Genomic DNA, 65,771 nt, shown 5'->3' with positions numbered 1-65,771 from the left:
AGTTTTGTCATTTTTGTATGCATACACTATTAATTCAATGATAGCACTATTAAATCAATGATAGACGACGTAAGTCGAATACATGATCCATGTGTTGACCTACACTCTTTGATCAAGTACACCATTTACAACCTTGTTTATGAGGTTTTGCTTGATATACCTTATCATCAACTTTACACTATACTAGTTTGGATGTTTCCCAATTTTATCGTGGTCATGAGTGGTCTTTTACATCTATATGTTGGTAATATTCTTATCTCATTAGTGTCTCCTACCTTAATTGAGCAATTGTGTGCTCTAGATAGAATTGCATAACAACGTTCATCTAGATATCCTCAAATCCTTCTTTTTGTTAATCACATAGTTATCTCAACTAGGTATTTCGGATGCGTTTGGATGTTGAAGTGAGTTGAGTTGAGTTGATAAAATATTATTAGAATATTTATTATTATTATTATTATTGTTTTGGGATTTGAAAAAGTTGTGTTGGGATTTAAAAAAGTTATAATGATGAGTTGAGATGAGTTGTGTTTCCAAACAAAGCCTTAATCTGATTATAACTAGCTACTCTATGAATTTATCCCAAGATGATCCCTTGGTCGTAGATTGACCACCATCTCAGTCATTGAATTTTATTTCTCCTATTTCCAATGTATATTAAATATAATAATAGTCTCATCAATATGTTTGTCTTTAATTTTGAGTTAATTTTTGCTGTTTAGATCAATTATTCCCTAAACTTTAATTTTGAACTTTATACCCTCTATACTTTTAACTCTCATCAAATCAATCTTTCTGTTAAAATATCGTTACAAATTCGTCAAAATGCCACGTCATGGCCAATGAGTATCTGCCACATGTTATCTAAAAATTAAAAAAATATTTTAGTACTAAAAGATAAAATTTTTTTAAAAAAAGAAAAAAAAACTATAATGTCACCTGATCAGGCAGCGTTGCTTGAGTCGAAACTGTTAAATATGTTGGCAACTTGAATTTTGTTAGATAAAACGGACTATAATATCTTATAGTTTATTTGTAATCTAACTCTATTTATAGTACATGATGACCATACATTATCATTTTCGTCTATGAGAGTTTTGTTGTACTTTTCATTTTTTTATTTTTTATTTTTTATTTTAAAGACTCAAAAATCACCTGTCTATGAGTGACCTCCTCCCAAATATTATAAAAGAACCCTCACTTGTGGCGGTGGAATATCGTGGTGACAAAAAAAAACCCATAAACAAACAATCCATTAGTATCTAACATAAGGTATACTTATCTTGTTTGTACGTATAAGCTCCTTTAGTCTACCCGAAAGAAAGTCCTCCCCAAAAAAATCCCAATTTCTGCCACTCGCTCCATATTTAGCTAAGAAATCCGCTGCCATGTTAACTTCTCTAAACACGAGCTTCAACTGGACATCCATAGAAGACAAAAGAGAAATCACTTTATTCCAAAAATTCCACAAATACCAATATTTACAAGTCCCTGAGATAAATCATCCCATCACCACACTCAAGTTCGATTCCACTAAGACAGTTCGTAGACCTTGCTTCACAATTTCCCAAGCAAGGACAAAGAAACTTATTGAGAACCCATCCGACCTAGGGTTGCTATCCTGGGGTATCGACTACAAGGCATCTTTAATTTCTTCTATGGACGGGACTGCGCACAGCAAAGAATTTTCATTCTCAGTAACCATTAGAGACAACAATTGAAAACTTTCCTCATGAGTTTCAACTGGTGCCGCTGAGAGCAAGTCTTGAAAGTAAACCACTGCCGCATCATGAACTTCTTCCGCCGAACGTAACAATGATCCATCCCATAGCTTCATACAATCAATGACTTTACTCTCTTTTTTAATACGTAGGGAGCATGGAAGAAAGCTAAATTCGAATCACCTTCAGTTAGCCATTTGATATGTGATTTCTGACATCCCAAAATCTCCTCCCTATGAAGCCATTGGAGGTGGTGCTACTTACACAACAGAAGTTCATTCTCTCGATCTTGGGAAAATTCAATATCAAGAATTTCTTAAAGCTCCATGATACGGGATTCAAGGCCTTTAATTTCCAACTCCACTTTCTCAACATCTTCTTTAGACATTTTAATTTATAACTCACCCTCACCATGGCACAACCTTCAACCTCTTGATTCCAACACTCCCGGATCAAAGGTAGGAACCCTTCATTAGTCCCCCACATACGTTGGAATCGAAAATACTGGATCCCACCCCTTTTTTCCCTATCTAAGAAAATCAACATAGGGCAATAGTCTGAAGAAGTTCTCGGAAGGTACTCCATGAGTGCATCTTGAAAAACATTAAGAAACAGAGAATTGACCAAAATCCTATCCAGTCTTGCAAAAATCCTTCTCCCCCCGAGCTGCCATTGCACCAAGAAAATTTTTGTCCCCTAGAAGGCAAATCTAAAAGCCCACAATCATGAATACAAGTGTTGAATTCCTCTTTTGCCCGAGCCGCACTCAACATACCTCCCACTTTTTCTTCATCATAGCAGACAATATTAAAATCGCCCCTAACAAAACACGGCCAACCACCTGCGTCGAGAGCACACGTGTTCCCAAAACTCCCTGCTCTTCCTCTTAAAACAACTAGCATAAACTATAGACACCAAGACTCGCACACTACCTCTAGCGAACCATCTAGACAAAACTTGGTCAGACATGGAAATGAAATCGAAGTTCATACTAGCATCCCAAAACAGCCACACTTTGCCCCCTACTACAGCGTTATCCACAAAATTTGACAGGTTTAGCCACCTAGACCATCGCTGACGTTTATTGACAGAAAGAAAAGGCTCTAATAAAGCCACCACCAGTGGCCTACTCTTAATCATGAGTCTCCAAAGTCTACTATTCGACGAGCGAATACCTTGAATATTCCATATAAGTATCTGCATAGATAAATTAAAGAATTTTTTGGATCGAGTCCTCCTCTCCAGGACTCCCAACTTCCCCGTCTTATTCACGTCCCGTAATTTTTTCAAAGGAATATTCAACTCCAAATCTGAGTCAAAACACTTGCTTCCAAAAACCGTGTCTGCCCCTTCTTCGGGTTCGCCCTCAGACAAGGAACACCACTTGTTAGTGCCCCTCTCTTCAACTCCCATCATTACCAACTCAAATTCCAAAGCCTCATACACCAATTTCAGTGAACTGCGGGGGTGTATCTTTTACGACCTCCACTTCTAGTGATTCCTTTGTATCCGAAATCTCTTCAGTCAATTCAAACCAATTGTCCAAGACTTTCTGAGTTAAAAGACCACTGCCTCCATCGTATCACGCCCCCCAGGCAAGGCGATATTAGCACCTACCAATCCACCACCATCAAGTTTCTCCTCAAATTGTCTGCTGGTAAGAGCCTCGCCCTTTAAGTCCATATAAAAAGTCTCTAATGCTGCCATTTCCACTGCATGCTGACGATGGTTAATTTCGTTCAAAATATCTGCTCAACGACTAACTGAAAAAAAAAACTCCTTTACATTCATCACCTCTGGTGCCGAGGCTTCCGCATTTTTATTCCCAACCACCTTCCACTAGCCCCTAGTCTTCTCACGTCCCCCACCTTCAATCACGCCAACCCCTACTCCATTTGTATCCAACTGATTACGCCTAATACACCTGCCCTCCTCATGCTCCTGCTTTCGACATAATCCACAAAACAAAGGGAGAGATTCAAAGATTACCTCCTGATGAAGGCTACTTACATGTCCTGGAACCCCCCAACCAGAAGGCCCGTTTCACAGGTTTGGAAATATCCACCTCAATGCAGATGCGTGCCGACTCAGGCTGTGTCACACATGCCGTCGCGTTGTCCCGTTTCAAGAAACGCCCAAATCCTCCACCAATCGACCTCAACATAGACTCATGAAAGTAGTTCGGGGGCAACCCCGAAAGAGATAACCACACTGGGACCCAAGGGGAGTCCTCCTCTTTTGAACACCCGATAGGATACCCCTGCAATCTCAGCATTTACCCTCGCCGTAGCTGCAATGAAATCATCTTCATTCAACAGTCGGACGAGCACATTTCGAGGGTTCCGCAGCTGACCAACAATAGGCACAATATGTACTCCCCAACGTGATTTGATGAAGCCCCGAATTGTATCGAGCGACGGTCTCCTTCGTAGGAACTTTAGCACAACAAAGAACCGAAAGGGTTCTACCGATTGCTTTACTTCTGCCCTGGAGAAGATGAAAAACATCTCCCCATAACAAGATTTTGGGTCTCTAAAGGGGATCTCCACCTCGAGTAGAACCTGAGGCCGATCCATCACAACATCTGTAAACCTCCTACCAAAGCCATTCTGCGGTGCTCCTCCCACTCGACATTCTGGATTCGCTGTCGTTTGTTATCCCGTGCCCTTCAAAGGACCACTCTTCCCACTCCCTGAAGCTACGAGGGCGGAGGCGGAATCCATCGCTACCCTAATCACAAAACAGAGTCAAGAGAAAAAGTATGGGTTGCCACATCATCGTTTTTACATAACCCATAGGCATTTGTTGTACTTTTCATATATCAGACTTTGGAACATACTATTTTTAGAGCGCATATCCATTCCTTTTGCAGTCATACCCAAGCATTATCTTCATCCCAATTCTCTTTGCCTCTTAGTTTAGAAGGATCATCATCTATAACTTTTGGTGACCTTAAGTATATAAGATATTTTCATGAGTTAATAAGAATCTTTGCAAGGTTAGAAAATTTATTCTAGAATATTAATACCTTTTAGAGCCATTCTAGTATTTAGGTATGATAATTATTTAATAATAATAAATATGATTACAAAGAATTGTAGTATTGGATAAAGCATAACACTATAATAAAAATAGCTTACAAATTACAATATTTCTAGGATAAAGTCTAATCCTTGGGGGAGACATATATTTGTGTATCCTTGGGTGGAAATGATGGGAATAGTCAAGAGAATACGAATATTTTAGAATTTTCCTAATGATTCTACTTATCATAAGTGGATGTGGAACATCATATGAGACTTAGGCCTGGTTGGGATAGTAAAAGTCTCTCATCTCATCTCAATATCTAAACACCGTAGACACCAATACTTCTAAATTTCAAATATTCAACTTTTTAATCTAATCATTACAAATTTTTTCAAATTCCAAATAAAACATAAAAAAACAATTCAACTTTTCAAATCCTAAAACAAAATTATATTCTAATAATATTTTAACTTTATATTATTTTTATTCAACTTTTTCTCTATTTCTTTTCTAAATTTTCATAAAACATTACAACTTAAACAATTTCACTATTATTTACAAAATATTTCACTACTATTCTTAAGTCATCTCATCTCATCTCACTATCCAAACTAGATTTTAATCTCTCATTGCACCCAATTGAATTGTAAAAGACAATCACTTTCTAAAATAGAAGAAGCCAATATGACACAAAATGCCTTTGCCATTTTATGCCATTAGCCTCTATTCCATGATTTTTCCTCAATTACTCTTTATTATCCCAAAAATTGACTTCCATGTATTTAGATACGTTATATAATGAATTTATAATACTAAGAGTCTGATGGCATTATGGTATATGACCCGGTTGTCCAAATAAAAAATTTGAATTCCAAACCCCCAACCCTTGTATAAAAAAAATAGAATGAATTTATAATGAATTAGCTTTGCAATGACCTTAGAATGACTTAAACCAAGCAGGCCCCACTTTTCAAAAAGAGTGTGGAGTTTGTACACTCTAAGACTGTACAAATCATTTTCCTAAAAATCAGAGTTGAGCAGCCTAGATCTAGGCAATGTGACTGAGACTCAGCTTGGATTATAACATGTCTTGCAAGTTAGAGGATTGTTCCATTTAGGAGTCGATCGTAGATCTTCAAAAACGCCATAGAGGATGCATTTACAAGAAGTCACTCTACTTTTTTGGCTTAAGCTTTTAGGCTTGGGCTCGTGGACTTCTGTGATGTAGCTTGAAGCATTGAAGGTTGAAGAATTGAGATTTGAAATAGGGGTGGCAATTCATTTTCGTACGTTTTTGTATTATGTCAATGAGTATTAAATTATATGGTTAGTCCGAACATAATCTATTTAATTAAACGGATAAGACTCTAAAATTCTAACATGACTCGTATAAATTACAAATGATAACACGACTTGCATAACCTGTTTAGTAATTAATTTTTATTGGGTTAACCTGGACAAAACTCATTTAACCCGTTTCATATAAATGAGTTGAACTAATCTTTATATTTGTTTTTTCACCCAATTAATATAATCTCATATATAATACAATAGTAACTATATAAATTATTTACAATCACAACTGGGTTTATGATAAAATGTTTTATAATCAATACCCAAACTAATAATATATAAGAAAATTAATATTTCCATAAAATAAATTTAGATGTCAACAAAAAATTTTAACAAATTGAGATATTAAGTAGTCAAATACTAATACTCAATTACATTCCAATAACAAAATAGGCATGTTGAACTAAACATTTATAGAACTTAAAAATAGAACTTTTTCGTGTTATACGAGCCGATTGCAGATTTTGCAGGTTGACTCGTAATTAACCTGTACTAAACGAGTCAACTCATTTTGACCTAAATCCATTTATATCAAACCATAGTTTTGAATTATGTTTCATTTTGACTAGAATTTTTCATTCTGTTGTAATACCCAGTACACTATACCTCCTCATTTCGGATTTCGACCATTTTGGCAGGGATTTGCATTTTAGACCCTATTCCATTTCAAACTGTTTTAATGGCAACTTGAGTTTTTCTTGAGGTTGGATGGTATTTTTGTTAATTTTAAATCTAGATGGTATTTATGTAATTTTTAAACCTGAAAGATATTTATATAGTCTTAATTTTTTTAACTTTAAATATGTCCCTCATTCTTTTTTTTTTCTTTTTTTTTTTAAATATCATTATTTTTAATAATTTTTCTCCTCTTTTATTTTTTTCCTTACTTTTTTTGTGTCTCAACTCAAGTTTATATTTTTTTTAACATTATCTTTTAAAACCAATATCTCTACTTTTTTTATTGTTTTCAACGTATATTCATTTTATAAATCGTCGATTCTTCCATATATATACACACACATAGATGGTACACACTTAAATATACATATATTTATTCTATTAATTATTAGTTTATATATATATATATATTTATATAGTTAATCCTAAAACAACATAGTGGAATGTATTGATACCGGAATATTTCATCCTTGTACTTAAAAGGAACAATCATTGAAATAGAATTTAAAATATTGTATCATACTCAAACTCGCGTATTTCGTATTGAATTCACGAGTCATGTCCTAATTTGAAATGTCGTAATCCATTTAATTGGACAATGACATATGAAATGAGTGCATACCATACCCTCTATTTGGATTTATTACCATTCATTAAATTGACACTGATTGGACTAAAGTTTCTAATACCTCCTATTTGAACTTATTATCATCAATCAAGACCGCGTTGACTTGTGCTTCTATCTCTTCAACTCCTCTATTTTACATGTCAATATAGGGGTTATAAGCAGCCCTAGCCTTTAGTTGGTGATGACACACCCATGCATGCTTTTAAAATTTGTGGGTGATGATATTTCACTCGTTCAAAGAAGAACGATTTGGTAAATCTTCATCTGATTTTGACAATAGAGAGAACCTTTCAAGAATAACTCTCTTAATCAGATTTCTTCTTTTACAATGACTCTACAAGTTAGACATGTTCCGCATATATTTGATACTAAGCACAATCATTTGCAATGGGGTTTTTTAATTAAAAGTGAAAACTCCTTGATAATAACTTCAATAACAATGGAGGTTTTCAATCGGAGTACTTGTATGTGTATGGTCTTCACAATATGTGACAAACTTTCTCACTTTCCAAACATGACAATATACTCATGTACCACAAGGATTTTGAATGGAACTTGGAATAGAACTTGAACAAAGGGATACTCCCATGAGAGGGTTAATTGTTAGAATATTACCATACTTATTATAACATATATTCATAATATTTTAGTATGTATAGTAATATGACTTATTCTCTATTATATTTAGCTTATTGTGCAAATTAATCAGTATCAGTTAGTATTATTGATTTATTGTATTTTTATTATTTTTTTAGCCTTATTCACTTATAAATAGGGATAGATGTTATGTATTCAATAACATTTGATAATCGTAAAGCTATAACCCTTAGATTCTCTCTCCCTCCTTCTCTATTTCCCATCTCATTTTTTATTTTATTCTATTTTCTACATGATATTAGAGCCATTGGCTAACGCTAAGCTCGATTATGTGAACTATTTTTTTTAAAGTTCTTCCGCTAGTTTTACCTCTCACAAACCTTTCTCAATTACTTTCCTTTTTCAATCTGATTTTTCTCATATCAGACCAACAATCAACTGTACAAGTTATCATTGGAATTTTGGTATAAGAGCTACAGATTTCATAGTGTCTCTTGCAGTGTTTTTTGGTTCAATATAAGTCTTATATTCAACCAATTATTTGGTATTCTTTTTCATTCACTACACGTTCTCCAGAGGATTCCTATGCAGTTACGGATCATTCGTGATAAGTCTTATATTTAATGTGTTATTTATTGTTATTTTTCATTCAGTACATGTTCTCTGGAGGCTTCCTATACACTTAACGGATCACTGTTTGTGATAAGACTCATAGAGAGTGTGTAGTGAACGATTGCAAGAGATAGACTTAACGGATAGAGAAACATTGCAAGAGATACTAGGAAATCGGTGGCTCTGATGCCAAAATGCCAATAACAACTCTTTAAGTTGATTGGTGGTCTGATATGAGAAAAACCATATTGAAAAAAAAAAAAAGGATGTAATTGAGAAAATTTTGTGAGAAATAAAACTAATAGAAGAACTTTAAAAGAAATAGTCCACAAAATCGAGCATGGCATCAGCCAAGGGGTCTAAGACCATGTAGAAAATAAAAATAAAATAGAAAATGAGATGAGGAAGGGAAAAGAAAGGAGAGAAGGACTTTGAAGACTATATCTTTCTTATTCTCAATTATTTTTTAATACATAACATATGTTCCTATTTATAGATAAATGACGCTAGAGAAATCATGAAAATACAATAAATCAATGATATTAATTTATACTAATTGATAATTCCATGAGTATGTTAATCTTATATAATAATGTATGCATAGGAAAAGTTTTTTTATAACAAAATGCACCACATTCACATGTAAATGGTATTCTTGAACCTATCACTATGAGAGATTCACTTACATGGGGGTACTGTAAACCACCCGTTCACGTAGGCTAAGGATGTCATGTGTTTTCATAAATATAGTTAGGCAAGAGATTTGATAGTTTAATAAAATAAAATTTATTTCATAAAAAGAATAATTAAATAAATTGTGTCTCGAATAACTGAATAAAATGGCTATCATAAAATAAATTAATCTAATGAGCCTGGACTTAAATTAAACTGCTTCATCTAAGCCTAGGTCGCCTATTTGTACTCATTATCATCCTCACCTGAGTAGTTAAAAATATGAAATAAAACTAAAATGAGTTGAAGACTCGGTAAGAAACCCCTAACAACGTAAACATAATAAACACAAGGTTTTTCATAAAAATATTTCATGTTGAGAATTAAAATCATGATCATTAATATATATGCTTATGACATGCATACTTGTCTTGACTTATATGAATTATCTGACACATATGACTGGCCAACACACTTACCTTGTGTGCAAGGTTGTGCACCGACCCCACATATTGTGGCTATAAGGGGAACTGCTGATAGTATTCTGACATACTATGGTAGATCACGCTTCAGTCTATGGCTTGCACATCCACCCATGAGTCACATTGGAACTATGCATCTGAATGATCATCTTATTAACTGATCTAATCTTATCTTACATTTGATCTTGAAAGCTTGCATGTCTTATGCAACGTGAGATGCATGACATACATAATACATACATAATTATAAATGCTGAATTAAACATGATACGGAATTAACTTGATCATGTACTATGATGAATGAAATGCTTGGTTCTTAAAAAGTGGCTATCAAAGAATGAGCTTTAATAATAATCTATATAAACTAACTAACATGTGTTAATCCAAATTTATAATCAAACAACTTATTCGTTAAGTTATTTCATGAATTTTACTCCGTAGTTCATTACCTATACGAAGTACGAATCATCACTAGTGTTTCTAGAAAAACGTGTTGTAATATTCTACTTAATTAAATTCATACTAGGGAGAATAATTTAATAAATATTCTATCACATACTATAATCAATAAATACTATTATTATATAAATAGTAATAACACATCTTTACCTTTTAAAATATATAATTTAATGGAAATTATATTTTATCTAAATATATTAAAAAGCAATGGAAAACTTGTTTTGTAAATAGGCTTAATCATAATCTTATTGTTAAAATATAATTAAACTCTTATGATTTATTGTTGTAATTTGGTTGTATAAATTAAGACTTGATAATATAATTTAGACTTCTAAGTATTTTTTGAAAAATAAGGTTTCTGGGCTAATATTTGTCCAAGTAAAATCAAGCCCAAGTAAAGCAATATAAAATGATTATTTGTAAAAGCATAACCAATCCCAATCCGCTCAAAACATAAGTCCAATTAAAAATCAAGCCCAACCCAAGCTAAAATGTATTATGCCATGGCTTACATATTAAAGGTAAAAATATTTTAGGCTGTGTTTGGTAAGTGAAGTTGTTGGAGACTACTTCATTAATATAGTTCACTACTATGCACAAACAGTTTACTACTATTCACAAAGTATTCACTTCTTTTTCACTACTATTCATAGAATATATGAGATCACCTCAGCATCCAAATATAACCTTAAAGAGGTTTCCCATGTACTTTTTGGAAAAACTACATGACAAAGGGTTTAATGGCATATTTGTTAATAACACTACAACTATGGTTATAAACTTATACTGCAGGAAGACCAAATAAAAAGGTAACCCAAGCTTCTTAGAACAATGGAGAATTCACCAGAGGAGAGAGCTATGCAACAGAAAGGTGCATGACTCACTGAGGAAGAAAGGGATGCCGTGCAACGGTGGATCTGGGTGGCTAGATCGAGATTGAAGACACCAACAATTTCTGGATAGCAGAGTGACATTATTAGGTCGAGAAAATGGTGGAGGAAAAAGGCGAGAGAGATCAACGTGGCTTATCGAGAGAGGGGTAAAGAGCGACGAAGCCAAGATGGCAGAGTTGAGGACTACGACGACCGTCTATCAACGTCCTCCGTGGCATGGTGGTGGAGCACGTGAAGTATCTGGTGACCGCCATTGAGAATCAGAAGCTATTCAGCTTCCTTTGTGGCACGTGGTTGAGATCGAGATGCGATGGATCTGGGTGGTCTCACGGTATGTAGTGCATTCACAGTGGAGAAGAAGTTGCTTGCTCTATTTTTGGGTGGACAAACAGGGTTGTGATTGTGGCTTTTGGGGGTGGTTTCCATGGTGTTTGGCATCATGGTGGTCTAGGTGTGAAGGAGGTTCACGATGGTTGCATGGCAGTAAGAGGTTTGTTGCGTGCTAGACGTAGGCATGGGGCTGGCTAAACTTGGCTTCGGGATTTACATCTGCGTGGAGCAATTGGCATGACGATAGTTGAGATCTGTTGTGGGAGATATTGCTTGGGAGTGGCTGCAATGGTGTTGGGCACGTTCAATTGGTGGTTGAAGGGGTCGTGTGGGTAGCCGGTTGAGTTCTTGTTCTCTCTATCGGGTTGCACGTCCAATTGGTTGTTGTTGTGTAACTTGGTTTGCAGTGTTGATGTCTTTCATTGACATTGGAGGAGCTAGGTTCATAGGTAACGCAAAGTGCAGCGATATTTGTGGTGCAAGAGTGGGCTTGGCAGTGTGAGGTGGTGGTTCGTGGGTTGGTTGTTGTGGCATTGCCGGTTTGGTTGTTGGACAATTTCACGAAGGCTGTTGTGGGGATAGTGCTACGATTTCGAGGAAGAAAAAGAGATTTACCCATTTTGGATGTTGGAATGTACTGATATCAATTCAGTTCAGTCTAATTTTAAGCTGAGTCTAACATCTAAACACTCAACTCTCAAATCACTAAATACCACTAACTCAAAACCTCTTTGCACATTGGACCCACAACTTTTTTCAACTCAATACCTTTTTATACGCGAGACCTACAACCTTTCTCAACTTCCCATAAATACATTTAAACTCGTTTTAATATCCAAACACATCTAAACTCATTTTAGGTGGGTCTCACAAAACTTATTCCACCATCTCAACTCATTACTATTCATAAAAAATTAAATTAATCTCAACTCAGTTCAACATTCATACAGAGCCTTAAAGGTGAGAGTGGGTGATCAACGTGCTCAGTAGGAGTTGGTTACAAATCAGAGAAGAGATGGAGAACGTGATGACAGTTTAAAGCATTTAAGTACATTTATCCTATTAATAAATAATAATAATAATAATTCATATTCAAAATGAACAACTTATTAAAGACATAAAATTTGATAAACTGATAATAGTATAATAATATGAAAATAGATAACAATTATTTTATAGTATGACCATCCTCACACACATTCACCTAATTTGGTGGAAATAGCTTGAAGGTGTTTTTGTTATAATTTTTTTTGAAAAAAAAATTTGGCAAGGTTGTCTTGTCTGGTGGAAAAGTCAATTCTTCTAAGTGCTTGCCTGACTACATTGATGAGAATTCTCGAAGGACCATACTTGTAGTTACATACCACAAATAAGGGTGAAACGAATCGAGTTTGGCTGAAAAGTGAGTTGCTCGTTTAACTTTTTTTCAAACACGAGTCGAGTTCGACCTTTTCATCAAGCTGGATATTATGTTTATGAATAGCTCATTTAGTATTTGAGCTTGTTCATGAGCTTGTTCATTTTGATATAATAAATTATTTATATTGTATTTTACAACTCTACCTACAAAATTTGACAAATAAGCATTATAAATATAGAGATAATAAAATTAAAAATAATAAATAGGAAGTTATTTGAGTTTATGCGAGCTTATACAAGTCGAGTCAAATTTTATACATGTTGTATCATTTAATAATTTATTATGATTTTGTGTTTATGAATGGTTTATTTGATAAATTAATCGAGCTAAATTTGAGCTTGACCGAGCTAATCTTGAGTAGGGCTGAGTAAAAATCTAAAAATATGGCTCCGCTCTGACTTTGAAAAAACGGAGTCGGAGTTGGATTTTTTTTTTCATTTTACAATCAGAGTCGAAGGTGTTGTCAGACCAACTCCGACTGTTCCCTCCGACTTCGACTCTGAAACTGAATTCGACTTCGATATTATATATATATATTATAAAAATATATGTATTTATCTATATATTAATCATATATACTAGTATAGTTATATATTTATATAACTAAAACTTATATAGTTAAATTCAATAATATACTTGTATGAACTAATTATTTTAAGATAATACACTTATAATATAATATAAATAGATTAATAATAATTTAGTATATATAAGCATCATAGTATTACTACGATGTAAGACTAATGTATAATAACACTAGTTTAATAACATATAATACTAAGTCTAGTATATAATTAAGGTAGAAATAAGTTAGACACTAGTATAATAACATGTAATACTACAGTTTAATAACATATAATTAAACAATATAGTACAAGTTTATAATAGGAATAAGTTAGACACTAGTATAGAATGGTATAATCAATAATGAGTTAATAACATGTACTATGGTATAATAACATGTAATGTTAATAATCAATACCATAATATAAATACTAACAATTCTATTTAAACACTATAGTACAAGTCCATTTATACAATATACAATAATACTAATGTATATTGTATAATAACACTAGTATAATAACATATAAAACTAAGTCTAGTATATAATTAAGTTAGAAATAAATTAAACATTAGTATAGAATAGTTACTAGCATAATGAGTTAATAACATGTAAATTATGTAACACTATAGTATAATAACACGTAATTATTAATAATCAATATATTTAAACACTATAGTACTACAAGTCTATTTATAGTAATGCATAATAACACTATAGTACATGTAATACTAATGTATAATAACACTAGTATAATAAATTATATTAAACACTATAGTACAAGTCTATTTAAATAGTAATTATTAATAATCAATACTAACAATTAAATTGAGTGATGAAAAAATTATAAAAATGATAAATAAGAAAACTTATAGCTAAAACAAATATTAAAATTAATTTAGGTTTTGGTTTAGGGTTTAGAATTTAGGAAACAAAAAAGTACAAAATAGGGTTTAGGGGGAAAAATAGAGTTTAGAAGTCCAAAACCCTAGCAGCCCAGTCCAAAAACCAAGTAAAACGATGTCGTTTGATCAATGGCAATTTTCAACATATCCAAAGACCAAGTAAAACGACATTGTTTTAGTGAGTAAAACGATGTTGTTTTACGTTCTTTGGACTTTACCCCACCTTCTCCCCCGGGACCTTATCTCATTCATATACCCTTTTAATTTTTGGCCTATTCTCTTTGATTCTTCACCCGTCGCTTTCGTTGCCCATCCCTCGTCGCCAGCCACCACTGCTCCTCTCTTCCAATCCTTCTCCACCCTACCCCCCTCAGCGTGATTATTTTCCGATTCAAATCTTCTTTATCTCTCAAAAACTCTACTCTAGGGCTTCTATGCTTCAAAACTCTAAGTCTAACCCTAAGTTCCTCACCCTCATCGCCCACCACTGCCCCCTAGCCATTCACCAGATTCACAATAAGAGCTTTTTGGTTGATTTTTTATTTTGGATTTTCGGTTGCTTTTTCATTGTTGGTTGATTTCTTTTGTTTTTGCTTCCAGATTTGGAATCTGCTTGCATGCCCAAAGGCTTCCAGATTTTTGGTTCAACACGGTCCATAGTAAGTCCCTATCCCTTCATTGCCCCTCGCCATATTTGCTTGTGATTGGATGCTATGTTAGTAATCTATTAGGCATGAGTAGGTAGTAGGCACATGTGCACATACACACAAGAAATTAAATTTTATGTTGCCTCCAAGCATGCATATTATTTTTTTATGTTCACTAACAATTAAATGGGTTGATTTTGGAGCTTTACTTCCAGGTTTAGGGTCTGCTTGCACCATCACTATGAGTAATTATGGACTACCTAATGTTTTTTATATTTGTGAATGTGTTTCATGTGTTAAATTGTTTCATGTTAAATTGTCATGGCTCACTTTATTGATAGTAGATAGAAATCATATAAGCGGATCATTTCATTTACTTGGGTTAGCAATCACAAGGGGGCAACGATTGGAAAGGAGTTGGAGGAGTGTATGTTTGATTGAGATATTGACAAAGTTCTTATAATTACGGTGGACAATACTACCTATAACGACTCCGCTATTGATTGGTTGAGAACATGAAAAATAGGAAGTGATGATTGTGTTACAAATCATGGATTTATTCACATTAGGTGTATTGCACACATTTTAAACCTTATTATTAGTGAATGTTTTAAAAGATGGTGATAACTCAATCATAAGGGTCCACAATTTGATCAAGCATGTGAAGTCTCCCCAAAGACTTACCACTTTCAAGTCTTGTGTTGATAAGTCAAAAGTTTCATGTTCTTGTTTATTGTGTCTTGGCGTGCCTATTAGATGGAACTCGACTTATCTTATGTTGGATGTGGCTGCGAAATATAAAAAAACCTTCTAACTTTTGCTTGATGAGGATCCCTACTCATGATTTTATTTGTCTAAGGATGAGTTTATTTGGCTCCTAGAACTATAGAGGCTCTTGTGTGTGCGCAAAAATGGTTGAAGTCCACTCCTATATACTTTAGTCAAAGTTATTCAGATACAATTGATGGTGCAGACAACTATAAGTTAGACTCATGTAATATATTTAAGAAAAATGATAGAGAGTCCGATTTGGGCTCCCTTTTTTTTTTTTTGCCTGATTGGGCATTTTATTTTTATTTTTAGTTTTTATTTTATGTAGTGATGAAGAAAATATTGTTTAATAATATTGTGAATTTTTTTTTAAAAAATATTTAAAAGTGTTAAAAAAATTATGTAAAAAAAAATCAAAAATTCTTTAAAGTTTTTTTTTCACATCATTTTTTTAACACTTTTAAATATTTTTAAAGAAATAAAAGAATTCACAATAATAGTAAACAATATTTTCTTAATCACTAAGTAAAAAAAAACTAAAAAAAAATAAAATGCCCAATCGGGCAAAAAAAGGGGAGCCCAGTATTGAGAATGGGTATGAGAATGGAGAGTATGGTGAGGATGAGGAAGACCTAACATCTGAAGTTGGATTGGATAGACATAGAAGAGTTAGGCGTGAAAGAGGACTTAAGGCAAAACGAGGGGGTCGAGATGGAGTAGATAAGAATCTTGGGAGTATTAAAATGAAAATACCATACTTTCAAGGTAGAACTGACCCTGAAGTTTATTTAGAGTGGGAGAAAATAATAGAGTTGGTGTTTGATTGTCATAATTACTCGGAGGAGAAGAAGGTCAAGTTGGGGTAATTGAGTTCATTGATTACGCTAGTATTTGGTGAGACCAATTAGTAACCAATAAGAGAAGGAATCTTGAGAGGCCTGTAGAAACTTGGAGAGAGTTGAAAGCTATTATGAGGCGGAGATTTGAACCTAGCCACTACTATAGAGACCTCTACCAAAAACTACAAAATCTTATACAAAAGTCTAGGAGTGTAGAGGATTACCATAAGGAGATTGATGTAACTATGATTTTGACTAATGTAGTGGAGGATCGGGAGGCCACGATGGCTAGATTTTTGAGTGGTTTGAATAGAGAGATAGCCAATGTAGTTGATTTGCAACATTATGTGGAGGTAGAGGACATGGTACATATGGCTATAAAGGTGGAGATGCAGTTGAAAAGAAATGGTACATCAAGGTATACTTTGGTTTCTAGTACTCCTTGGAAACCAAAGTGGGACAAAAATGATCAAACTGTAACAAAGAAGAAGACCGAACCACCTAAGGGAAAAGATAAGGGTGAGGCTGAAATCTCAAGAAAAATAGAGAATGAGTTAAAAAATAATTGTGAGGTCAAGAGTTCAATAAAAGAGAGAGTGAAAGAAAAAAAGAGAGTGGAAAGGAAAAAGAGAATGATGCCGAAACATCAAGAGAGAGAGGGTAAAAAAAAATAGAGAGGTGGCTAAGAGTCAAGAAAAAAGAGGGGAGCCACAAGAGGAAAAAGAAAGAGAGATTGCAGAGAGAAACAGAAAGACAAAAGTGAGTTTTTATGCTAAGGCAAGCTTTTATACTAACGAATTTAACGATTCTTTGCCTAGTGTTGTTGTTTATTTGTTGCAGGAATATAAGATCATGATTTCTAGTGGTGTGTTTAGTGGATTGCCACCTATTAGAGAGATAGAGCACTATATTAATTTTGTGCCTGGTGTGACAATTCCTACCCAACCTTTCATTGAAGAACATGAGTCCTTACGCACTTGAAAGGACAAGGTAACTTGAATAGAGTGCATGCCAAGTGGGTGCAATTTATTGAGACATTTCCTCATGTATTCAAATACACACAAGGTATGAAAAATTTTGTGGTTGATGCTTTAGCAAAAAGGTATGTCCTTGTCTTCATTTTAGATGCAAAATTGTTGAGACTTGAATATTATAAGGAATTGCATGCTAATGATGATGACTTTGCTAGTGTGTATAGAACATGTGAAAAAACATTATTTGGTAAGTTCTATAAACTAGATTGGTATTTGTTTAGAGAGAATAGACTTGGTATGCCTACTAGTTTTATGCGTAAGTTGCTTGTATGTGATAGACATGGTGGTTTATTGGGTAACCTTGGTGTAAGGAAGACTTTTATTGTGTTGCATGAACGTTTGTGGGAGTATAATTTGTTATTCATTGAAATGTTGCATGAATGTTTGTGGGAGTATCATTTGCTATTCATTGAAGTATTGCATGAACGTTTGTGGAAGTATCATTTGTCATTGATTAACGTGTTGCATGAACCTTTGTCGGAGTATTGCTTGCCATTCATTGACTTTACATATAATTAGAGCGGTCATTTTGGTGTAAGGAAAGCTTTAGGTGTGTTTCATGAACTTTTTTGTGAGTATCATTTACCATACATTGACTTGTTACATGAATATTTGCGGGAGTATCATTTGCGTTTCATTAAGTTTGCATATAATTGGAGTAGTCATTTTGGTGTGAGAAAAGCTTTAGATATGTTTCATGAATATTTGTGGGAGTATTGTTTGTCATTCATTGAGTTTACATATAATTGGAGTGTTCATGCTACTATTCAATTTTCACCTTTTGAAATTGTTTATAGACTTAATCCATTACTCCTTTAGATTTAACACATTTACCGGTTGATGATAGGAGTAGCTTGGATGGACTTTTTCAAATTTTGAACAAATTAATGAAAATACATATCTAATGGATCTTCTATGTAAGAATCATGTTTTTGCTATTTTCAATGTTACTAACCATTTTCCCTTTGATCCAGGTGGAAATTCGAGGTCGAATCCTTTTGAGGAGAGGGGGAATGATGGGAACCAAGGTGGACCTAGTCTTAAAGATCATTTGCAACTTCCAGATGGGCCAATTACAAGGTCAAGAACCAAGAAGATCAATGAGGCAATGCAAGGATTGATGCAATCCACTTGGGACGAGTTTAGCAAGAGCCCAACATTCAAGATGGGCTTGAAGGATGAAGATCCAGTTTTGATTCATTTGATAAGCTATGGAAGAGGGCAATGACAAGAATTACAGGCTTTGGGCTCTTGAAGGGTTTCAACTTGTTTAATTCATTTAAATGAATTATTTTATTAGTTTAGAATTATTGGATTTAATTATGAGAATGATTTAAGGGGAGTCTATTCAAGGGCATGTTGAAAAATTTATTATTTTGTTGAACTAGGGTTTTAAGAAGTACTGTAGCGAACTAGGGGTTTCAAAAGTACTGTAGCTGAGTTACTGTAGCGTCGTACTGTAGCCGCAACACTATTCACTTAGGGGTATTTTTGAAAGTTGGGGCTTTATTTTGACTGGGTTTTAATTAGGTTTTGGTTTAAATACTCTTTGTTGCCTCATTTTAAGAAGTTTATGAAATTTGATGAATTTATTCATTGTGAGTTGAGTTTATCTCCTCTTGTTCTTGATTGAACTTTTGAACTTATCAAAGGTAAATCACAACCTTTGTGGCGTTCCTGTTTTGTAATCTGGGTTCTTGAGACGGATTCTTCAACGGGTCTAGATTTTAATATAATCCAGGTTCTTGAAACGAGTTCTCATCGGGTCTAGATTCTCCATCCATTGACTTGAGTTTTACTTTTTTGGGTGAGTTTTCAAATTGATTGTGGGTTTAAGGGATTCCATTCCCGCGGGTTCATATCATTTCGTTGATGTAAATTTCGTTAAAGGAGATTTCGTTGATGGAGATTTCGTGGTGGAGATTCTGTCTTCGGGTAGCCGAAGGCTAACCCGCACTCCTCCACGAGATGGATAGAGATGCCTTAGACATTACACTCATCCCTTTGGTGCCTCGTGGGGAGGTAAGTAGTTGATGAAGATTTCATTGGTGGAGATTCCATCTTTGAGTAGCCGAAGGCTGATCCGCACACATCCGCAAGAGGGATAAAACAACCTTAAGCATTATACTCATTCATTTAGTGCCTCGCATGGAGGTAAAGAGCTGATGGAGATTTTGTTGATGGAGATTTAGTCTTCGGGTAGCCAAAGGTTAACCCGCACTCCTCTGCGAGAGGGATAGAGCTGTCTTAGGCATTACACTCATCCGTTTGGTATCTCGCGGGGAGGTAAGTAGCTGATAGAGATTTTGTTGATGGAGATTCCATCTTTGGGCAGCTGAAGGCTAATCTGCACTCCTCCACGAGAGGGATAGAGCAACCTTAGACATTACACTCATCCCTTTGTCTCACAGGGATGTAAGTAGCTGATGAAGATTTCACTGATGGATATTTCGTGCTACAGGGATCAATCATGTTAGTGAAAACAAAATCCACATAAGTTTTGAAGGAGACAAATTGAAGTATTTAGTTGCTATGACTGATTTTTGCTCGCTAATGTTTGCCTGCTACTTGACCTAAATTGCCCGCTGCCGTTTGTCATTTTTTCTCTTCCTTGCTCCTCATTTATTATTATTATTATTGTTATTCCTCCGAAGTGCATGCTTGTTTGTGGTTTAAGCATGGTGACCGATATCTGGTGTCAGTTTTCTGCTTGCACTTGGCTGTGGTGGCGATCGTCCAAGGTGTGCACGCGACATGCAAGGTACTGATAGTGCGTGCGTGTGACATGCAAGGTGTCTGAAGCCGTGCATGTGGCAGCCAGGCTAACACGGCAAGTGAGCACGTTGCATGGACCATGTAACATGCCTTAGGGGTGGCCCATGGTCGTGGAGTCACGTGTTGATGTTATTGATGTGGAATGGAGGAGAGGTTTATGGCCGAGAACTGTGTTGGGCGACGAGTTTGCATGGTCGTGGAGTCCGAGCAACGAGTTGGAGCTTGTCTGGCCGAGGAAGATGTCTGAGGAGCATCTGGCCAAGGTGAGTTTGTCCAAGGATGGCGAGAAGCTCGCAATGTAGCTGAGGAGTTTGTTCTGAGCAAGGAGGATCTATCCGAGAAGTTTGTTCTGGCTAATGAGGATCTGTCCAGTCACTGGCTAACGATTTGATCTGTTCGAGGAGTGGCGGTCCTTCAGTGGGCGAGGAGACCTCGACTGTGAGCTGGCCGAGGAGTCCAGTGCTCGTTCCGTGCACTGGGTGTGTGGCTTTAAGCCACCGTTTCCCATCATGTGTTGGGGCGCGAAGGTGGTGTTCAGGCGGGAACAGAACGTGCCAGTCGTCCACATGGTGATCGTCGCACCCCTACCATGCTACAACAGTATTAGGTCAAGGAGAATATCGGCCACATGCATTCCTATGCACGTGGTTGTGCGACGAGGTCCCAGCCATGGCCAGGTGGTCGTGGATTGTCTTCTAGAAGACAGACGACGCCGGCGGTTCGTTTGGTGATTGCTGGCGCAGGCCCTTGGCTATGCCACAACGAGATCGTGGCTCATCTGGGCTCAGACTGTCGTGCACCGGGTGCTTGGACGTGGAGTTCATACGCCAGCCGCAAGTGTAGGGCGCCCCACAGGTGGGGAGAAAAGGCGTTGGCAGACCTAATGGTGGTTGCTGGCAGGTCCCACGAGCTCATGGTAGGCTGTTGTTAGCTTCTCGAGAGGTAGGCATTGTGCGTTCGTTAGGTGTGTTGCTCACAGTCCTTGGCGTCAGGGGCCATCCGGTGCGGCTCACTTAATGGCTGCAGAAGGGTTCATCCGACTAGTAGCGGGCTGTCGCGAGCTTCGTGTTTCGCTGCCAAGCGCTCCATGCACAGTAGGAATGTGATGCCCATGCAGGCATTGTGCACTTAAGTACACAGTGTTTGCCTGTTGTGCACGTATATGCGCCTAATGTATATTTGTGAATAATATTTATACTGCTCACTTAAATATACTATGTACTTAAAAGCACAAAAAGTAGTGGGCACTATTTAAGCTCAAGTGGCAGGGGAGTTTGAGACCCCGGCCCTACACACTGCATGTATAAAAAGTACAGTGCACTTTTAATCGCCTGGGCGAGGAAATGTTCACTCGCCCCTTTTTTGTAGTAGTGCTTTTCATAAAAATAAAAGTGGAAAGACTGGAGATACTTATTTGGAAAATTTTCATCTGCTCCTTCAAAGATTACTTGCGTGCTGAGAAATCATCATTCTTCCGCTTCGAATGCAAAAACAATCTCGATCCCACAAACGACGTCACTGTTTACACCAAAAAATGGCACAGCTAGTAAAGGGAAAAAGATCAATTTTCGGACCCATTGAGGTGGATTGGGTCTTGATCAGTGAGGTGTGGAGCACCCGGCAGTGATCTGGTGCGGCTGTATGGTGTCCATGCGTATGTCTTAGATAATGAACAATATTTAAATACAGAGAAAATAAGGAGAGATGAACACACAAATTTATGTGGTTCGGCACTAAGCCTATGTCCACTGGGTTTTGGGGAGGAGAGATTCTACTAGAATGTACTTGTTTACAGTCTCTCATAGCCTCTCATTTCTCAATGTATAATGGGAGCTGGGATTTACTTGCTGGAGAAAATGTTCTCTCTAGAGCTCTCTGTCTAGAGGTTGAAGAAGAAGTCGAAGAAGAAGCTTGGCCAAAAAAGTCCCTGAAGTCGTATGTGTCCGTCCCTTTTATCTGACCCGCTTCACGTGTGCTCCTTGGTAGTGGTGAGGGATGTCTGCTTTGCGTGTCTGATTGTCTTTCCCTTTCCTACTTTATCTTGACACCTCCCTGCCTCCTGATACCCTCACCTCCTTGTCCATTCTCTTTCCCATTTCTCATTCTTTTCCTTTGTCTTCTAGTGATAATCCCTTGATGGGCTGGGTTTTGAGAACTATTTTGGACTTGATGTATTTTATCCCCTCACATGTAGGTATATCATTATCCATTTATTTTGTGATATCCTTAGTTTTGGAGTAAATCCCTACTCTATCCTTTAGAAAATTATTTTTCACATGCATCGAGGGTGCTTGATGCTATTCAACATTTAGACATATTTGATTTATACACAAATCTTATATAAGAAAATTTAGTCTGATCCATTAGCAAAGTTTTTTTTCATTATAAAATAGATCTAACATATTACATTAAGAAAACTTTTATTCTCAAGCTAGTGTGTAAATCACATCTAACAAAATGTTGACATGTCATAATTTTATTTTGAAGATAAATTTTAAAATTTGAATCGTATAAATCAAATTTTACCATTTAAGTGATGTGAATTGTGTATTTTAAACACCGGCTTAAAAATAGAATAAACTCTTACATTAAACCATCTCAGCGTATAAATTTTTTGTGTAAGATTTATATGCAGACCTAAATTATTTATTTTTACATTTCAAGTTTTATCATCTTTAATTATACAAACTAACATATCATATATCAAATAACTTACTTTCCAAGTTACTTAAAATATATGAATATCAATTTATGCACACTCTTTTTACTAAACGTAACGAAATTAGATAAAATCACATGTAAACTTGGAGCTGGATTAAGCCGGCTCAATTCTTTGCTTCCAATCTTACCCCTACTTCAGTTAACCACTCTAAAAACCCCAGAGAAACAATACATGGGCATGAGCGTACTTTCGCTATAGCCCGATTCATTGCTGATCAAAACACAGGGTGCTTCGTCCTCCGTAGCTTTGTACGAACCTTCGATTTCGAACTCCAACACATTCAAACCTAAAAAAATCCAATTAGGAACTAGTTTTCTAATCCGCAATCTCAGGATCATCACAGCTCGAGAAAAAGCATCTTCACTTATAGCAAAATTGGAAAAGGTATATACATATTTCTCTGTTTTAATATATGCTAATTTAACTTCTAGGGTTTCTTTTTTTTTTTTTTTATTCGGATTTATTTGGGTAATTCAGGGTAGCATACAGCTTCTTATTCTGGAGTTTTCTGTTGATTCAACTTCTAGGGTTTCCTTTTTCTGTTTGCGATTCGTTTTTGGTTTCTGGGTTTTTTTTTTTTCGCTTCTATTTAATGAACTGAGATTGAGAGAAAAAATTCGAATAATTGAGAAGAAACAGTTATTTCTAACTTAGAGTAACCAGAGTTCACGAGAAAATATTTAATTTTCTTTCTGAAAATATATTAGCATGATCGTAGGGAATGGAGGAACATAGAAAATCAGATATTGAGAAAAATTGGCAAATATTTGGTCGTGCTGACATTGGGCGCAATTTGAATGTTGTGTAATTTAACCGAGGAAGTGAACTTGAGGGAAATAGCCTCTCAAAAAAAAAAAAAAAAAAAAAAAGAGGGAATTTTATTTTTAAATTAAGGAAAAACAATTAACAAAAGTGTTACACTAATTAATGGTATTTACGTAAATGATTTGCCCACAGATCTTGCAAGGTCAGTTTTGAAGTTAGTGATATGGTTGTGGCATCCTTTTCTTAAATTGAAGGAGTATGATCAACCATGCCAGTTTGGGATAGTTTTACCATATGTTATGTGTTGTGCTAGTAAAAAATTGTGTATATCTTTCTTTCTTTCTTTTGGCCATTTTGGTTTTAAGTTTTTATTTATTTATTTTTTTTCGACTTATAAAAAAAAAAAAGTTTTTATTTATTTTTAATTTAACTTGGTATATTGCCAATATATTTAGGGAGATGTGATTAGGTGATAAGAGTACAAGGCATGAGTTTAATTATATATCGCTGGCATTGATCAACTGCACAATTGTTTGTTTTTCTTGAACTATCTATGCCATCCTTGCCGGGAAAGGGGGGTTGTCAATTAGCAATGTCATTATTAACAGTTCAAGTTTTGAGTTGAGGTTGTTGATTCCATTTTGTCTTGGAACTAATATTATAATAATTAAATATGTTTGACATAGCGTATATTTTTCTACATAAACAACAAAAAGTATTCTAGTTATTTGTAATTCTAGGGTGTATGTTCTGTAGCTGCAAATGTAATTTTAGTAGGGGTATTTGCCTAAGTTTTTTTAAGCACATCATAATTTTGGGGAACTTTTTTGCTTGTTCCTATTCAAGGATAAATTGACTTGCTTTGAATGACAATCTTCAAACAAGGTTGTGAGACTCTGAAATTGCTGAATGACTGGAGCATTGACATTCTGATCCTTTATGTTTTGTCCCAATAGGGCTTGGTGTATATTGGATGGGTTTCTAATTTCTCCCTCTTGGGCGATGTTCATTAGGGGCTCTCTATTATGGGCTAGGTGTTTTCTCTTGTATTCACCCAATGTACTTGGTTATGCCTATCGATATTAATACATTTTTACTTATAAAAAAAAAAAACATTCTGATCCTTTATGCATAAATTTTGTATATAATTATATTATGAGTCAATTTTGAATTGGTTTGGGATGCATGTATAATGGTTAACTCAGAATAATGAAAAGATGCTGCAATTAAATCTCCTGGAGTAGGGAAATGACATGCTATTAAAAAGGTGAACTGAAAAGAGGGACAAACCAGTAGAAATTCAAGAAAATGTCAAAGATATGAATTGTTAGAAGCTAGCGGAAGCACCAAGCGAATATGAAGTAATACATTGCAGTTTAAATGGTTTTTTTAGTTTTAGATGCCTTTCTTTATGAAAGCATCCTTTCTAGCAATCAGTTGAATCCTAAAAAGATGAGTGTTGGGTTTTGCTATTATTTTTATTTATTTTTGGGGGCATCCATTAACACTCTCTTTATCTATCGTTATCTGTGTGTATATTCCTTTATGTGGGAAGCTTTCATCCATCCACTTTAATAGACAGGACAAAATTAATCATATATATATGAAGAGGCCATGTTTTCTATGGAGGTTATTCTAGTCCCTTGTGTTTTGGATTGAAGTCTTAATAGTTGCAAGTTAGTATGGATGACACATCCTCTGCACTGCCGATATGGCAAGATTTGATTTGCAAGAGAAGTTTAAAATTAATTTCTCTTGCAAATCAAATATTGTCAGCGATGTGGAGGGTGTGTCCTCCATATCGGCTTGCAAATATAATTTTCTTTCAATCAATCATAAAAGTGTAAAACTGGGTGAATATCATACATTTTAGGAGTTCCATGGTCTATGCTATGTTGGTATATTTAGTCTTTTTTATTCACAAAAACACTTTTTTGGGCACCCAAACACGTGCTTAAACATATCTTGCAATGAAATATTGATGTTTCATTTGGACCTCAAATATGCTTGTCGGTACAAATTATTTCTGTGTTTCAAGCATTAAGGGTATTTGGTGAGTGAAAATTTTTGTAATTTTTTAGAATACTTGAAAAAAAAAATTCAGATGTGTTTTGTATTGAATTTTGTGACAGTAGATAGGTAAAAGGAGAATTTGCTTGGATAAAAATTTGTTGGGATGTACCTATCAAAAAACAAAATTTGTTGGGATGTGTTTTGGATTGGGGTTTGTGTAAGTTTAGTAGAATTGAAAAGTTTGGATAAATTTTTTGTGAGTTTCTTTTTGGGTTTTTGTGAAAGTCTTGGGCCATGTTTGGATATGAAATATTTTGTGAAAATTTGAGAATATTTTTTTGAGATTGGGTTTTGGAAAAGGAGAGAGAAAATCTTGATACTTATATTTTTTTTAAAAAAAGTTAGTGTTGTATTGAAGCTTGTGAAAGTGAATAGGTAGAGTTGAAGAGTTATTTGAATATAACTTTTTAAGATTATTTTTAGTTGGAGCTGGTAAAATTTGTATTGATTTTTGTGTTTAGATAATGTTTGGATAAAAAGTTGAAAAGTTGAATAAGAAAAGGTTGAGATTTAAAGATGTTTGGTTTGGTTTAAAAAAAAAAAAGTGAAATTTTTTGAAAATGTTTGTTAAACCAAACACAGCCTTGGTTTTTGTGTTTTTTTCACATAAACTTTGGAAAGTGGTTATTGTTATTGTTTAATTTGTCATTATTTAATTTTCTACAAACTTAAAATTGTACCGGAAACGATGTCTTGATTGAATTCACGCGACTAACAGCTACTTCTAAACAGTTTATCACTTCCCAAAAAGAAACTTAGGCAAATAATTATATATTTTTTAGAAATAGCTAGTTTTTCTGGTGTTTAAAAGATGATCGATTGGAGTTCATTTTTAATTTATTTTTTAAAAGTAAAGATGATCTGAATTTTTTTTGGAAATCAGACATACCCTAAGGTACTTAATATGTGGAGGCCGTACGTATCATGTAATTTGGATTTGTATTTGGTTTCTTCATTGCAGGGGACAGTGTTCTCATCAGGCAGTCATTGAAAAAAGTAGCACAAATTTGGCCTTTATGTGCATTACTACCACAATTTTGTCATGCACCACTGTGCTTTGTGGGCTTGTAAAACAGAGGATGTTTGGAAACTAATGCAATGGCAACATCTAGCAAGTTTGATATACCTTCTGGTAGCCCGGATAGACCATTATACACCAGTGGGCAGCGTGGATCCCACATAGCTGCTACATTGGACAGATCGGTTAGCTTTCGGGAGAGTATGGAGAATCCTATTCTATCTTCCCTCCCAAACATGTCGAGAAGCAGTTCTACAGTAACACAAGGTGATGTTGTGAACTTCTTCCAATGCATACGTTTTGATCCGAAGGTGCTGGCTGCAGACCATAAGTCTAGTCGGCAAGTGGACTTCAAACGTCATGTGAGTCATGCACTTAGCATTTCACCAGATGATTCTTCATCTGGTTCTTCAAAAGGCAAGCTGCTACCATCTCCGATACCAGAAGAAGTCAAACGCGTAAAGACTGGTCTTGTCAAGGCGAGGTAGTTCTTTTTATATTTTGAAATTGAGATTAGTATTGTAACTAGTTAAAAAAATGTTATATTTAACAGGGAACGTGTGAAAATTTTCAATGAATCACTATCTGTATTCAACAAAATTTTCCCAACTGTACCATCAAAGAAGAGATCCAGATCAGAAGGTTTTTTTAGTGACCGTTCTAGTGTGTTATCAAGTGATCGTTCAGTCCTGGGGCCAAGTGTAGCTAAGATTGGAAATCAGAGTCATGCTGCCCCCAGTGGTTTTGAGCTTGAGCAACAAAAAGCAGAAGAACGAACTAAAAATGCTGTCCCAAACAAGCGCACTCGAACTTCTTTGGTGGATGTGAGAGTAAGTAATTTGGGTTAAACATCTTGTTTAATTAGCTTGCAGCAACTAGTTTAGTTGTCATATTGGTTGACGGGATTGTGTTACTTTTTCTGTTGCTTTTTTGCTTTTTCACAATCACAATATGCCAGTAGGGTTATTAGTGTATACCTTTATACACATGCATTTCTTCCAGATAACATGGAATCCCTCTTTCAGTTAATTCTTCGTTTGACAATTGTTGCTTAGTTTGGACTTTTTTCTTCTTCTGTAGATTGGTAAGAAAATTTGGTACTTTTTGCTGTTTATATATTTTTATTTACTCAAGTTTTAACAGAGGCTTCTTTGGGCAGTGGTGATATATTTTAATGGACTAATTGTCTTTGATTTTCTTATTTTGGCTGTAAATCCTAGTTAGGTGTTACTCATGCATACGTCCTATGTACTTGGGCTATGCCTATTACAAAATTAATAAAACTCCTGTTTACCTATTAAAAAAAAAAAAAGCTTTAACAGATGCCTTGTCTACTCGTAGTTTCTCAAGTTCATATCTATATATGATTGTTGCTTATAAAAAATATATATTTTTATGCGATTTCATGACTTTGTTCGTGTGCTTGTTTATCTTTTTTCCTTTTTTTCCCTAGGTTATTTGTGCACTTGCTGTGTCACGTTGGATTTTCTTGCTTTATATATTTTTATTTGGTGAACCAAATTTTTTGTAACATGCATTGCCTAGATTTATATTCCTCCAAGATATGACTAACAGATTCTAATAAATATAGATGGATGTGCAGAGTAATGCTCTTGTCAGGCCATCTGGAGCTATAGATAGGGACAGGGAGATGCTAAGGCTTGCAAATGGTGCTGCAGTTCAGGCAGAGGATCGAACATTGCCTATTGGTGGTGACGGTTGGGAAAAGTCAAAAATGAAGAAAAAGCGTTCAGGGATAAAGCCAGATGTTTCTCCGAATACAATGTCAACTAAACCAATTGATGGCTACCGAGAAGCTAAACAGGGAATGCAACAGAGGCTTGTTGCTGATACCCGGTCTAGGTTAAGTAATGATTCCCATGGTTTCAGGTATGACTTCTTATTAATATTCATGCATCTGCCCATATTGACTTTTTGAACCCTTTGCATAATAACGTATGTTAAAAATATCCAATTGGACTTATAAAAAAAAATATATATATATCCAATTGGCAGTGCTGGTTCATTTAGCTTCCATTTCTTTGTAGCTTCTTTTTTTTTCTTTTCCCCCTCCTAGGAAGAAAGTCAGGAAACTTTGTAACACCCCCTTCCCAAACAGGTTAGGAATGCCACTCTGTTTTGAGCTGTATCACAAGGACTTAAGAATAAACTTTTAAGGAAATAAATTTCGCTATTTCAAATTCATTTTGTTAATAGTATATATTTTATTGACTATACAGAGTGTTATCAATTTACACAGGGAGTATAGATGATAAGCACCTAAACAGAAATAGAGAAAAATAAAAGAATCCTGTCACCTAGAAACCAATAAACAAAATTGAGCAGTCATCCATTGGTATAATGTTATAATGAAACGATCCTTGACTTTTGTCACAGTCTTCTCCCCTTTCTCTCCATAAGCACTACATTAAGCACAACTAGATCAACTTCCATAAAGTACCCCCCAAATAGCCAGCAAGCTTTGTTCTCCAACATGCCAAAAGATCCACCTCTCTATTTGGCATAACCCAATCAAGCCAAAGATAGTGTTCCAAAGAGCAGTCGCCACCTCAGAGTGATATAAGAGATGTCATCTCCCACTACTCTTGCACTTAGTCCAGGGCGGCGGGCTCCTGTAATCCGGCCCGCCAGTTCAGTCTACCTGGCCCCCAGGGCTAACGGGTGAGTGGATGGCCTTAAACCCCAAAAAAAAAAAAAAAAAAATCTTGCAGGGGGTGGGTTGGGTTTTAACCTGTCCGGATTTTACCTGCCTGCCCAACTACCTATATATACCAAAACCCTATTTTTTTTTTATCCCCAACTCATTTGTTTCCCTCCAGCTGCCATACCTCATCTCATTCTTCTGGCAGTTTTTTCTCCTTCTTCATCTTCTTCTCCATGCAGTGACCACCGCAAGACCCAAGGTTGTGGGTATATTATACCATATTAATGTAATGCTCAACTGCCAAACAACTCGATGTTAAGGATTGTCCTAATAAAATCTCCATTAGGATGTTGTGACCTTTTGGCTTAGCAATGGTGATCGGTTAACTTTCTGGGAGTTTGTAATAGAATTGAAGCCCGTAATTTGAATTATGGCAAATGAAATGGTACTTTCCTTGAGGCTTTTGCCTCATAGTATAGAGGGGAACAGGTTTCCCTTTAACGGGGAATCAAACTTACTATCAGGGGAACTTAGATGTTAGGGTCTCTTCTTCAAGTGTCTTTTCTTGGGACATTAACTCAAACCCTTATAGTTCTGATTAATTTAAATTTTGGCAATTATCGTTTTTAGTTTGTTATCTAAGAGGTGATATCAATATTTATCTTTATATAGGCCAGGAGTGCTGAATGGAGCTGTTGGAGTTGGAAAATCAGATGGTATCTTACAACAGACTGGCTTGGGCATGCGTTCCTCCATCCCTAGGACTGACCCTGACTATGGTTCCCTTACAAATGACAGAAGAGATCGTCCCATTGGTTCAGATAAGGAAAGGTTGAACCTTAGAGCCATCAATAAGTATGTATAGCATCCTTCTTTTCTTGAGTTTTTTTGGGCAATTTTGTCTTATGGTATAATTGCAAGTGTTTCATATGCTAATTTTTTTTCTCTTTTTCGGAGACTTGTTCCAGTATTTTTTGTTCAGTGAGCCTTTAGTTTTCCATTGAAAGCCCCCTTTTCTGACTCCTTTTCTCTCTGTTAATTATTTTGCAATAAAGTCATATAATTATTTTCAATCTCTGCTTGCGCAATGCTTAGGACAAATGTTCGTGATGATTTTAATTCAGCCAGTCCTACCTCAAACACAAAAATGAATGCATCTATTCGGGCTCCAAGATCCAGTTCAGGTGTTGCACCCAAGTTGTCGCCTGTTGTACATAGGGCAACTGTTCCTAATGATTGGGAGCTTTCTAATTGTTCAAACAAGCCACCTGCTGCTGTTGGAGCCAATAATCGAAAACGCATGGCATCAGCACGGTCTTCATCCCCACCCGGTGCCCACGGCGCCAGCCAGAGGCCCCAGAAGATTTCCCGAACGGCAAGACGTACAAATCCTGCCGTTCCAATTGTTTCGAGCAATGATGAAATTCCTACTCTGGATACTGGACCTGATGTCTCGGGTAATGACATTGGGTTGGGATTTGCCAGACGCTTGCCTGGCAGTTCCCCTCAGCAAGTGAAATTAAGAAGTGATCCTCTGTCTTCAGCCACCTTATCTGAAAGTGAGGAGTCAGGGGCTGTGGAAACTAAATCCCGAGATAAGTGCAGAAAGTCTGATGAGATAGATGAGAAAGGTGGACAGAATGTACAGAAGGTGTCCACTCTGGTCCTGTCATCTAGAAAGAATAAGCCAGTTACTGGGGAAGACCTTGGAGATGGTGTTCGGAGGCAAGGGAGGACTGGGCGAGGTTTTACTTCCACAAGGTCTCTCATGCCCATGCCAGTTGAGAAGGTTGGCAACGTGGGAACTGCAAAACAGCTTAGGAGTGCAAGGCTTGGTTTTGACAAGAGCGAAAGGTCAAACATTTTCATCTTAGATATGTTCTGTTTTTTTTCTTAACACATTTTCTCGGTTTCTATTCTAATAATACAGGGCCATTTATATCACAATCTAATCGTTTCACGGAATCTTTTTGCTCAGCAAGGCGGGTCGTCCACCAACTAGGAAACTTTCAGACCGGAAGGCCTATCCACGTCAAAAGCATACAGCTACTAATACAGCAGCAGATTTTCTCGGTAGTTGATTTCCTGAGAAAATATCTATGAAACCTTAATTTTCTGTGGTTACTTTTTTCTTTTTTCTACACTAACCACTTTTGGTTTTTTCCTTATTTAGTTGGGTCGGATGATGGGCATGAAGAACTATTGGCTGCTGCAAATGCTGTTACTAATCATGGTAATGTTCTCAATAAAATTTTGCATCCATCTTATGCTCAAAATTCATTTAGTTGGGTTAATTTATTTTTTGTTACTGCAGCTCGTGCCTTTGCCAGCCCTTTTTGGAGGCAGATGGAGCCATTTTTTGGTTTCATATCCAACGCAGACATATCTTTCTTAAAGAAACAAGTAATGGACCGCCTTTCCATATCCTATAGATTATATGAGATCAAAATCTTGTTGCACACATCATGTGGTATGGATAAGGTGCAGCATTGTAAATGTGTTACAATGCTGCTCCTCTGGGAATTTACTATATTTGGACTATTGTCTTTTAAGGATTTTTTAGTCAACACTGCATTACTTACCCCCCCCTAAAAAAAAAAAAAAAAGAAAAAGAATATTAAGTTATGAATATTTTGATGTATAGGATTAAAGGCTTAGGATTGTTATTTTTATCTGAGGTAAAATCCTCTCATGGTTATCAACTATAATAATTTTCTAATTTGTTTTCATCTGTTAGGGAAATCTTGATTCTGCTGCTACGCCAACTCCACTCCATTCCAATGTTGTTGGTTGCAGTCCTGTTCCTAATGGACATGGGTTGATTGAACATGAGATAGATATGGGGCTTACTAGATGCACCGAACTGCTTGCAGAACATTTAGTACCAGGTACAGGGGATCATAGTGTGATTCCCTTATGTCAGAGACTCATAGCAGCTCTAATTTCAGAGGAGGATTGTAACAGTGGACATGAAGACCTGAAATATGATGAATATGGTACTGAGTTTGAGCTCGATGGACAATTGGAATCAAACAGTTTGAATGACCAGTCGTTACTTGGCTTTCAGCTTGTTGGGTCTACTGCTTTTAAGGGCTATACAATAACTGGGAAGGTAGAGCCTGATGAACATGAAAGCAACATAATGGGCGCCATAAATGCAGGGATGCACTCAAGAGTTGGTCATTCCCTAAACGGCTTACATTCGGACCAGTTGATGATGCCTAGCATGACCTGCTCAGAAACTCAGTATGATAATATGCAGATAAATGAAAAACTTCTCCTGGAGGTTCGAAGTATTGGTATTTTTCCAGAACCTGTGGTAAGTTACTAATAATAGAATTATTGCATGGGATTTGCATTTCTTTTGTTCCCTCATATGGTAGGTAGTTTTTTTAAAGAGTTAAGTAAGTACATAATTAGTCCCTGAGTTTTACACTGTCATCTTTTTACTAATGTTTTAATTTTGATTTGATCCTGGGGTTTATAATTTTTTTTCTCAATTTAGACCCGCCATCAAATTTTTAGTAGATTTTCTAATGGAAATCTAATGTGGCATGCCAAACGTGGCTACAAAATGATAAAACATTTGAAAACATAAAATCACTTTTTAAAAAGTAAAAAAGCAAATATTATATTATATATATGTTTTAAAAAATTTAACATTTTTAGCCACATGGCATGGCACATGTAAACAGTTGGCATTGCACGTCAGATTTCTGTTAAGAGTAAACAAAATCTGATAAAAGGTCTGAAAAAAAAAATTACAAACATGGGGACCAAAATGATAAAATTGAGAACACAAGAAGCAAAGTGATAATAGTACAAAATCCAGAGATTGAGTACGTACTTTAGCCTTTTTTAATATGGATCACATTTCTCTTTTCTGGAGATGCTGGAATGCTTTACGTCATGCTCTTTTAGCTTTGTTTTTAGGGGCTGTCAATGGTTTTGTTGATCACATGTTCTTTATTATTCAGCCTGACATGGCACTGATGGAGGATGTAGGAATCAGTGATGAAATCAGCACATTAGAGGAGAAGTACCAAGAACAGGTATTTGATACCATTGCAAAAGCCCTTAATTTTTTGTATTGTGTTCATTTTGAACTTCCCATCCTCTTGAGGTTAGCATCGTATATTCATTAATCATTTTAGTGGGTGTGTGCCTATGCCTATTTTAGTTGGACAAGTTTTAGAGTTAAGAATGTACTTACAGGAAGAAATCTCTAATTTGTATGCGTCATATAGTAGGGTAATGCCTTTTGATCATTAATAAAGTTCAACTGATAAAAAAAACTATCAGGAAAAAAGTGAGAAGAAAATTTGAGTTCGAAATGAAGAATATTCATGTTGCATGTACCATGAAATTGTTTGTAGTTGAACATTTCATCTTGCAATGACCTAAATTTTATTCTCAAGACATTCATCCTATGAATTTATTTGTTGATTCATTAGATTTCGAAGAAGAAAGGAGTACTAGAAAGACTGTTGAAGTCTGCCTCAACCATAAAAGACCACCAAGAGAAGTAACAATTCTGTTCTTTATTTTCCAATAAATTTTCTTGCTTTCTTTCTTTGACTTGTGCTTTTGTCCATCATGGTGCAAATAAAAACAATGTATTCTCGTGTAGGGAGTTTGAAGAACGTGCCCTTGACAAACTTGTTGGAATGGCCTGTGAAAAGTATATGGTAATCTTCTTAATGATCATTTCCTCCTTTCATCTTTTCTTTGTTATTGCATTTTTCTTTGTTATTGAAATGGAGTGGACTTCAATTGCCCTTTGCTGTTGTCGATGAAAGATATTAGGATGGGGGTTCTTCAATTTTTTTGGGTTTTGATCATGAGTATTTAGGATTTGAGGGATATCGGTTTAAGATTCTTTATCCTATAAGGTCAAAGGGCTTTTCACAATTGAAAGTTTTCGCTTTTCAACATTTGTGTATTTTTTGTCTGAGAATTCTGACAATGTGGTGTGCATTATTGGTTGTTTTGTATATTCATCATTTGTTTAGTTATGTGTTGTCTTGCTGTTTGCTTTCTTGTGTAACCTTTTTAGCATTTCTAATTGAGGACATCTATTATCTTTCTTTCTTTCTTTCTTTCTTTTTAAAAAAAAAAAGTCATTGTTGTCTAATCTGATTGCCTTAGATAATCAACAGTGAAATACTGCTGTAGTTCTGTTTCAGAAGGTTCAATTGCATACATGGTAGGTTAAATTTAATAAAGTTTCTGTTTTATAGACTTATCGGGGTCCTCATGGCACTGGTGGGAAGAGTTACGGTAACAAAATGGCCAGGCAAGCTGCATTAGCATTTGTTAAACGGACATTGGAACGTTGTCATAAATTTGAGAATACAGGAAAGAGCTGCTTTAGCGAGCCCTTATTTAAGGATAAATTTCTATCTGGGTCTTCCAATCTTAATGGTGCCCAACCAGCAGATACTAGCACAGAGGGTGAACCAACCAAACCATATGCCTCCATCCGTTCTCTTGAAGGTAGGTTTTCTGGTATTTCCTTTGGTGTTCAAGGGCAAAACAGTGACAATCTGCCTAATATTCAATGCATCTTTAAACATGTATTTTTCATGTCCACCGTGATCTCATGGGCAAAGTGTTTGGTTGGGTTTTTGCAGTCTGCAGATTTCTTTGGTCCCTTCTGTTTTGTGGTCTGTGGCATGATTTAGTTGTGGATTGTTATTTTGTTTTTCTGCAGGTTCAATGGGTTCACAGCAAAGCCCTTCACAATTTGTTCAGAATGCAGACAACCATGATATTAACTCTGTGGATGTGCTTTTGCCTGTAAATCACTTATCTGAACAAACTACTGGTAAAGAAGATACATGGTCAAACAGGGTGAAGAAGAGGGAATTGTTGCTTGATGATGTTGGTGGTACTATCGTTACTTCAAGTACCCCGTCAGGCATTGGCAGTTCTCTATTGAGCAGTGCCAAAGGAAAGAGAAGTGAGAGGGACAGAGATGGAAAGGGACACAGCAGAGAGATGCCATCTAGAAATGGTACTACTAAAATTGGTCGAGCTTTATCCAACACCAAGGGGGAAAGGAAATCTAAAACAAAGCCTAAGCAGAAAATGACTCAGCTATCTGTTTCTGTAAATGGCCTTGTCAGCAAGATACCAGAGCAATCCAAACCAGCATTACCTTCTGTATCAAAGTCAAATGAAATTACTAGAAGTAGCAATGTCAAGGAAAAAGATGGGTTTGGCTTGGATGTAATGGATGACCCTGTGTCTCTTGATTTATCGAATCTACGTATACCGGAAATGGATGTACTAGGTGTGCCTGATGATCTTGATGGGCAGGGCCAGGATCTGGGTTCTTGGTTGAACATTGATGATGAGGGTTTGCAAGATCATGATTTCATGGGTCTTGAAATTCCAATGGATGACCTTTCAGACTTAAATATGATGGTTTGAAGTTGCTTTCTTTGTATAGTCTTGTTCATTATACTATTGACACACGAAACAAAGTCGCTGTTGTCAAGAAATGACCCGTCACATGAAATAGTCATTTGGCTATCGGGTTCACAAGTAGGTTATATAAATTCTTTCCTAGACTCTTGCACAAGTTGATTTTCGAGTGAACCTTTCGGATGTTTTGGATTTTGCTCCTGTATTAAGTTGGTGACTTCAGACTGTAAATTTTTGTTCAAGGTACAAGTTAGTATGTCCTACAAATTATCTCTTAGCAAACAGTGGACTCTGGCTGTAGCTGTCACAAATGAGAGAGCAATGCCTCTTTTATTGTACATACATTTTATATTTCTAATAAAATCAGCTTTTTGTTCCATTTACTCATGGCTGAATTACTCGTATTTTGAGGTATTTCCTTCTTTTCATACCCTTCTATTATGATTCCTTATGGATAACTTCATTGTCATCTGCTACAGCCGAAGTTGTGGTAAATGCAGTAATCTCATTCTAGCTTTTGTGCATCAAAGATTATTTCCTTGAGAAAGTAGATTTCATTAACAACCTGATGATAATCATGCCTGAGTTTTCATCAAACAAACAAAAAATGGCGTCTCTGTTTTTTTTTTCTCCTCACCATGTTTCTGTCCTACTTTGTATTACTCTTGATGTATTTTTCAGGTTTCTGGTTTGCAAGCTGATGGTAACATTTTTCTTACCATCTTTGTTCTTCTTTTCTTCTGTAAAAGTCGTATGCTGTAGATTTGGATTGTTCATAAGCTATGTTTTTTTTTTTGTTATTATTTCTTTTGTGTAGGTCATGCCCAGTGACAGGAAGTAACATATGTCATTGTAATGGTTATGACTCAGGGATGCTATCAAGCTCATGATGATTGGTGGGGACCCTTTTCAGGAATTAGTTATCCAACTTGGAGTTTCTTGACTGGATTTGTTTTTCACCTGATTAGGTCGCCTTCCCTAATCACAAGCAGTGTTATATGGCTGAGGTACATCTCTAAGCCCTGGCCTTCAGTCAACTTAAATCATGTTTTTGATTCATTCTGAAGGTTGATCTTTGTTTCATTGAAAACATTATTTCTATGCTTAAAGGCAACACATTTAGATTGTTCGTAGGGCACAGGGAATTGGATTTAGAAGTATTGAGGCTCATCACTTGAAATTATCTATGCTCTAATTGACGATTGGTTCATTCTTAAGGCTTGCCTTATGTATTTTTGGCTGTTGTGCCTTGCCCAGAAACTTGTTTGTTGCTTCAGATTGAAACTGGAAAGCATAAATTCTGGTACTCTCTTCTGTTAATGCTTGATACTTTATTTGATTTGGTTCTCATTTTCCAGTGGTGCTGGAAGATGGTTTTTGGAGGATCTAATGCATTGCTCTAAGTCTGCCTCTTACCGAGTCCATTTCGAGCTTCATAATAAATGGTTTTCATTTTTGGTGAGTTTTAGTTGTGACTTGTATGTGTGGTGGCGTTGGCCTGTTGACCAGGCTTTGGTGGTGCTTGTGTTGATCTAGGGGCAAAATTTCCCAAGGAAATATGAATTATTATTATTATTATTTTTGTTTTTGGGGGGCAAGACATATGAGTTATTATTGCCTTCAATATACTCTAGTAATTTTATCAACATCTTTTCTAGCTTGAATTTTACATTGGAAAATGACAGTCATTTTCACAGTTTTTTTTTACTATTCTATTTAAAATATAAAGCATTTTCATAAAACAGAGTTGTAAGAGAGTATCATTATTTTACAAAAAAAAAAGAAATCCCTCCATTTAACCAGAGTTGTAAATGAATTGCAAAAGGTTGCATCTCTTTCATTACCTCTTTTACTATGTATATGCCAAGTTGATTAAACAGATGAAAGAGGCCGCAGAACGTGTGTGGACATCGTAGTAGTAATTTTATTTTGTTTTGTTGAGTGAGGCGATGGGCATGGAAGACTACCTCTATTATTACATCTGATAAGTCAGTCCACTTTGCATTTTCGTTTGCTTATTTCTTAGTTCTGTTGCAGAGATACTTGTGTTCTTGCTGCTTGTGGTTGATTGCTATTTATCTAAGCAGTGGGATCAGTTATAATAAATGCAATGTTAAAGCCTCATGTTATCTCTAGTCCCTTTTGATTCGGTGGGACTGTTAGATCTCGTTTGGTTACACGGATGAGATGAAATATGTGAATAGTAGTGAAATGATTTGAGTTGATTTTTATGGGATTTTGGAAAATGAGAGAAAAAGTTGAAGAAAATAATTATAAAGTTAAAAAAGGATTAGAATATAATTTTTTTAATATTATTTTTGTTTTGAGATTTGAAAAAGTCAAAAAATTTTATTTTTTGAAAGTTTAGAAAAGTTGTAATGATTAGGTAATTGATTAGATGAAAATGTTAAAAATTTAAAAATTTGAAATTGGTGTTCGAATATTGAAATGAGATGAGATGATTTCAAAAGTTTGCAAAACCAAACTAGCAATGGTGGGAAATTGCAGACTCTTGCTTCTGTGGTAATGACCAATCTCATTTCTCAAGGTGCTTCAATCAACTACCTACCTTCAGAACTATTAGGACTTTTTATCACTATTTTTTTTTTTTTTTCAAATTTTCTTACTTTTCAAAAAGGAAAATGATAAAATTACATCTCTTTTATAACAACTCTATTTCAATTAAGTGGTAAAAGAGTTGTATGTATATTATAGTTGGCCCCATTGGACCAACTATTAAACCTTAAAAATACTGCTCATTGTTGGGTCTTATTTGTAGCAGAGCAACCGGTCCAGTCCAGTTGGGTTTTGGATAAATTTTAAAACCGACTTAATATACATCAGTTTTAAAAATTTAAGAATTGATTCATCACTCAAATTGAAATTTTTGATTTTTTCGATTTTAGTCTGGTCTTATCCCTTTTTTTGGTTTATTGTGAGATATTAAATAAATGACTTTTTCATTCATCTCTTTATATAACTTTTATCAAAATGCTACATATAATATTATTTTATAACTTTTATAGAATTTTCTAATAAAATATTATTATCTTTTAGATTCCAATCCATTAAAATTAATAAAAAAAATGTAAATGAATTTAAAAATAATAGTAATAATTTGTTAAAAATGATATAAAAGTTATGAAATAGTTGTTTATTCTTTTTATATTATTATAGATTGATATGTTCTCAATCCCTTCAAAAATAAATAAACAAAAAGGACCACAGAAGTTGGTGTCAGGCCTGCCACGAAATTTCGGAACAAAATAATCAAACATACCAACATACTTTCGCACTTATCATAACTTCTTCTTTTCCCTTCCAAGTCCATAAGATAGATCAGACCGGTTCGGTCCGGTCCGATTCAGTAGATATTTAGTTAGGGTAGAAGATATTTTGCTCTTTGGGAAACCCAAAAAGTCTCGGTGCAGTGAGTGCAGTGCACGCATGTCTCTAAATCTGAAGTGGACGGACACCTTCCTTCTCCTCTTTCCTTACACTTGATGACGTCCCACTTTTACCCTCCCTTCACAGGGACATAAAATGCAGCCTTTTGTTTTTTACATTTGTCAGGGAATGAAATATCTTTAATAATATTTAATTCCTAAGATTATATTATATTATATATATATATATATATGAGTAATGCTGTGTAAATTTAGAATATATAAATCTCATATAGTTTTCTTGAAAAGAAGTGTGACCCTTTATTAAAAAGTAAATTTTTTTTATGTTAGTCACAATTTTGTTCTTAAAAGTGATTGAGACATCTTAAAACTAAATAAACTATTTTCTATTATATATATGTAGCGGGCTATAAATGAACTTGTTCAATAGCTTCTTCGATACTCATCTGGTAAAACTTGAATCGAATTGAATCAACTCGTTAAAAAAAAAAAAAAAAAAAACACTGGTCCATCAAAGTAGATATCCGCTCGATTAGTAAATGATATATATTCAACAAAACTCGACTCGATTAATGCTCGTTAAGACCAACTCGTTTATGCCTGAGTTGACTCATTAGCTCAACTCGATTAAAACTCATTCATATATTGATAAATATATACATACATCTATGTATATAAACATATATATATATGTATTAACTAATCATATAAGCATAACACTTTTATAATTAAATATATAATATATAACCTAATTACTTTTGTTTATATATTGAATATACTTCATATTTAAATTTTACAATTAGTACAATATTAGTCAATAAGATTTAATAATTTCATATACTAGTATGTGAGAACTATATATGAAATAAATATATGTTATCATATTATATGTATGGATTAATAATTTATTTAAACATATAATATATTGTTATTGTGGATAAATAACAACTAATTAGATATTAATTATTTATAAGTTTTTAAAATCTTATGATTCAATAGAGGTTCTACTTGTTAGTTGTACAAATTCAATATTAGATTTTTTATTTTTTATTTATCTAATTTATTAATTATTAAATCTTATTCAAAAATAAAAATAAAAAATAAACAACTCAAGTCGAGCTCAAGCTCGAATTGAGAATTTATCTTATCGAGTCGAGCTCGAATAAAGATTAAATAAAAATTTTGAGCTCGAGTTCGAGTTCGAGTTTTTTTAGTTGAGCTAAGGTCGACAAGTCAAAAACCAGCTCGACTTAGCTTAATTACAGCCCTATATATATCATATAATTAGGACCTTTTATGCTTTCGTGAGATTAAACCTTAATTACTATATTATATCATTTACAACTCTTTTGTTTCATTTTAAGAATTGGAGTTGACGAATTAATTCAATTGAATTTTTTTTACTTAGTCGGTGTTTAGAGCTCATTATTCATATTACTTATTTAATAAGTTTTGATTTATAAGATTTAAATTTTAAGATTTTTTTTAAAATTAAATTATATCATATAAGTGGTTTATTAAATATGTTATTCACATCAATTATAAATAAAATTTTCCAATTCAAGTATATCACATCAATCAGGATTATGGCAATTATTAACTCATGTCATGCTTAACTCCCTACGCCACGTGAGTGGAAGAATCAAACATATAAAGGTTGTGTATTTATAGTCATTTTATTTATTATTTTTAGTCTTTTGGTGTGATATTATCTTTACATTAAATGCTAGGTCATGTAATTAGTAGATAAATAGATATTCTTAATTTTTTAGTATCACATCATATTTTTTTCTTTTTATTCCATAAAGTTAAAAAAAAAAAAAAAAAAACAAAGCATTGCTAGTCATTTAATGATACCATTTTATTATATTTAAAAAATGATAAATATTTTAAATGAATGATCTTTTGTAAAATAATTTTATTATTTTATATAAAAAAAATCTTCAATGTATTATCATTCCTCATATTAAGCTTATCTTTTTTTTTTTTTTTTTGAATAGTATGCTTTGGTCTCTTTGTCGTCTCCGTTCACCCAACCCAATGGGTTGATTCTGTTCTCTAACAAATCGGCTACGCATCTCTCAGCTGGACACGTGTATTTCTGCTTTTTATGGGTCTCTTATGACGTGATTTGTTGTATGCTCTATATAAGGTTCTCCTTGGCCACTTCTTTCTCCTCTCGCTTTTATTCAGTATATTTTGGAACGGTAAGCAACTCTAACATCACATTTTTTTCTTTTAATTTTCTTCTTGCCTTGCTCTGTTTTCTTAGTTGTCAGAAAGTATTGCCAATGCTTCAGAAACACTATTTTTTCCCAGAAGTTCTTTGAGAGTGTTTTGAGATGTTTTATGATGGGTAATCTCTGGAGTTGAGAATGATAAGAAACAGTAGGAGGTGACTTGGTTTTGCTTTACTATTTCCGCTCAGATTCATTGAATATGCATGGCTTTGTTCAACCATGAAAATAACTAAGAAAGAAACTTAAATGGATTGCCTCAGATCCAGGGAACCCATTTATTTGGACCTGTTTTTTTATGGGCTTCTCTGTCTCTGTTTCTCTTTCTTAATTTGTGTATGTTAGATCCTGAACATTTTTTTTTTTCTTCATATTTTTCTGGGTTAGGTTCAATTTTTTCCTTATGGATCAAAGGGTCGGTTAAAGTGGTAGAAAAAAAGCTTTTAGTCATTGTCTCCCTTTGAGTGATGGGGTTAAATAGAGAAGTGTCCCCTGAGTTAGTGTAAGTTATGACAGTCTCTGGAGGTATCTATTTATAGTCTGTAGTTTCAGGAAATATATTCTTTGATTTTCACATGATGGGAGTTTGAATCCTTTCACTGCTTCTTACTTAGCTCCCTTAAATTTGTTTGAACTTTGCACTGATAGGTTATAACTATCACTGATAATGGTAAATTCTGGTCATTTTTCTTTTTTTATTGAAAAGTGATTCTTGCCTATTAATAATTAAAGTCAACCTAAATATCGCTGAAACCATCATATGTTTTTATTGAGTGCGACCCACATGAAAAGAAACTAAAGTAGTTGGAGAAAAAGTAGTTTATGTGATTCTCGAGGGTTTGGAAAGTCAAGTTTAATTGCTAAAAGGTAAGGCAAAAGGGGGGGATAGGAACAAAATATCTAAGCTTGTTGCCGTTCCATTTAGGCCAGGAAATAAGATCTGTAATGAGTCGGCAGTAAAAACCCACATGGAAATCAATGGGCTCAAGCTTCTTGCAAACACAACCCCCATGTTATTAAAACCTGGAACTCAGCCAAATCCAATTTTACGTGGAAATGAAGAAAACAGGGGAGGAGACAGCAATGACTGCATGCGATTAAGTGGTGATCCATTTGCTGTTAATATTTGTGATGAGGAACTCTTGGCCTCGGTGGCAACTTTTGAGAAAGGCTCACCATCTAATACCGACAAGTCCAAATTGAAAGAATCAGATGTTGAGTCGGAGCATGCACAAGATCCTTTTGCAATCGTGTTGGATCTTTATGGTAAGGAAGGCAATGGATCCAATACAAAGTTTCAGGTGCTGCAGGAAAAGAAAACATGTGGAACAAGTTGCCAAAATATCTTTGAACAGAACTGTCTACCCTTTGGGGCTTCACAACCATATGCGGGAGGAGGCCGGAGATGGAAGATGCCGTGTCGGTTGTACCCCGGTTTTCGCAAGTTCCTCCTCGAATGCTATCGGATGGCCATGTTTCTGATGGCATGAATGGTCATTTGTGCAATTCAACTGCCCATTTCTTTGGTGTCTATGATGGGCATGGTGGCTCTCAGGTATGCTTTATGCTACTTTTCTTCTAATTACTGTTCAGATTAGACAAATGTGTTTGTTCGTGTGGAGTGATTTTGTTGAAGGCTTTCTTTGAATAGGTTGCAAACTATTGCCATGAACGTCTCCATTTGGCCTTGGTTGAGGAGATGGAAAGTACAAAAAGGAGCTTGTGCGATGGAAGTATTGGGAATGGTTGGCAGGATCTGTGGATGAAAGCCATATTCAATTGTTTTCTCAAAGTTGATGCTGAGGTTGGGGGAGTTCATCAAGGGAATAATGGAAGCAACACTGAGGCCTCTGAGGCTACTCCAAAACCTATTACCCCTGAAACTGTTGGTTCTACCGCCGTGGTTGCCATTTTATGTTCAACCCACCTAATAGTTGCAAACTGTGGGGATTCGAGGGCTGTCTTGTGTCGTGGAAAAGCACCTATTCCATTGTCAGTAGATCACAAAGTAAGGCATTTCCTTTGTAGTTTTGGATTTAATTAGATGAGATCAAAATGGGGCTGGCATTCCCCGAGTGATTGATCTTGATTTACCTTAATGCTGCTTCCAGCCAAATAGAGAAGATGAATATGCAAGGATAGAAACTGCAGGAGGCAAGATCATACAATGGTTTGGCTTCCGTGTTTTCGGTGTCCTTGCGACGTCCAGGTCCATCGGTATGCCTCACCAATCCTTTGATCTTGTTGGCATGCTTCAAGCTTTGTGTGTATAAGCATGGACATGTATATGACGACTCTCTTGTATACACAATGTACACCCTGTTTTGCGAAGTTTAATGAAGTATTATTTGTTGCAGGAAAAAAAAAAACGTCGTTTTCTTGTCATTATACCTGTCATTATACCAAGTTCACAAATAGACACATTGACATCGTTAAGAAGTGGTGTCTACTGTATATTATGACATCTTGGTGATGCCTTAACATTGATCAGTTTATTTCTTACCATGTCGGTTATCTCACGTTCAAAATAGTCGTTAGGAGAAAATAAATAGTCGTTTAGGAGAAAATGAGGCAATAAATAGTCGTTTAGGAGAAAATGAGGCGTAGAAGTGAGAGTTCCCAAGTCCATCCCAGTTCCTAGGATAGCTTAGGCACTTAGAAACCATCATCCATCCTCTCCTTTAGACATGCAGGATCTGATCTCACAAGGACAAGGACTCCTAGGCTACAATTTCAAAGATGGCTTGGTTATGTTTAGTGGCAATACATTTGGTTTGAGTTAATCAATGAATTTCCAACCCATCCACCTTCAAATGGTTTATGTAAAGAATGAGCTATACTACTTTGATTTAGATTTTTCTAATTCCATGCCTTGAAGGTGATGTACCTAAATTCCAAATTTCTCTATGGTCCACAGGTGATAGATACTTGAAACCATGGATTATTCCGGATCCAGAAGTGATGCTTATTCCCCGCACCAAAGAAGACGAGTGCCTTATTTTGGCTAGTGATGGATTATGGGATGTCATGACAAACGAGGAAGTCTGTGATGTTGCGCGAAAGCGGATCCTTGTGTGGCACAAGAAGCATGGCAATACCCTACCTGCAAAAAGTGGAGGAGATGGTGCTGATCCTGCAGCTCAAGCTGCAGCAGATTGCCTCTCGAGGCTTGCTCTTCAAAAGGGAAGCAAAGACAACATTACTGTGATAGTAATAGACTTGAAAGCTCAAAGGAAGTTTAAACGAAAAACCCAACAAGAAGAATCTCACCCGTCATCTACCACAATTTTTTAGATATGTTAGTATATTATAGAACATTAAGTCTAATCAGTACTAACATGGTTCAGCCCTTCGATTTTTGAACTAGGCTGCTAGTGATTCCATGGGGTTTTGTATACTAAAATCTGCAATATGCAGAATACTTATTATCTCTAGATTTGCTACGCACCTTCTGAGCTGGCTAGATGATCTGGTTTATTGCTATGCTGATGCATATTGTAGTGCAACACCCGCTACTATTCAAGCAGGGACTTGTATTTTATACTTCCCATCCCTCTTGCAGAAAGTAAATAATGTTCATGAAATCAAATACAACTATCATCTTTCGGCAATCATGCATGCTCCCAAACGGAGTTTAAGACTATAAATTCCACCTCTATCTGAGATTAAAGGGGTAAAACACTCCCGTTTTGGTAAATGAGTAAAAAAAAAAATGGACATTATGCAGATGTGTTTCAGCAGTTTCCCTTACCCTCTTCCTCCACTACACCTGGGTTCAAACCATTTTCTTTTAAGTAATCTTTCTTACGAATGCACATGCATGAAAGACGGCTTCTACAAAATAATGAAATCACAATATTCAAAACACAAGCTGATGATTTTGCACCTCTATACAGACAACTATATTAATCGTTTTCAGGTGATAATTTAGTACAATCATTCTTCCAAGTACACTGCTCTCCGTTGCAATCATAATAAAACCTCTAGAAAACACTCATAAGGTCTTCAAAACTTCTGGCAAGCTGTTTTCCTCCAACTCCCAGTTTCTATAGGATAGTACGTTTTCAGATTCGACCCTACCAAAAGTAAATAATTATAAAAGTTAGTCACAGATCATATGCAACTATATTTGCCACTAAACTTACTGCTAAACTAGTATTTATGAAAATTCAAGAGAACTCTGAAGTAATCAAGCAGGTGCCTATGCACACCAACTGCGCAGTACATCCTGCATAGGCTAGAGCTAAAAGCTGAATAATTTATGCTAACTATCTCATCATCTCCTGTATTTGATAGGCAAGGGATTTACTAAATGGTGCGACGCGCAATATGGAGAACTTGAAAATACAATGTATCAGTATTAGAAATGCAAAAATGGAATTAGAAGATGTCTCAGTGAATGATATAGGGTTCACATCCAATGCACTCAGGCATAATTCATAAGCACTGATCGTAGTTTTTAGATTCAATAATTGTGTCTATAAGTAACCAGATCCAATCAACAGATTGCTCTCTATTAGGCTTAAATAAAATAAGGTAAGTAACATAATCCCCCCAGTTTGAAGGTTGTTTTAAATTACATAAAACATGTCTCTCATGTTTATCATGTTTTAAAATTGGGCAATAATTGTGGGGCGTGATTCTTGTTTACTTATCAAAAGAACTTATTATTGTCAACTTCAAGGATAATCACCATGTTTCCCATTTGTCCATATCCAATAAATTGGGACAAACCAAGAGCACGTGAATCAGGCCAAGCATTTTCATTGAATGCCTGCAGTTACTGGTCTTCATGAATAAAGGGTTCGGACAAGAAATATAAGCCTCAGAAATTATAAAGCACACACAATCTGTGCAAATATCCAAATTGATTATTAGTACATCTAGATAAAAAAAACTCTACTTCCATGTAAAGCTCTTATATCAATATCTACAATTAAAAAAAAAAAAAAAAAAATTAAGCTCTCATTGCAACCCAACCCCACAAAGTTTTAATCATCCAATACATGGTCCCATCTGTATGCTGCATTCATGGCATTAGCTACAGCCAGCTTGCTGGCTTTTCTCTCTCTGAGGAAGGACATTTCCTAGCCCTAATATTTTTTTTTTTTTTTTGATAAGTAAATAAGTATCATTAATCAACAAATAGGCATAGCCCAGTACAAATACAGAAAGTATGCCCTATCTAAGTAGGCGCAATAGAGATAAGAAAATCATGTAGATCCATGCCATTATAATCAACAGCAATGGCCCAAGTACATATTGTTCTAATAAAAAAAGCTTTTAGTTCCTCCAGCGATCTCTCCTTGTCTTCAAATGTCCGTTCATTGCGCTCCTACCACAAACACCGCATATGGGGACCATCTTCCACACAGCTTTAATCTGCTGAATGCCTCCTAGATTTGTCCAGCTGGCTAGAACTGCCACCACTGTCTCGGGCATAACCCAAGCCAAATCTATTCTACTAAACACTTCATTCCATAACACCCTAGCTGTCTCACAATGTAATAGGAGATGGTCCACCAACTCGCCCCCTTTCCTACACATGCAACACCAATTTGCGATGATCGCCCTCCATTTTCTCAAATTGTCGGTTGTGAGGATCTTACCCAAGGAAGCTATCCACAAGAAAAATGTTGCTTTGGCCGGTGCCTTATGTCTCCATAGCCTTCTCCATGGAAACTGAATATTGGGCTTGTGTGAGGGACTTGTAGTAAGAGCGAACCGAGAAAGAACCTTTACCTGCAGGTGTCCACCACAACATATCTTCCTGCTGGTTGCTCGATGTTATAGAGTATAAGAGGCTGAAAAATTCTTCAAAGCTACTCATTTCTCAATCTTGTGCTGCCCGACTAAAATTGATATTCAACTGGATTTGCTCCCCCGCTATCACCATGTCTTCAGCCACTTAAACATCTTTGGCACTTGCAAACCAGAAAAGTGAAGGAAATACATCCCGTAGAGCATTGTTACCACACCAAATATCACTCCAGAATTTAATCTTGGAACCCTCACCCACAAGAAATCTTGTGTCTAGTGAATACCTCCCATCCTCTCTTATGTATTTCCACAACCCCACTCCGTAAGCCCCTCTCACTTTTTTAGTACACCATCCTCCCCATAATCCTCCATATTTGCTCTTAATCGCCAACTTCCATAGGGCTTTTAGTTTCTTATTGCATCTTCACAACCATTTGCCAAGTAGCGCCCGATTAAAAATTCTCATATTTCTAATACCCAAACCACCATTGGAGATAGGGCAACATACCTTCTTCCACTTGATGAGGTGGAATTTGAACTCCTCCCCCACTCTACTCCACAAGAAGTCACGTTAAAATTTCTCAATTCAAACCGCCACAATTGCAAGGATAGGGAATAGAGACAAAAAATAGGTAGGTAAATTAGATAATGTACTCTTAATCAAGGTAATCCTACCACCTTTTGACAGGTACATTCTCTTCCATCCTGCCAGTCTCTGCTCAACTTTCTCAATCACTGTGTCCCATAATGAAGACGCTGTCGGGGCAGCCCCCAACAGGAATCCAAGGTAAGTCACAGAGAGAGAGGCAATCTTAGAGCCCAGAGTATTGGCCAACCTTCTTATGTGATAAACATCTCCAATTGGCACCATCTTTGATTTGTCGAAGTTCACCTTCAACCCGGACACTGCTTCAAAACAAAGGAGAAGACCCTTCAGTGCTCGAACCTAGTTCAGATCTGCCTCACAAAATATAAGTTCATCTGCAAATAACAAATGAGAAATATTAATAATTCCCCTCTCCAGGGTACCAACCAAGAAGCTAGCCACGAACCCATTGTTAACCACTGCTGACGTCATTATGCTTAGCACCTCCATCTCAATAACAAAAAGTAATAGAGACAACGGATCTCCTTGATGTAAACCTTGTGTGCTATAAAAAAAGCCAATTGTGCTTCCATTTTATCAAAACAGAGAATTTCACCATTGATATGCATCAGCGGATCCACGACCGCCACTTCTCCCCAAAACCACACCACCCAAGTAGATAAAGAAGGAAATCCCAATTCACGTGATCGTATGCCTTCTCCATGTCTAGCTTGCAAATGATACCTGCAGTGCCAACTTTCAGTCTACTTTCAAGGCATTCATTAGCTATAAGAACCGTGTCTAGAATCTGTCTACCCTTTTGGGATTTTGTAATTATCTTCCCCAATACCTCACCTAGATGGTTCGCAAGCACCTTGGAGATGATCTTATAAACCCCATTTACTAAGCTAATAGGTCGTAACTCCTTAACCTCCGCAGCCCCAACCTTCTTCGGTATCAAAGCAAGAATAGTGGCGTTGAGGCTTTTTTCAAATTTTCCAGTTGAGAAGAACTCTTGAAACACCTTCATAAGATCATCCTTTAACACGCCAGCATGTTTGAAAGAAACCCATAGAAAAACTGTCGGGACCTGGTGCCTTGTCCTTAACCATTTTTCTCACCACTTCATAAACATTCGCCTCCTCAAAAGGCCTCTCCAATCAACAAACATCATGCGGCCCAACGGAATCAAACCCAAGCCCATCAAGCGTAGGCCTCCATCCCATCTATTCAGTAAGTAGAAGCTCTACCATCAACACTGTCTTCCGAGCTACTTCTTCCTGTGTAAGAGGCCGGTCCTCTTGTATCCTTTCTAAGTCTTGAATCTCCAACCCCTTGCTTTTCTTGCGTTCCCCTACATCACCAAAAGATTGCATGTTCCAAAGCTTTAAATCATTTTTTTAGAACTTTTAGTTTACCTGCAAAAGTGAAGCTAGGGGTCCCCTGTATCTGATATGATGTCCACCATTGTCTAACCTGTCTACAAAGCCTTCAAATTTCAGCCACATATTTTCAAATTTGAAATACCTGCGCCTTCTTTGGATGGGACCACAATCTAGCATGATAGGCCAATGATCCGAGCAAAGACGAGGCCTTCTCTTTTGCCAAACATCCAAAAAATGCCTCTCCCATTCTGGCGATATCAAGAATCTATCCAGTCGAGATCTCGTCTGATTATTCAACCACGTGAAAGAACCTCCCGCTAGTGGCAGATCCACTAAGTTTAAATAAAAAATGCACTCCGAGAACTCTATCATTGATGGCCGCTCTCTTCTATTTCCCGAACATTCACTTAGAAATCTTATGACATTAAAATCTCCACCAATGCACCATGGGAGGTCCCACAAACTATGTATTCCAGCTAAGTTTGGTCTATATACACATGCAAAGGCCCACAAAAAGTTATTTGTTACACTCATAAAGGAGCATGCTACCAAGTAAGCCCCTATGAACTCCTCTCTTTTCTCCACCACTTGTCTATCCCACATCACCAACACACCTCCTGACACCCCATGTGAAGCCAAATACACCCAATCCACTTGTACACAACTCCATAAACTTCGTCCCTCTCATAATTCATCGACCATGCTAACCTTTTAAGCTCTCACTGTTTTTTTTATCCAGCTTTCCTATATTGTTAGTGCCCCACTTCAATGGAAGTAAGGAGAGCCATAAATTGTTCCTCGAACTGCTGTATTTCCTTCACCTTGTGAAATACCCAATCAGAAACACTAGACTGATCAAGTAACATGTAGTTAAGAGGGATGGGCTCACCCACTCTGAACTCCATCGGCAAAACCTGAGTCTCTTCCCGAAAGGATTTCCACCCTCCCCAATAGGCCCACTTAGCACCTAGATGAGTCTGGTTATTTTCTTCATAAAGAGTTAATTCTACATTGCCAAAATCATCCACACACGTCCCTTCCCTTACGTCCCTCTCAGAGTCATTGAGAAGCTCAGAAATAGTGTTCATCGGAGTAAACCCATCACCCCCACATCCCATCGACACTTTTTGGCAGCCTCTTGACTGTGACGCGGCCCACAGAGGTGTAGAAATGCTCACTAGAATCTTTTCTGTCGTTTTTTGAACACACGGCATGTGCTGGCCATCTATCGGTAGCTCCATCATCGCCTCCGACGTCTTTTGTGTCCTCGTCGATAGATCCCCCGTCGTCTGCCTGCTTCGTGACAAGTTTTCTAGTGGAGGGGTTCAGTTTCTGCCGTTAGCTGGAGCCTCCTTATGTTCTCTCCACACGGGTTGAGCTCTCCCACCATAACGCCCCAAGGGCTTAGGCCCAACCCGTCAGCCCACCTGATTTCTCCCCAAGGCCCCCCATATTCCGGCCCAATCCTTCGAGTCTCAGTCCATTTACTTGGTCCAACCCCCATCGACCCCCCCCCCCCCCCCCCCCCCAAAAAAAAAGAAAATCTATTTCAAGTTAATGACCCTAATGGGCCTTCAATCCCCTAAGCCCATCTCAGCCCCTTCAACCCTTTTCTATCCCCGTCCCTATCACTTTCCTTATTCCCCTCAACACATTTCAGTTATTTTTTCCACTTCCTCCTGCAACTTCCACAACTGTGTCTGCATCTCCACCAGAGTGTTTCGTACGTCAACCTCCTCCTGCCTGACACCATCCCTGCCAACGCCTCCCTTCCGTATAGCTAGGTGAGTGGCTCGATGCATATTTCCAGCAAAGTACCCAGTAGCTGACTTTCCCCCGCCGTGCCCTACTCGGATTTCACTGTGAACTGCCGCCGGCATAAGCACCTCCCTATAGGACCTTGTGTACAGTTGAAGCTCTTTCACCATTGGCCTCAACTATGATACACCGCAAGTCCCTCAACAGTTCTCCCTTCCTAAAGATACTCCCGCAATGCCTCCCTCAGTCTTCTCCATCCCTCCCCCCCCTCTTCAGGTATAAAAATGAAGTTTTGCCTCCCTCTCTCACTGTATTCAACTACCGCCATATATCGACCATGGTTGTTCGAGCACCGTTGTGCTATAAAGCTGCGATGTCCCTCTCTCATTGTCATGTAGAACTCCTTAACACCTAACATACAGTCCTCCAATGCTCTCCCGAGCCATTGCACTGTGGAAACTCAGAACAGTAGTTCATGCTCACTCTTCCACCCTCTCTTTGTGATACATAGTAGATCTCCTTCCTTAACGACCACAAATAGCTTTGATTCAATCACAAGCTCTCTTGTGAACCCCATCTGTGCTACTACGATCGTTAACGTTGCACCATCATTGATGGAACAAAAAAAAACTATTTTTCGCAAGTGTACTCAGCCCTAATATTTGCTGGGCTGATTTTCTTTATTGAAAGAGGTAAAGCTGAACTCTTTTCAAGCTTGCAGGAGTTTCTTTGTTGAACTCTTTTTTGGCCTTATTTAAAAAAGGGTATCAATGCATAGGTCTCTCTGTCATCAAACGCAACTATGGCCAGTTAGTGTGCCCTCCTTTTGTCATTCTTTAACAGATATGGATGAATGAGAAACAATGTAACTTTTTTTTTTATAAGTAAAACAACATGAGAAACATTGTAACTTCACTGAAAGTTCATGGCTTAATTATAAAATAAAAAAATATGGGGTTTGATTTGAAACAACCCTCAAACAATTGGGGGATAATTTGCCTAAAATCTATTCTCGTTGGTTCAAAAACCAAGAAACCTAATTGCAAGAATTATCAATTCTGAAAACAACGATTCAAGAGTTTGAAATTCTTAAGCAGGAAACAGGGGCGGGGGGAAGAAAATATGGAATATATTTCATCACAATAAGCAATTTATTCCTCAACAGAAAAGCAACAACTTCCTACAACTAATGAGATACCAGCACACGCATTTTTGTCAATAATTGTCAACACAATCCAAAGAACAATACCCCCATATAAGCTTAACACAGAAAATCAAGACATTGCACTTTCAATTCCAGCATTCAAAATCAAACTATGGACATACCAGACGTTTTTATAAGGTTGCAAGTGGAGATCCTGCACTTGTGAAGTAAGATGAGAGATCAATGTCTAAGTCTTCATACATGGCAATGAAAGGATGAGTCTGGGTTTCACAACAATAAAATTACCATCAGATTAATAATATAATTAAGCACATCCTACTTTAATAGTTTTACATTGAATATAAAGATGGAAAATAGACAGGGCTCATGCATACCATAAGTTGATGTGCTGACTGTCTAGCTTCTTGTTCTTTCTGTACACTGAATAGGGATATAATCTCGTGAGATCAGAAGTTGCAAACATCAAGGATAAAATAAAACAACCAAATGTCAAATATCTAAGCCAGTTGACTAACATGCAATACAATAATCACTTGGAACATAGAAAATCCAAAGCAAGCTTCTCAGTTGATTAGTCTTTCCATCATTTTAGGGAAGGGCAGAAATGGCAGGGAATGAAAAACAAATGTTAGGTCAGATACACTTTCTGTTAAGTTTGACTTCAACCAACAAAAAAAAAAAAACATGACAAATGTACAATGGCCGTATGTGTTCTTTTCTTCTCACAAGCAATGGATCATAATGAAGTCCCTTAGAGTTTCAAAAATTAGCTACTAAAACATGTTTTTATCTTTACCATGCAGAAATAAATGAGCAGAATTGTGGAGAAAATTGATCAGAAGGTGCAGAAGGTGGTGATTTCTCGACAATAGCTTCCATGAGCTCATAAAAGTTGACCCATCCTTCACCCTGCTCCGGTGGTGAATATGGGAATTGACCTGTTGCACACTCGAGTAATACTAATCCCAAACTCCAAATGTCACTTTTGTAGCCATATCTGCCTCCAATAATTCTCTCTGGCTTCAGAATACATAAACAACTGGTAAAATCCATAGGGCACATAAACATTGCATCATAGGGATGCTTCCTAGAAGATAGATGGAGAAAAATAAGAAATGATTTTTCTATGATTCACTTACAGACATATAGTTGTACGTGCCAACAAACGTATTTGCCTGCCCAGAGGTGCTTGCCAGAATTGCACTCACACCAAAGTCGGTAATCTTGACTTCCCCTCTATGATTTATCAACAGATTGGAAGGTTTTAAGTCCCTATGGATAACATGTTTTTCATGATGAAGATACAGCAAACCCTTAAGCACCTACAAAAATTAGGAAAAAGAATAGTAAGATAAGAATAACATGTTCTGATTGATGTTAGTAGTAGATAAATTTCCAAAACAAGCAGACAATTTTCAATTTCCCCACCTGTTTACAGATGGCAGCAAGATATGGCTCTGGAATTGTTTTGACCTTTTTCAGAATATCTAATAGAGATCCACCATCCATGTACTCTAAGATGATTGAAATGGCACCATTATCATAGAAAGACTGGTAACAGACAACAACATATCGACATTGTGCTGACTGATTAATTTTCAATTCCTGAGCAATTTGCTTGCGATGGGACTCCTCAATATTCATTTGAATTACCTGAATACATACAGAAGAAGTAATGAGAAAGTGAGGAGGAGATATCTAAATGATAGAAAATACATAAATGTTTGACATCAGGTCTATTGTTGGTTGGCTTAAAAAAATCTGTAAAGGCATAATGGCAAAACAAAAACGAACCACATGGAAGTAGCCTTTCAGGCTGGTTGACAGGAAGGTGACTCAAAGAGCCACATACGAACAAAAAGAAGTGTAAAATTTGAGACATAAGTTGAAAGGAATGACTAACAGAGCTATAGCTACTTTTGGCAGATACTACATACACGAATTCAAACCTAGAGAACCTGTTAAGATTGAGAGGAAGAACAAAATAACTCTTTTAATGGACTATAAGAACAATCAAATTGTTCCCCTTTTAATGAAAGAATCGTGCATTAATGATCTTTTAAAATGCAACCCAAGTGGAACCAATTAAATGGTTGAAATATAAAGAGGCTTAGGAATAGTTCTCGAACTCACTTGTCTTTGAAATATGAATTCAAGGGTTAGAAACCTTTTGAGCATCCATTTTTGGGTAAACAAAAATGTTTTTCTAAAATCAAAAACAGTAATACTCACAAATGAAGATATTTTGACTGGACAAACAGAGGATGAATAATGAAAAGACAAAAAAAGTGAGTTTATGACTCGAACAGAAAAGAATTTCAAGAACGTTCTAATCTATTCTTTACTCAAAAACTAAGAAAAGTGTTAGTTTATGATGATAAGAGCACTGACTTCTTTGAAGCACACGAGAAGATATTTAACTGGACATGTAGAGAGTGAATGATGCATAAAGAAAATGGATGATGGGCGTTAAATTTTACAATACCTTTAATGCAAAAAATTGGCCAGTCCATTTGTGTTGCACCAATTGCACAATCCCGCCATTTCCTTTTCCTATGACTTTAATGGAGTCTAGGTCTGCTAAATTCAACTGATCATCTGATGGCTTGATGGGGGGTGGCTGAACACAAAGGCATACACATCAAACGAATGAACAAAATAACTCATGCAGCAAATTACTCAAGGCATGACATATATTAAATTCCTTAATTTGACAAATTTGAGATTCACTGATAAGATTTCAATGAATGAGATTCAGTTGGCGAATATCATTTTGCTAACTATAATCAACTGGTCCGATTAGTAAGAACATTCAGTAGTTAGCCATGATTAATTATTTTTCATTCCTCTGGACTGAACACTTAAAAAGGAAACTTTGTAACTTTATGCACATTAGAGTGACCCAAGAACAATCAACCTTCCATAACAAAGCTTCAAGCCCTTATGAGTTAATATAACGGGAGATTCAAGTAGGATAATAGTTCTTTAAGCAGGTTTTGACCATCGAAATAACAACTTCTGATGAGCAAGTTGGGTTCATTCTCCAATAGCAGTCCGGAGATGAACAAAACAAGATTCTTGGAACAATGCCAATTTCCCAGGACTCATGAGCCAAAAGCCATCAACTTTAATAAATAAAATAAAATGCGTAGCTAATTGAGGTAATTTTTGTCTTTTTCTTTTTTGTTCAAATAGCAGCGCAACAGCAAAAATAAGATCCAAAATTTCTAATCTTTTTTCTCGCTCCGTTTTCTCAGCAACCAGACTGAGGGAGACATATAAAGTCTGACGTGATCAGCTCCTCCCCACCCCCAAAGAAAAAAAATATATATATTTGCGAGTGACGCTCAATTTGATCAAGGAGAAGCTAAAATGCAAAACCCCTAGATAGCAGAAAAGGAAATAGAGGAATAGTATTTCAGCAATCAAATGCAACAAAAAGAAAAAACCCGCAGAACCCATGACATTGAGCCAAGAGCAACAAGAATTTCAGAAACATAAATTTGAGATGTTAATCGTACAGCTTCGACTTCAGTTTGAGAGACAATCCGAACCCCGTCCCTGTTCACGAGCAGATCGCCATCCATAAACGTACCGCTTTGAGTCCTACCAGGGATCCATGACTACAATTAGCCAAAAGATAAACAACGAAAAGTAAAACAGACAAAACATCATCGAGAGGAAGAGAGAGAGAGAGAGAGAGAGAGAGAGTTACAGGAACTTGGAGAAGGAGACCTCATCGGGAGGAGGGAGAGTGAGCTTGAGGTTAGGAATTAAGCCTCCCTTCTTCATTCTGATTTTGATTTGCTATTCGAAGCCTCTCCTCTCCCTCTCTCTCTCTCTCTCTCTCTCTCTCTCTCTCTCTCTCGCACACACTCACTCACTCTCAAGTCTATCGCTCTAGGGTTTCAGACAGGAAAGGGCAGCGAGTAAATAAACATAGGGCAGGGTTGGACTAGTATTAGTCGTAGTTATGACAGTAGATGTATAGGCTGGTTGGTAAAGACATGTATGTCTCCTTTAACGCAGAAAAATGAAGGAAGGAAGAAGATGATGGTGCTTGCCTTCGTTTACTTTTCCTCACCGTTTACCCGCGCTAATAGTTCACAAACCCATGTGATTTGACTTTCGTACTTAAAGTTTGTCCGTCTTTCGCTTATAAGTAAAAGATTTATTCATTATTTTCGCACACATAATTTTTTATTTTTCTTATTAAATATATAGTGTAAAAATTATGAGTAAAAAAATTTAATTAATTTTAAAAAAATAAAAATAAGAATAAGTGAATTATATAATATGTAAAAATGATAAATAGAAAAGTTCCTTATAAATTAATCTTGGAGATTAACAAAAATAAAAAAATAAAAACTTTTTTCACAATTATTTGATAATTATGTTATAAATAGAGGATATTTTTCCAATTTTATAATTATTTTGGAGTCTCTCCTCCCTTGTCTAACGTTTTCTTTTCTTTTCTTTTTTGTATTTTTAAATTTAAAATTATTGTAATTTTATTTTTCATTGTTATTTACAGTTTTTAAGGAAAAAAAACTTTAACACGTGTCAATTCTAGAGAGTAACACGTGTTTTTTGTGAAGTAGAGTGGATGGAATTAATAATAGAAGGGTCAATTTTAAACTTGTGATAACACAAGATATTAATCATAAAAATATTGTGCAATGGACAAATGTCACACCAAGTAAGGCATATGAAGTTATTGGTCAATAATAATTATTCTCATCAGTCATTATTTATTACTCCACATCTCATACCCTATGAAAAAAAAAAAAGTTATCAGGTATGGAATATAAAGATAAATAATGACTGATGTATAGCAAAACTCATTGGCTATTTATCCATTTTCATTAATGAACTTAAAAAAAGTAACCACAAGAGTTTGTTTAAAATTATGAACCTTAGAGACGTGTTTAAAAAAAGTCCAAATTTCAAGGATATGAACAATAAGTTTTATTTTTTCTTTTTAATTTTAAAATAGGCAAAGGACTAGATTAAATTTTGATACCCTTAATTTGTAGAAAAATATAATTTTTTTTTATTTAGATTTTTATCATTTTTAGTCATACTTACTCTTTCGCTCATTTTTAGTAATTTTATATACCGATCACTTAAATGGTAACCAATTAAAATGTGTTATATTAACATGTGTGATTGAAAATGACAAAATAGTATATATCTTATTGTTGTATAATCATAGCAATATCTGATATTTATTGAGACTTTCATGAGGATTCTAAATAACAGGAAGTGCGGCCACTCTCTCAATACAAACTAATGGTGGTCAAGATAATGGGCATTAGTAGTCTCATTTTTTATTTATTTTTTAATCACCATGTTAATAATACTTGAATTCGTGATCTTACCAAGCTCCATGAGAGTCAATCTTTTTTAAGACTGAGCAAAAATCCGACAATCCGATTCCGAATCCGACTCCGCTCCGACTCCAGTTTTTTCCTCTTAGAAGTCGGAGTTGGAGTTGGAGTCAGAGTCGGAGTCATTGATGAACCGACTCCGGCTCCCGATACGACTCTGACTCTCCAACTCCGCCTCCGCTTCCGACGTGCCCTTCGCCTTCGCCTCCGCCTCCAATTTTACACATATTTTATAAAAAGATGTGTTTTTTTATATATTAATTATTTAAATTTTATATAACTATATCTTATATAGTTAGTTAAACTCAATAATATACTAGTTAAATAATATATTTATACTATAATATATAGACTAAATTAACTAATAATAGTTTAGTATATGACTATATGTAAATATCATGTAATACTAATGTATATATAATATACTATAAACACTAAGATGCATAATAACATCAACATGCAATATTGTAATACTAATGGTAAACACTAATCTATAAATTTATAATAACATATAATACTAATGTATAATAACTAAAGTATTATTCATATAAATTACTAATAGTATTAATTACTATATATAAATTAGTAAACCACTTTAAGCCTATATATAAATTACTATATAAATCACTATAGTATTAATTACTAATACTATATTACTATATGATACTATTAACTATAGTGATATACTAGTATTAGACATTAGTGTACTAATACAATCAGTGATATAGTTAGTATAATATTTATATTAATACTATAATATAGTTATACTAAATTAAAATCACTATAGCAAATACTAATATATAATTATGCTAATCACTATAACTAATACTAATATTAATATAGACTATAGTTATAACTTATAGTATTATAACTATACTAAATCACTATAACTTATACTAATATAGTTATATTAAAATTTAAATCACTATAACTAATACTAATATAGTTATATTACTATAGGGTACTATTAACTATAGTGATATACTAGTATTAGTATACTAATACTATTAGTGATTTAGTTAGTATAATATTTATACTAATACTATTATATAGTTATACTAAATTAAAATCACTATAGCAAAAGTTTAATCAAAAGTTAGTATATTACTTGTTTTATTTAGTTGTATTTTTTGTTATAATCAAAAGTTTAATTAGTTTAGATTGCAATGTTGAGAAAATTGAAATTTGAAAGCCCACAATTTTTTTTTTTTTAAAGTGAGTCAAATATGAAGTTAAAAAAGATAAAAAATAAAATAAAAAAATCTGACTCCGCTCCGACAAGTCGGAGTCAGAGTCGGAGCGGATTCTGTACGTATCGGAGTCGGAGTCGGAGTCGGAGATTGGGCCCTCCGACTCCAAAACAGTCGGTGCTCAGCCCTAATCTTTTCACCATTAGTCAAAGACTCAAAGCCCTTCATTTTGTAACAAATTGTTTTAGAATAACCATAATCCAGACTATAAATTAAAATATCTCGCATATATACATATATTTATTATTTTGAAATATGATGCGATAGATTTTTATATGATTTGATTTTATATCTTCAAATATAACTTGAAGTTATATCCCGAGCTATGTATATAGCAATGGCGGAACCAAAAATTTTTCTAAAGGCGGCCAGCAATATTATATAAGAAGGTAATGAATGAAAATCTTGCATTACTTTATACTTAATAGAGATAAGTATAGATCCTTTACAATAATATCGTATGACCCTAATTGTACATTAATCTACATTTTTGTTCATGTATGAATCCACATATGACTTTGAATTTTTCTTTAGAATTGTAATCTTCCCTTTGCAACCCTCAAAAGGACATGATGAGCAATAGGTTGAGAGTATTAAATATAATTTTGTTATGTATTAAAGAAATGATGATGTTACTCAGCTCCATATTTTACTCTCAAAGTTACTATTAATGTAATTGTATTTTTTTAATATTTTTAAATATTTTTAAAAAATACAAATTCTGGAAAGTCAAAATAAGGAAGTAAAACCAGGGGCAATTTAGTATTCTTCTAAAAATATGATGTAACCGCGCTTTTTTGTTTTTTGTTTTCTTGCCATGTTGCTTGTAATGGTAAGAGGCCAGAGCCGTGGACTTGACCAATAAAGTCAGTCAACAACGGCCCACAGCCACAAACCATCACGTTACATATATATATATATATATATATATATATATATATATATACACACTTTTATAAGTGGGGAGGGAAGTTTTCAATCAGATTTTTTATTTGGATAATCGGATTATATGTCATTAGGTTATTGATGATCTAGATATAATCTTGAATATGTAAATTTTGCGCACATTTTTACAAAAAATAGTGAGAAATATCATTACAAAGTAAGTTTTTCCATGTAAATTCCATAAGTGAAACATAATTAAAGTGAAATGTTTGATTTACATGAAAATTTTAAACGAGAAAATCTAAGTATTGACGTTGCTTGATATGATTCATCATATTGTAAAAAAAAAAGAAATTATTGTAATAGGATTTAACCTATTACATTAAGGCCTCGTTTGTTTTCAGGAAACATCTCATCTCATCTCACTTCATCATTACAACTTTCTCAAATCTCCACACAAAATAAAATAAATAATTTAACTTTTTTAAATCTCAAAACAAAAATAATATTAAAAAATATATTTTAACAATATTTTATTCAACTTTTTAACTTTAATCTCATCTCATCTCATCTCATCTCTGAAAACAAACGAGCCCTTGTCTAAAGGTATATTTGGATACTTAAAATATCTCAATATATCTCTAAATAATAATAAAATAGTTTGAATTATGATGTTTTATTGAATTTTAAGAAATAAGAGAGAAAAAATTAAATAAAAATATTATAAAGTTAAAGAGTTATTTGAATATAAAATGTCAATATTATTTTTGTTTTGAAATATGAAAAAGTAACGTCATTTTTTATGTTTTGTGGGAGAGTTTAGAAAAATTATTATATAAAAAAAAAGTTGAATATTTGAAATTGAAATTAAACTATTTTATATTTAAATAAAATTTGAAAAAGAAATATCTAAAAAGACTTTAAAACAATTAAATTGCTAGAGGATCCTAAATTTTGTTGATTAAGATTTGTACGTATATTTACTTATAAAAAAGTTTGTATATAAATATAATTATTTAATTATTTAACATCACATCATTTGAAAAAAAGTAAAAAAATAATGAGTAAGATTAGACCAATTATTGGAATACAATGGATCGATGTCCTTTTCATCCGATTCATTACTCAATTATAATTACTGTCAGAACGATCTTTCGTTCGCACTTCCTTTTCTTTTTTCTTCTCGGCTGTAATTGAAAACGATTGACAAGAAGTTCAGAGGCAGCGAGGCACGTGTTCTTTGACATTTTGTCATATTACAGAAAAAGATATAAATATAATTATTTTCACAATAATGTTTTATATGAGATATTTTTTATAAAATAATTTATAAAAATAATATTATCAATTTAAAATACAGTTATATAAAGAATTATAAAAATAATAATATGTTTATTTGTTCTCATATAGAAATAACTCGAGATAAGTAGTGATAGGCTTACTATTCTATTACTATTCATATATTACTCAAGTATATTTTAAGTTTTTTTAATTTTTTTTATCATTTTCTTTTAAGTATTTTTTTAACATCTTTAATTTCTAAGAAAAAATTAAAAAAAAATATAATTTTACTAATACTCACTTCTTTAATCATTAAGTAAAATTAAAAATTAAAAAAAAAATCAAATACAAAAAGAATAGTAGATAGATAATAGTAGGATAGTAACCCTATCATTATTTATTCGATATTCACAAATAAGTTCTACTACAAAGCATTCATTCCACCAATATATTTATTTTTCATTTATTTTTTGAAATAGAAACATCTGATTTTTCATTCATCAACTAAACTTAACCATTACATTGTTTTTCAAGACAAACAAGACTATAAATACACGAAGGACCATCTTCTAACTATATTGTTTCGCTCTCCAAGTCCAGTGCTTGCTTTGCTACCTGGTGAGCTACCTTGTTCCTTTCTCTCGAGCTGTGCAGCACCCTCCATGTTGGTCTATCCATAAGAATTATCTTTATGTCTTCAATCACTTGACCATACCAGGAACAATTCATTTCTGTACTATTTACTTCTCTAACTACAGCATGAGCATCACCTTCAAACTCCACCTCATTTAGGCTAATCTCAATACAAAAGGATAAAGCCCTCCACAAACCATAGAGCTCAACTACCACCTGCTTGTTTACATATAACTGAGGCCTTCCTAACATTGCTATTAAGTCACCATCAGAGTTTCTGATTACTATTCATGCCCCCATTTTGCATATTTCTCCCTTAAAAGCAACATTCCAATTTACCTTCATCAAACCTTTCTCTGGTTTCTACCATCTGCCTTTTCTACTCACTGGAGCACACTCTCTGTCTCCCCCGAGTGAAACCCTTTCTTGAGCCTGTTGAAACTCCTCATAGACAGCTAGAGCATTGCTAAATGCCACCCTTGGACTCTCAAATTTCCCCTAAAAAATTAGCTTGTTCCTTCTGAAGTAAATTTTCTATAAAACGCATGCTACATCTCCCAACTTCTGCATATTTAAACCTGAAACCAATCTCTCCCATACATTACTGAACTCATCCTTAGCACTACTCCACTTTTGCACAATAATACTCAGTTGCTCAGCACAAACATCCGAAGCAGCCCCACAACTCCATAGTGCATGACATGTTGTCTCCTCTGATTGCTCACAAATGGGACATAAAGCTATTTTAGTTACTCTCCTATTAAACAAGTTCATCTTCGTGGGAATTGCCTCATTAATTGCCTTCCACATGAAAGTCTTCACTGACTGTGGCACTCTCAACTTCCATATGCTTTTACTTCCACCAAAGGCTTTACTTGTAATTATCTGCTCTCCCCCCATCTGCTTCTTCCTCTGAACTGCTAAGTAGTATGCACTCTTCACACTAAACAAACCATTATTGCTCATGCCCCAGATTAACTTATCTGCAGATCCTAATTTGCTCAAAGGTAGACTGCAAATAGTTCTGGCTTCGTCTTCATTCAACACCTTGAAAATTAGCTCCTCATCCCAGCACTTATCATCATGATTAATCAACTCACTCACAGTTGCACCCTGGTCCAAAACCTTCACAGGTGATTGCACTTGAAAAGTACTTTGAGTAGGCAACCACTTATCTCCCTATATCCTAACATGTCCCCCATTTCCAACTCTCCATCTCTCCCTGCCTTAACCAATGGAAATACCCTCCCATACACTCCTCCATAAATAAGATGGGTTTGTTCCTAACTTTGCATTTAAAATGCTACCATCTTTATAATATTTCTCCTTCATGATCCTTGCAGCCAGAGAGTGAGGATTAGTAATAAGTCTCCACAGTTGCTTAGACATCAGAACTTGGTTAAACCAAAATAAATCTCTAAAACTCAACCCTCCTATACTCTTTGACTCCCCCATCTTTTCCCAATTCCTCCAAGTTTTCTTTCCCTGATCCAGATTACTCCACCAAAACCTTGCCAATAAAGCTGAAATTTTTGTACACAACCTCTTGGGAAACTTAAATGCACTCATAGCAAAAGTTGATATTGATTTAATGATTGATTTAATGAGTACTTCTTTCCCTGCTTGTGACAAAAAAATATTCTTCCAACTATGGATCTTATTCCATATTATTTCCTTCACTCCTAAAAGAATTGTACTTGGATCTACCTACCATAGTAGGTAGACTTAAATATTTTTCTAAATCTCCACTAGCTCTGGCCCTGGACTTCCTTATTATCTGTTCTCTAATATCCCTTCTTGTGCACCCACTGAAGACTATTGATGTTTTCTGCAAATTCAACCTCTGTCTCGATGCCCTTTTCATATGAATCTAGTAGTCTCCTCAACCACTCCCATTCTTCTAAAGTAGCCTTAACAAAAATAATGCAATCATCTGTAAAAAGTAAATGATTTATTCTGGTTCCCCCATTGCTACTAAAACTCCTCTTATCCACTCTTGTCTTTTTGCATTATTGATCATTGCTATGAAACCTTCCACACAAAGGAGGAAAAGATAAGGGGATAATGGGTCCCCTTATCTTAACCTTCTTGTGGGAAGAATAACTTCTCCTGGCTGTCCACTGATCAATATTGAATAATGAACAGTGCTGACACATTGCATAATTAACTCTATCCACTTCTCCCTAAAACCCAACTTATGCATAATACCCCTTAAAAAACACTACTCTACTCAATCATACGCTTTAGCCATGTCTAATTTAATAGTCATACTGCCCCTTTTCCCTTTTTGTCTAGATTTCATAGAATGTAAAACTTCATAAGCAGTGACTATGTTATTTGTAATGAGCCTACCTGGAATAAATGCATTCTGATTGTGGGAAATCACCTTTAGTAAGACCAGTTTCAACCTATTTGCTAATGCTTTTGCAATGATTTTATACAAAATATTGCAAAGACTAATAGGTCTATACTTTCCAACCCGGATTTTTATTTTTAGGGATCAACACTATGTGTGTGGCATTTATAGATTTCTCTAACCTTCCACCATTAAAAAATCAAAAGCCACCTGACTTACCTCATCACCCATCAAGCTCTAGTAAGATTGGTAGAAACAAGCCCTAAACCCATCGGGACCTGAGGATTTTAAGGGGGCCATATCATTTAGTACTGCTTCAACTTCAGCGTTTGTGAATTCTTTCTGCAATTTAATATTCATGGCTTCTGTCACTCTACTTTCCACCTCCCCTATGCAAGCCCTCACTGCTCCTTCTTCAGGATTTGATGATTTGTAAACCTCCACATAGTGATCTTGAAAGGCTTTCCTTATACCTTCATCTCCTGTTCTAACTTGATTCTAGGAATCACAGATTTTTGTAATGCTATTGTACTTCATTCTTTGTGTAGCACAAGCATGAAAAAAATCTGGTGTTCTTGTCTCCTAGCTTGTACCAATTGTTCTTAGTCCTCTGCCTCCATTTCATGTTTTCTTCCTCTAGCAAACTACCAACTATCCTCTATAGATGCTTAACTTCCTACATATTACTAGGCCTTCCTTCTTCTTGTGACTTTTTCAACAAATCTGACTTCTCTCTAATATTAGCTTCACTCATTGATTCTCTACTGCGGCTCCATCTTATGAGCTCCCCACTACAATGTTCTAGAGCTTTCTGAACCTCTAGCATAGATACACCTAGGGAACTTTTGACCTTCCATTCCTTCTCAATAAGCCTTGCACACTCTTCATCACGGAGCCAGCTTGCTTCAAATCTGAATAGCCTTTTTTTCCTTCTCCATACCTGCCACTTCCCTTCACATGACAAAAGCAAAGGTCTATGGTCTGAGGATCTAGCCATTGAACCTTCTAATCTTTTTTTTGAAAACATGATCTTCCACTCCCTATTAGCAATCACCCTATCGAACCTTTCTTTTATGAAACTTTCCCCCTCCTGATTGTTTCACCATGAAAAAGGATCCTCTGTAACCCACAAACCATACAACTGATTTTTTACAAGGGCCTCCCTAAAATCCACAATCTGGTTCTCAGGTCTTGCACATCCACCCACATTTTCCCTACTCCACAAAATCTCATTAAAAACTCCTATAATGCACCATGGTACATTTCCCCTGGGGTTGATTTCTGATAAAAGATCCCATGACAGAGCTCTCTTCCTAGTCTCAAGGTATCCATAAAATCCAGTCCAAAGCCATCTTCTTGACTGATTATCCACACTAACCCACCCACTGATGTGTCTATTAGAGAAGTTATGAAGTTCAAAATTAACATGCTGCTTCCACAAAATAGCCAAGCCCCCGCTCTTTCCTTCAAACCCTAGCTTTCTTCATAATCCTTCAAACTTAGACACTTTTGTAATAAGGTTTCCATTAAGAAAGCCATCTTGGGTCTCTTGTCCTTTACCAATTGGTGAATGTTTTGAACTGACTAAGGATTCCTAA

General features: G+C 35.5%; 3 protein-coding genes across 4 annotated transcripts; 2 read left to right on the top strand and 1 right to left on the bottom strand.

Annotated features, from left to right (window-relative positions):
- The first annotated feature begins 26,933 nt into the window (after positions 1-26,933).
- On the top strand, positions 26,934-36,459 carry LOC121249175. 2 transcript variants are annotated; one of them, XM_041147882.1, is made up of 14 exons: positions 26,934-27,470; positions 27,540-27,816; positions 28,590-28,876; positions 30,324-30,506; positions 30,747-31,505; positions 31,630-31,724; positions 31,825-31,884; positions 31,966-32,054; positions 32,389-32,970; positions 33,629-33,703; positions 34,106-34,176; positions 34,282-34,339; positions 34,892-35,147; positions 35,365-36,459. In XM_041147882.1, exons 1-14 carry the CDS (start codon positions 27,067-27,069, stop codon positions 36,084-36,086), a joined length of 3,918 nt encoding a protein of 1,305 aa, XP_041003816.1. In that variant the 5' UTR covers positions 26,934-27,066; the 3' UTR covers positions 36,087-36,459. The 2 variants fall into 2 exon arrangements, with proteins under 2 accessions (XP_041003816.1, XP_041003815.1); XM_041147881.1 differs by having other exon boundaries at positions 28,578-28,876.
- Positions 36,460-41,700: 5,241 nt separating this feature from the next.
- Positions 41,701-45,187, top strand: LOC121249883 (protein phosphatase 2C 77). Its single transcript, XM_041148720.1, is given in 5 exon segments — positions 41,701-43,074; positions 43,077-43,279; positions 43,376-43,732; positions 43,836-43,941; positions 44,642-45,187. Coding segments are annotated over 5 exon segments (1,425 nt in total). The 5' UTR covers positions 41,701-42,692; the 3' UTR covers positions 45,019-45,187.
- Positions 45,188-45,562: 375 nt separating this feature from the next.
- Positions 45,563-56,513, bottom strand: LOC121249884 (mitogen-activated protein kinase kinase 2). Its single transcript, XM_041148721.1, has 9 exons — positions 56,094-56,513; positions 55,900-55,984; positions 54,864-54,998; positions 53,807-54,031; positions 53,518-53,700; positions 53,175-53,398; positions 52,753-52,798; positions 52,540-52,638; positions 45,563-45,800 (listed from the first exon to the last, which is right to left on the bottom strand). The coding sequence occupies exons 1-8, from the start codon at positions 56,168-56,170 to the stop codon at positions 52,549-52,551; spliced, it is 1,065 nt and encodes a 354-aa protein (XP_041004655.1). The 5' UTR covers positions 56,171-56,513; the 3' UTR covers positions 45,563-45,800; positions 52,540-52,548.
- Between the last annotated feature and the right edge of the window lie 9,258 nt (positions 56,514-65,771).

This window comes from Juglans microcarpa x Juglans regia, chromosome 2D (assembly GCF_004785595.1).
Source record: "Juglans microcarpa x Juglans regia isolate MS1-56 chromosome 2D, Jm3101_v1.0, whole genome shotgun sequence".
NCBI classification, from domain to species: domain Eukaryota; kingdom Viridiplantae; phylum Streptophyta; class Magnoliopsida; order Fagales; family Juglandaceae; genus Juglans; species Juglans microcarpa x Juglans regia.
The sequence above is the reverse complement of the archived record's forward strand: the minus strand, read 5'-3'. Positions and strand labels throughout refer to the sequence as shown.

Coding starts and splice junctions, on each gene's coding strand:
- LOC121249175 (XM_041147881.1), top strand. CDS start 27,067: ATGGCAACATCTAGCAAGTTTGATATACCTTCTGGTAGCCCGGATAGA. Junction 28,877..30,323: donor AATGATTCCCATGGTTTCAG/GTATGACTTCTT, acceptor ATCTTTATATAG/GCCAGGAGTGCTGAATGGAG. Junction 31,725..31,824: donor TACAGCAGCAGATTTTCTCG/GTAGTTGATTTC, acceptor TTCCTTATTTAG/TTGGGTCGGATGATGGGCAT.
- LOC121249884 (XM_041148721.1), bottom strand. CDS start 56,170: ATGAAGAAGGGAGGCTTAATTCCTAACCTCAAGCTCACTCTCCCTCCT. Junction 55,985..56,093: donor GTCTCCTTCTCCAAGTTCCT/GTAACTCTCTCT, acceptor GATCCCTGGTAG/GACTCAAAGCGGTACGTTTA. Junction 53,701..53,806: donor TTGCTGCCATCTGTAAACAG/GTGGGGAAATTG, acceptor TAATTTTTGTAG/GTGCTTAAGGGTTTGCTGTA.